The sequence below is a fragment of the Lampetra fluviatilis genome, chromosome 34 (assembly GCF_964198595.1).
Source record: "Lampetra fluviatilis chromosome 34, kcLamFluv1.1, whole genome shotgun sequence".
Taxonomy (NCBI): domain Eukaryota; kingdom Metazoa; phylum Chordata; class Hyperoartia; order Petromyzontiformes; family Petromyzontidae; genus Lampetra; species Lampetra fluviatilis.
The window spans coordinates 10,764,599-10,835,880 of NC_136308.1; the positions used below are offsets into that span (position 1 = coordinate 10,764,599).

At 54.2% G+C, this 71,282-nt stretch overlaps 2 protein-coding genes across 2 annotated transcripts; both read left to right on the forward strand.

Moving 5' to 3' along the window:
* The first annotated feature begins 1,181 nt into the window (after positions 1-1,181).
* LOC144944387 (FYVE, RhoGEF and PH domain-containing protein 5-like) lies at positions 1,182-50,587 on the forward strand. The gene is made up of 22 exons (XM_078872508.1): positions 1,182-1,615; positions 3,530-3,621; positions 4,426-6,970; positions 7,596-7,743; positions 12,847-12,911; positions 13,336-13,366; positions 15,139-15,290; positions 17,983-18,139; positions 20,646-20,733; positions 22,712-22,762; positions 24,501-24,559; positions 26,144-26,215; positions 31,199-31,267; positions 33,705-33,788; positions 34,995-35,074; positions 35,858-35,951; positions 38,288-38,452; positions 43,007-43,109; positions 44,319-44,401; positions 45,459-45,578; positions 46,852-47,009; positions 50,455-50,587. Exons 2-22 carry the CDS (start codon positions 3,612-3,614, stop codon positions 50,486-50,488), a joined length of 4,368 nt encoding a protein of 1,455 aa, XP_078728634.1. The 5' UTR covers positions 1,182-1,615; positions 3,530-3,611; the 3' UTR covers positions 50,489-50,587.
* Positions 50,588-56,792: 6,205 nt separating this feature from the next.
* LOC144944444 (uncharacterized) lies at positions 56,793-63,828 on the forward strand. The gene is made up of 6 exons (XM_078872591.1): positions 56,793-56,926; positions 58,200-58,246; positions 59,519-59,644; positions 61,522-61,676; positions 61,864-61,981; positions 62,408-63,828. The coding sequence occupies exons 1-6, from the start codon at positions 56,809-56,811 to the stop codon at positions 62,543-62,545; spliced, it is 702 nt and encodes a 233-aa protein (XP_078728717.1). The 5' UTR covers positions 56,793-56,808; the 3' UTR covers positions 62,546-63,828.
* The last annotated feature ends 7,454 nt before the right edge of the window (positions 63,829-71,282 follow it).

The following is a 71,282-nucleotide window of genomic DNA, read 5'->3' on the forward strand; positions in this document are numbered from 1 at the left end:
ACTCCTCTACTTACGAACGTTCGACTTACGAACTTTCAGAGATACGAACAAACTTGTTCGTATCTCTGAGTTGCCTGTTTGAACCGAGATTCGTAAGTTCAACCGCCGCGCAATAGATGCCAGTGGTGGCATCTATAGAACGTGAAGAACCAGTGGCATCTACATCTACAGAACATGAAGGACCAGTGGCATCTACATCTGCAGAACGTGAAGAACCTGTGACATCTACATCTGCAGAACGTGAATAACCAGTGGCATCTACAGAACATGAATAATCAGTGGCATCTACATCTACAGGAGATTATACAACTTGTAAAGCCATTCCTCGTGTTTAGTGTACATGCCGTACAACATGTTTGGAATCTAAAGGAGTAAAGTTGGACTGACGAACAAATCGACTTACGAACAGACCTCTGGAACCTAATTCGTTCGTAAGTGGAGGAGTCCCTGTACGTACACACGAAGACAAAATATCTCCCGTATAGCCTTAATAGACTGTTGGGGCAAGTGCTGTTAGCGAGAACCTATGAAGGCCGCCACCGCACACGAGGGGGTAGGTGGACAACACCACGCCCGGTCGCCTTTGTCTCTCCAGTGGCGATGTATACACACCGTACCAGGTACTCATTTGAGGCTGAGTCGACCTAGGGGAGGCCCACGACCGGTTCAAATAATCGTGAAAAGTGTTGGCCGCGAGCGGGAATCTAACTCGGGTCGCCGGGTTCGTAGCTCAGCGCGCTAACCGCTACGCCACCGCTCCCCACAGTACAGAAACACACACGCATAGGTCGACTTGTTGACACGTGTCACGCTACCAGACAGATTCGGGCGGTTGCTGGGAGGGGCCGGTGGCCAGACGCGGCGGCCACCACGTGCACGCGACCTGAGACGAGCCGCGCGCGTGGCGTGGCACGCGGAGCTGCGCCTGTTCCCCGTTCGCGTTCACAGCGAAGCGCTTCCACGACCCCACAGAGAGGGCTGTCGATCGCCACTGCTGGGAGCGTGCGGGGGAGTGGATGCGTGGGGGGAGAGGCGGGGGATCACCGCGCCCTCCCGTGGGAGTGCGGCTCCTACCCGGGATGTCGGTGGAGGTGGGGGGGGGGGCTCACATACAGCCTCCCACCCCCCGGGATTTTGGAGGTGGCGGGGGGGGGAGGTGGGGCACCCAGTGTGCGCCCACATCGCTCGGAGCCGGGTGTGGATGCCAACGTGGGGGTTGCCGGTGAACGCCCGCGGCGTGCGGCGACGTCCGTGGCTGTGTCGAGCGCGGGGCCTCTGCGCTGCGCCCCGCGCCTCAAAACAACAAAACCGGGGGGGGGGGGCCCGGTGGCCCCATTGTGTTGTCGCGTCGGCGGCGGCGGTGGCGGCGCGGAGCTCTCGGGGAAACCGCGCCGCGCATTGTGGCCGCGCCGCGCGCCGCTTCCTGAGCCGTTTTCCTGCCAGAGGCGGCCCCCACCCCGGGGTCGAGCCTCCGGGCCCCTTTCCGTTTCGTCTTCTCGCGGCGGCGGCGTCGGCGGAGTCCGAGTGAGGACGCGGCGAGGGTGCGGGGGGGTTTGGTGCGCGCGCGCGCGCGTGCAGGAGGAGCGCGCGCGAGCGAGGGCTTCTGTGCGTCAAGGTGCGTGCGTGTGTCTCTGACGATGAGAGCGGCGTGTGGCTGTGTGTGTACGTGTGTCTGTGTGTGTACGTGTGGCTGTGTGTGCACGTGTGTACGTGTGTCTGTGTGTGTACGTGTGTCTGTGTGTGTATGTGTGTTTGCGTGTGTGTGTCTGTGTGTGTGCGCGTGTCTGTGTGTGTACGTGCGTGCGTACGTGTGTCTGTGTGTAAGTGCATGTGTTGCGCGCGCGAAGATGAGCGAGTGTGGGGTCCGCGCGTCACCGTGTGTGTGAATATGAGCGTGGATTATGGTGACAGTGTGTGAAGGTGTATGCACATGTGTGGGGTTTATGTGTGAAGTTCTATGTGTGTCGGGTGTGTGTGTGGTGTGCCGTATATGTGGTGTGCGTAGAGGTATGTGTGTGGTATGTGTGTGTGGTGTGTTTGATGTCTGTGTGGTGTGTGTTGTGTGCGTGTTGTGTGTGTTGTGTGCGTGTGGTGTGTGTGTGTGTCGTGTGGTGTGTTTGATGTCTGTGTGGTGTGTGTTGTGTGAGTTTGATGTGTGTGTGTAGTTTGTGTGAAGCTCTGTGAGTGTGGTGTGTGTGTTAATGTGGGGAGCGGTGGCGTAGCGGTTAGCGCGCTGCGTTACGAACCTGGGAACCCGAGTTCGATTCCCGTAACAATTATCTCAACCGGTCCTGGGCCTCCCCTAGAAGCCTCTCATATTTACCTAGTGCGGTGTGTAAATATCGCCACTCAGGAGACAAAGGCGGTCGGGCGTGGTTCTGCCTCCCACCCCCTCGTGTGCCGTGCCGGCCTTCATAGGTGCTTCTCGCTAACAGGACTTGGTCCTGGGGTCTAAGGCTATACGTGTCTGTGTGTGCGTGCTGTGTGTGGTGTGTGTGTGGTGTGTGTTGTGAGTGTTTGATGTGCGTCGTGTGAGTGTGGTGTGAGTTTGATGTTTGTGTGTGTGGTGTGAGTGTGTTGTGATGTGTTGTGATGTGTTGTGATGTGTGGTGTAAGTTTGATGTTTGTCTGTGGTGTGTTTGATGGATGTCGTGTGAGTGTGGTGAGTGTGGTGTGAATGTGGTGTCAGTGTGGTGTGTGTGTTTAATGTGTATAGTGTGTGTGGTGTGTGAGTGTGGTGTTTGTGTGGTGAGCGTGATGTTTGTGTGTGTGGTATGTGTGTGGTGAATGTGAAGGTGTGTATGTGTGTGGGTGTGTGTGTGATGTGTGTCGTGTGGTGTGTGATGTGTGTTAAGTGTGTGGTGTGAGTTTGAAGTGTGTGTGTGTGGTGTGTGTAACTGTCTGTGTGTGTGTGGTGTATCGTATGTGTGTGGTGTGTGATATGTGTCATGTGTGTGGTGTGAGTGTGGTGTGAGTTTGATGTTTGTGTGTGTGGGGGGTGTGTGAAGGCCTACGTGTGGTGTGTGTGGTGTGTATGGAGGTGGGGAGAGGTGGGGTAGCAGTTAGCGCCCTGCGCTACAAACCCAGGGACCCAACTTCGATCCCCGTGACGATTATCTCAACCGGTCCTGGACCTCCCCTAGGTCGACTCGGACTCAAATTTGTACCTGGTGGGCAGGAGTAGCGGGGACACACGCCGACGACACGGCCGGGCGTGGTGCTGTATCCATCCCCCTCGTGTGCCTTGCCGGCCTTCATAGGTGCTCGCTAACAGCACTTTCTCCTACAGTCTAAGGCTATACGGTGGATCTATGCCTTTGGAGTGTGTGTGGTGAGCGTGTGGTGTGTGTGTGTTGTGTGTTTGATGTGTGTGTGTGGAGTGAGTGTGCTGTGAGTGTTTGATGTGCGTCGTTTGTGTTTGGTGTGTGTGGTGTGCGTGTGGTGTGAGTTTGATGTGTGTGTGGTGTGAGTATGGTGTGTGTGTGTGTATGTGAAGGGGGATGTGTGTGTGTGTGGCGTGTGTGTGAAGGGGTCTGTTCGCGTATCCGCTACCGTGGCGATGAAGACGCGAGCGCTGTACGAGCGGCGCACGTGAGCGCGGATCTGCGGACATGGAAGATGGTAAGGGCGTCTCTCTCTCTCTCCACCCGCACCAACCCCTCGACCTAGCGAGGAACGCGCACTGCGCTCCCTCGAGCTGCGCGTGTCGGTCGGCGCGTGTGCCCGCGTGGCGTAGAATGCGCACGCGCCTGTTCCCGCTACTCCTGCGCGTGTTACACACAGACCGGTTGACGCATTTCACAGACGCGCACGGGAAGGCTGGGGGGCATCACAAGCCGTGGCTGGAGTTGGGCATCCCTTGACCTGTGCCTCAAAAGTGCCACCCCCCCCGTTGCCTGTAACCAGCGCCCTGTCGACGGCTCGCAGCGAGATGAGGAGGGGACGCGCATTGCGTGCATCGCTATTAACAGGACGGCGGCGAGATGTTAGCTACCTCGCCTGGTATGCAGGGGATAGTGGGGTCGATCCCGACCCTGACGCCTCCTGTAGATTTGTATTTTGCGGTGTCTCTTTGCAAAACCGACATGAGAGAGAGACACATGCAAAACAGGAGGACACCGGGAATCTTTCCCCAGGTCCCCTCCACATTAAGAATCACGCGTTTAGAGCATTGGGCTGCGAGAAATGTCCACGTGAATGATCCACTCCGTTGAGCTGTCATTTGTGATAGCCAGGTCGCTTCTAAAAAAAAAGGGCCATATAACTCAGTGGTACTCATGTGGTAAAATAAATAAAATTTGTTTCGTTTAGTTAGCGCAACTATCAGCGTCGTGGAATGGCCGAGGCGTCACGCCGACTCTTTGCGCTCTTGCTGCCGGGCTCTGTGCCCCCCCCCATGCCCCCCCCCCCCTGCCCCCTACCCAGGCGCCCCTCTGCGCGCCACAGTAGCCGGGGAGCCCAACCGCGGCGCGACCTCCGTCTCCGCCGCCCCTCGAGTCGCCTCCAAGCCGCCACTGGCGCCCAAGCCGCAGCTCTCGAGACCCGCGCTCGCGAGCGAGCTTCGACTGCTCGCGAGCCCCGACGGGAACGCGTGCGTCTCGTCGGACAGCAGCAGCAGCAGCAACAACAGCAGCAGAAGCAGCAACAGCAGCCGAAGCAGCAGCAGCAGCGGCAGTCACGGCGGCGACGACGGTCGGGGAGAGCCCGCGGGCGAGAGCGCGACCGCTCCCGTCGGACGCTTGTCCGATGATCGCCCCGACATCATCAGCACGGGCCACGTGACGCCCTGCTCGTGTCCCGCTCACGACAAGCGCGCGCCCGGCGAGCTCCGCATGCCCGAGTTCGTGCCCCACCACGGGGGCCCTGCTCAGCGGAGCCTCTCCTACTCGTGGCCCGAGGGGGCCCTGACGGCGCGCTCGTCGCTCGCGATGGAGGAGGCGGCGTCTCTGTGCCAAGCGCGCTCGCGAGTTCGCTCGCTGGGCCCCGGGATCGGCTGCGCGGGCGGGGGCACGGGGCCGAGGCGCGCGCGGCCATTGTTCTTCAGTCACTTTCATGACGGGGACGCACGCGGAGACCTTCACCTGTGGGAGCTTCATCTGTCCCACGCCAGCGCGACGCAGCGCGCGGTCAGAGCCGCCCAGGGAGCTGATGACGATCATGACGATGATGATGAACACGTCGATGGCGACGATTGCGACGATGGCGACGATGATGATGATGACCAGGAAGGCCTTGCAAATGTCAGCGACGGCTTTGTGGAGGCGCGGCAGCGCGCGGACGAGGCGAGCGGGGAGGCGTGTGTGGAGACGGCGTCTCCGGAGGACGCGAGCGTGGCGCATTGCAGCGGGCCGCACGAGGAGACGGAGCGCGTGACCCCCGCTCCTCACTCCGCGGACGAGACTGAAGCCGCGCGGCCACTGGACGAGGGCGCCTCACGTTCTGCACGAGAAGGTGCCGATTCCGAGATTGCGACTGAGAATGCAGATTCACTTGCGGAGCGGCAGCAGCAGCAGGAGGAGGAGGACGAGGAGGCTCGTGCTCCCCCCACAGGCGGGGGCGAAGCTGCGTCCCAGCACTCCGTTGTCGAGGCCTCTCCTCTCGCCAAGTCGCAGCCGGGCACCGCCAGCGGACAGGAGGATGACCACTACTGCGAGGTGGACTCCCTTGTGTCCCTCGCGGCGGAGGAGAGCTCCGACGGGCTCTACTCGGAAATCCATGGCATCAAGGACTGGATCAGCAGCCTCTCGCTCAGCCCGGAGCGCAGGGGCCTCCTCTCGCGAGTCAAGTCCCTCACGGGAAGCTCGCTGTTCCACAGGGCGATGGCCGACGACAGCGACACGCACTCCGACACGTGCTCCGAGGGCTCCTTCACGGGCACGCCGCGCAGCCTCAGCTGCGGCAGCCGCCTCGTCAAGGAGCGCTCCTGCGAGCAGGTGGCGAGGAACAGGGTCGGGGGGGGCGCCCCCCCACCCTCCACCAGCTCCCCTCGGGCGAGGGGGGGGCAGGACCTCCAGCACGCACCGCCTCGCCACGGCGCCGCGATGATGTCGCCCTTGGAGCGGAGGAAGCGCCCCGAGTTCTCGCCGCCGTCGCCCCTCGCGGCGAGGGGGCCCCGCGGGGGCGCGCGCGCCCCGCCGCCGTGGGGGTCCAACCCGGGCGCCTCCTCCGTCCGGGACATCCCGCCGCCCTTCGAGCTGGCGCCCATCACGAAGAAGCCGCTCGCCAAGAGCTCGCCGTCTATCCTCATGACGCTGGAGCCCCAGGACAAGCACGCGTCGAAGCGCGCGTCCAAAAAGAAGAGCTCCCTCAAGCGGCTGCTGCCCTTCAAGATCTCGGTGAGGAAGAAGCACGCGGAGCAGCCCAAGCGGCCGTCGGAGAGCGCGGGGCTCCACGCGCGCGGCGCCGAGGCGGAGGAGCGCAGGCACAAGGGGCCGCGCGCTTCCCCGGGGATCCAGCGGGTCGTGGCTCTCGGGGCGCGCGGCTCCAAGGAGCACGGCAACAGCAGCGGCGGCAGCGGCAGCAGGCACAACTACAGTGGCAGCAGCGGCGGCAGCGGCAGCAGCAGCAGCAGGATGATCTGCCGGGTGGAATCGTTTGAGAGTCGCCCACGACCGCCGCACGCGCCCCATCCGCTGACCAAGCCGCGCTCCATCTCGTTCCCCAACCCGAGTCCCTGCACGGAGTACGAGAACGTGCCGGTGGGCAACAGCGACTACGAGAACATGACGCCTCCCGTGCGCAAGAGCAGCAAGCGGTTCGCGGCCAAGGCGAGTCAGCCCAGGGGCTTCTTCGGGGACGAGGCGGGCGCGCGGGGAACCGGCGGCGGCGGGCAGAGTTGCAGAGGGGTCCCGCGCAGGGACGCGGAGGGCAGGGGGTCCGGGGAACGCGGGAGCGACACGGACGGATACGTGGACATGAGCAACTTCCCGTGTCTGGAGGCGCGGCGAGCTCCGAGCTGCTCGTCCAGGAGGTGGGTCCCGCGGCCGAGAGATGGACGCGGTGGTCGTGTCGATGAGACGACGCACGATAGGTGTAGGTCGGTATTCTGCGTTGGGAGGCTCGCGGGCCGCTGGCTGCTGCTGGAGGTGTCTGTGAGAGAAACAACACCCCATCATCACCATCATCATCGTGATGCTGTCAAACCCCAAATGGGTTCAAATGTGTGGCGGCCCTCACGCTGATGATGTCTCATCGGCAAAAGTGTCCCCCGCCCCTCCCCTCTGAAAATGAACGAAGGACGCTGCTGTAGACAGAAGATGCATTCGAAAGGGTAAGAAGGTATAGAAGGGATGTATTGACACGATAATGATTAGACATCGATGATTGGAGATATTCATTAAGGGGATCAATATATTATGGAGAAAGGTAGAAGATAGTTTATTCAGCTCAGCATGCCTCCTGGTGGGGGGTGGGGGTCACTTTGTGGGGAAGTCAGCGGCGCGTGCGTGTCCTTCTGAACAGACTCGGCCCCGCCATAGGAATGCGGATTTCCACCATCTGCTCGGGAGCTTGTAAACAGGAGATGAGCGCCTGCCTCGATGGTCATTTGAGCAGGAAACGGCGTGGGGCTTTTGTTTTCGCGACTCGCCGTGCAGGAGCGACGCGACACCGGGGGGCAGGGCGGGGACCTACGGAGCGGACGCGCCGTCCGAGGATGACGACGAGGAGGAGGAGGCGGGCGGTGCGGGGGCAAGGCTCCACCACCACCCCCACCACCACCCCAGCGCTCCACGCGCCGCTCAGGTCCCAAAGCTGCACGCGTGGACAGACGGCGCGGGCTCTCGCACAGGGGGGCGTCCATAAATGACGTCACGCTCCTGGGGGGGGGGGGGGTGGGGGTCAGACATTTGTGACGATGTGTGACGAGGGGGGGGGGTTTGAGAAATGTGACGTTACATCAAAATGCGCAACTTTAAATAAATATAGGCAACACGTTCTACTTAATTAAATCGACTTTTTAATAAATGTTTTCTCCTACAACATCAGAGTGCAGCGCCACATTAAATACGCACTACAATGACAATAGTTTAAAGCGATTTGAAGCATGTTTTATTTTCAACATGGAAATATGGTTTTGGGGGGGGCAGAGCTTTGTGACGTCATATTTGAGGGGGTGGGCTGACTTTTTGTGACGCAATACCGACACCACGGCGCCCGTGCCAGGCCATGTGCACTTTGAGGATATCACGTGAAGTGTCGAAGGCTCGCTGCTGGCAGGAGGAGGTCTCGGGATAGACCCAGCAGGTGCCATGCGTTGGGTGACTGAGATGACCGGTAGATGCACCACCAGCTGTACCCCCTACTGTGCCAACTTGCTGTATTTTAGCCGCCCGGCACTCCGTTGTGAGCGTAACAAAACCAACACACATACACGTCACACACGTCACACGCACGTGCTCTTGCTTCCTCAACTACGCACTGCCACCTCCCTGCAGAGGATGCTGGGTCACCGCTCCCCATCGGCCGCTGCCCAACCCCCCCCCCCCCTGGCTAAGCCGCCGTATTCCTAACGCCAGCCCTCGTTTCTGTGGGGCGCTGCCCCCCCCCCAAAGCCATCACCACCCCGGCAGAGAGAGGGGGGCGGTCGTGGGGAAGGTGTCGCAGTCGCGTCACGAGCGTGGGGCAGTCACGTGGTGCCTTGCCCCCCCCCCACCCGCCTTGTGGCCAAAGCTGCGAGTTGAGCCCTCCCCCTTGGCAACCACCGTGAGATTCGATTTCAACAACAGCGTTAAAGAGCAACAACACCTTCTGTCAAACGCTGTTTACATTCATGAATCTTTTTGAATGAAAATGCCTTCACATTGAACTCCGTTTTTGGGAGATTTATTTCACTAAATACGCGTCAATTATATTGCAAAGAAGGCAACCACGACTATGGAGCTGAAGTGGCTGCATTTTGCGAAGACGGAACGCCCCTGTAGCGTGGAAAGCAAAGTTTGTGGGGAATAATACCCATTTTCTATACTTTGAGGCATAAGCAAAGAAAAAATAACACTACCCAGGAACAAAAATCGTGTTACATTGTGATATAATGTAGTCACTACTCCACTGGTAATGTAGTCACTATGCCACTTATAATGTAGTCACTACTCCACTGATAATGTAGTTACTACATCACTGATAATGTAGTTACTACGCCACTGATAATGTAGTTACTACGTCACTGATAATGTAGTTACTATACCACTGATAATGTAGTTACTACATCACTGATAATGTAGTTACTACGCCACTGATAATGTAGTTACTACGTCACTGATAATGTAGTTACTACACCACTGATAATGTAGTTACTACGCCACTAATAATGTAGTTACTACGCCACTGATAATGTAGTTAATACGCCACTGATAATGTAGTTACTACGCCACTGATAATGTAGTTACTACGCCACTGGTAATGTAGTTACTACACCACTGATAATGTAGTTACTACGCCACTGATAATGTAGTTACTACACCACTGATAATGTAGTTACTACGCCACTGATAATGTAGTTACTACGCCACTGATAATGTAGTCACTACGCCACTGATAATGTAGTTACTACACCACTGATAATGTAGTTACTACGCCACTGATAATGTAGTTATTTCGCCACTGATAATGTAGTTACTATGCCACTGATAATGTAGTTACTACGCCACTGATAATGTAGTTACTACGCTACTGATAATGTAGTTACTACGCCACTGATAATGTAGTTCCTACACCACTGATAATGTAGTTACTACGCCACTGATAATGTAGTCACTACGCCACTGATAATGTAGTTACTACACCACTGATAATGTAGTTACTACGCCACTGATAATGTAGTCACTATGCCACTGATAATGTAGTTTACTACACCACTGATAATATAGTTACTCTACCACTGATAATGTAGTTTACTACACCACTGATAATGTAGTTACTACGCCACTGATAATGTAGTCACTATCCCACTGATAATGTAGTTACTACACCACTGATAATGTAGTTTACTACACCACTGATAATGTAGTTACTACACCACTGATAATGTAGTTTACTTCACCACCGATAATATAGTTACTCCACCACTGATAATGTAGTTTACTACACCACTGATAATGTAGTTACTACGCCACTGATAATGTAGTCACTATGCCACTGATAATGTAGTTACTACACCACTGATAATGTAGTTACTACGTCACTGATAATGTAGTTACTACGCCACTGATAATGTTGTTACTACACCACTGATAATGTAGTTACTACGCCAATGATAATGTAGTTACTACGGCCACGACATTTCCGACATCCAATCCGGCTTTCGTGCTGCCAGTTCCCCGCTGATCGAGGCGCCTTCCACGCGGCTCAATGCCTCCTCGTTCCCTTGCAGTCTTCGCTAGGACGTTCCTCTATGATCAAGCGAACAACACTCCTTACTCGGTCATCTCCCTCGAGTTGCATCCAACGCTCACTGCGGGACCCTGTGGGCTCGATGCTGCGGCAACTAGGCGGCTCGCGGGGAGCCCGGGTCGCATCCCAATTCTCCAGCTCACCTCGTTGCACGCGTTTGTACCTTCACGTAGACAGAGGGCTCGCGTGCCTCCTGCACATTCCATCGGCCGCACCTCTGCCTCGTGCGAGTGCAAACAAAACGTTTATTTGGACGTGCATTTACACCGGATACAACTTCTGTGAAGTGCGAACGATTTTGGTTTTCCGCATGAATCTCATGCATCGTGACGAGTCTGAGTGGCCCGCATGCTTTGAGGGAACATGCAGGAGTTAGTCCTTAGCGCCACCAAATGCGGACCGTTCCAAACAGAGCCGTCAGCATTAACCGTCACATTAACACACGTGGCCCCTTACCGACACGAGCATCGTTTAACAACTAAAGTACCGTCACGTGGTCATTCCCATGCGGTACCTTCCACGCGTTAGGTGGCTGTCCATAAATGACGTCACGCACCTAGGGAGGGGGGGCGGTAAGACATTTGTGACGATGTGTGACGAGGGGTGGGGTTTTTGAGAAATGTGGCGTCACATCAAAATGCGCAACTTTAAATAAATATAGACAACACGTTCTACGTAATTAAATAGACTTTTTAATAAATTCTAGATTTGAAGCTTTCGTGACTGCAAGGATTCATATTCTTAGGTTTTTTCGGTAAAGTCACGTAGGTAAAAATTTTAAATTAATAAAAGTAAAATAAAATAAAAATCACGACGTTTCGGAGGCAACACAAGCTTCCGTCTTCAGGTGGAACCGTCACAGCCACGACAGCTGTATCAAGTAAATGAGAGATTACAAGAGCTACCACTCCGTATATATAATGGTTGAAGAGGGGAAGGGCCAAGTACGGCACACTTTTTATTAATATGGTAAGGTGAGGCTTAAGCCTTAAGCCTCACTTTTTATTAATATGGTAAGGTGAGGCTTAAACCTTAAGCCTCACTTTTTATTAATATGATAAGGTGAGGCTTAAGCCTTAAGCCTCACCTTACCATATTACATGGCCCTTCCCCTCTTCAACCATTATATATACGGAGTGGTAGCTCTTGTAATTCTCTTGTAATTCTCATTTACTTGATACAGCTGTCGTGGCTGTGACGGTTCCACCTGAAGACGGAAGCTTGTGTTGCCTCCGAAACGTCGTGATTTTTATTTTCTTTTTTAATAAATGTTTTCTCCTACAACATCAGAGTGCAGCGTCACATTATAAACGCACTACAATGGCAATAGTTTAAAGCGATTTGAAGCATGTTTTATTTTTTGTGGGGGGGGGGGGTGGGAGAGCTTTGTGACGTCATATTTGAGGGCGGGTCTGACATTTTGTGACGCCGTGTGACGATGAGGGGGGGGGGTCAAAAATCGTCCAAAATCGCGTGACGTCATTTATGGACGGCCCCTTATACATTTTGACAAACGCCGTATGCAACTTAATATCGTGTGCAAGGCTTCAAAGTCGTGCCCAGCTGCCCCCCCCCCCCCACCTTACAAGGGTCCCATTGGTTAGAGCGCGTTGCGTGGGATCATAGATCCCCCGCAGCCCCACCCCCCCCCCCCTTGGCGGTACGGGGTACCCTTGCAGATGGACCTCGTCTACCACTGCTGGTAAGCGTGGCCCATCTACGGCACTACACATATATAGAAACAAGTTGTCGCTGGACCGGTTAGCGACATGCAATGTCTCATCAGAAGAGTCAGGTTTGCTTAAACTGGTGAACTTCCAGATGTTCATATGTAACAAAGGCCCATTGCCTATAAACATCAGGCACTAAGCGAGTCTGACTGTGCTGATGCGACAAATGAATGTCGAAACCGGTCCAGAGTTTAATTCTATTGAACCAAAGCTGCTGGAATAATAAACTGCCAGAAGGCCGTGTGGCTGATGGGACGTGCGCCACAACGTTTATTTGGAGAGACAGCTATGGAAGGTAGGCGTGTCCGTCCGCATGTTTCTTGAGGGATATAAGATTACATTCGTGATGTCCGAAGCGCAAGGCGTAAAGTATTTCCTTACAGACAGAAAGATATAAGCTTCTTTCTTATGCCGTCGTTCCATGCGACACATCTTGGGTCACGTGTCCACGTACAGACCAGCTGGTGCTAGGGAGATGATGATCTCGGGCCACGTGTCCGCACACAGACCACCTGGTGCACAGGCGTCGACGATTCTCAACTCGGGCACCTTGTGAGTTCATGCCACGCTGCGTCACCCCGCGTGGGAACTCGCATCCAGGGCTGAGTCGTAGAGTAGCTGGGGGGAAAAACGAGGTGCACAACATTGAAACGATATTGAACTGTGAGCTAGCACGAGTCCTTGTTTTTTTTGCTCACTACTTGTACCGGAATGATTGTGATGTCAGACAGAGGAGGAGAAGCGGAGCCGTGCATTTGAAATTGCTCGAGAAATCATGCGCTCGGAGAAAAGGTGAGAAAACATCAATATCCCGTTTAGCCTCTAACGACTTTTGGGCCAAGTGCCGAGCAGCACCTATTAAGGTCGGCATGGCACACGATGGGGTGGGTGGCCAGCACCATCCCCGGCCGCCTTTCTCTAACCCAGTGGCGTCGTTTACACACCACAACCGATACTAATTTGAGGCTTAGTCAACCTAGGGGAGGCCCTGGACTGGTGCAGATAATCGTGACTTGTGTTTGCCCGTGAGCGGGAATCTAAGTCGGTTCGCCGGGTTCGTAGCGCACCGCGTTAACCGCTGTGCCACCACTCAGTGTACACAATGCACACATGCACGTGCCCTCGCGATGCGTTGCTGTGGGGGGTGGGGGGCAGATGCGACGTGAATTATTTCTAGTAAGGAAGCGTGCGTTTGTGTTTTTTTGGTATTTTACAGCTTTGTTGAGTCTATCAAGTTGCTCCATTTGGTAAGAGCGCACACACCCACACACACTCACTTCCATAAGGCTCATCATCATCGTCGTCATCACAAAACACCCTCTCATCAATAACACTGCCTTGCAAAGGAAACGTATATAATGGGCAATATTTTGGGCCATAGCCTCTCACAGCACAGATATGTCTACCTTCATGGCATCTCTATGTACTGTGAAGAAGGGTCATTGTCTGAAACGTCGCCTATTATATACTTTTATCAAGTCAGCCTGCTCGACAATACATCGTTTTGCGTTATAAGAAGTTTGTTGTTGTTGTTGAGCCGCTCAACTTTTGCGGTGACTACATTATTTTCGTTCAGCCGCCAACCACATTTGGATTGAAGGCTTTCGAAACGCACACCTCATGGCGAGGGCTCCACTGTGATGAGTTTTTCCCGAGCCTTAACGGGTCCACCCCTCGAACGAAAACACAACGCTTGCAACGGCGCGCGTGCCCGATATGTAATGATTCGCCATGTTTGGTTGTTTCTTTATTTTTAAATGAACTGATGGCGGAATGCGTGAAGCGGGATGCGTTTCAGTTTCAATGTCATGTATTAGGTATAACCCTGTGATACCATGCGGCTCTTGACTCGGGTGCAACCGCAACAAAACAAAAACATGAACAAGAAACATCTTAAAGTGACTACATGCAACATAAAAATCCTGGGAAAACAGCAAAGTATTCTGTGTGCAAAAATCCCAGTGGGATGCAAGTCAAACAATAACAACCATGAGACAATGTAGATTAAAGTTATCAGGCTAACTCTGTACTACAACAAACAAACATGGCTAAACCAAAACGTTTTCAAAATCACCAAAATAAAGCTATAAAAACTATGTAACAATGATCATAGGAACTGTGATTCAAATTTAACAATAAACTATATGCATAACATGCACGACCAAACTTTGCAGCCATAGTTGGCTGCATGAGTCACTCCATAACAGCTGGAGTATCAGTAGCAGAATCAAACATTTTCAATACACCTTTAAAGATCAGCAAACTATAATCAAAACTCAAGATCATACTTTGCAGCGGTCATCCGGAATGATACATTTGATTTCAGGCCACTCTGCATAGCAGTGGCAGCTAGGGGTGTACAACTCCTCTAGAGAAGTTTTGAGTGAAGATCTCACAGGTAGTGTTCCAAGTTGCAGTTTATTGGCGACAGCATTCCAGACCCTGGGGGGTATCAATAGCAAAGGCCCTTCCTCCAGTATTTGGACGGCAATAAGGAATGTGAAGCTGGTAAATGAGCGAAGACCTCAGGTCACATTTATTCTTCGAAACAGTGAGGAGATTCAGCAGGTAGTCTGCTGATTTCGTGAATAAATAATATCTGATGCACAAGCCGTCGATCATTAAGAGAAATTAAGTTTGACCCAATGTAGAGATCGCAGTGGTGGGTCCTATATGGGCAGTTCAATGCAAATCTTAAGTCCGAGTGATACATTGAGTCAAGCTTCTTCAGTACAGTACTGGGGGCTGATTCATAAACGATGTCACAGTAATCAAGTAGAGGCAGTATGGTAGCATTGATCAATTCCAAGCGGAACGTAGGGGGGAAGCAGTGCTTGTGTCGATACAGGAAACCAATTTTTTATTTTGTTTTTTTACCAATATAATCAATGTGATCTTTAAAATTTCAGTTTTGAATCAGCGTGAAACGGGACACGTGAAGTGGGATGCGTGAAGTGACCGCCGTGCCTGGTGTGAGCCAGAGGGGCCATGCTGCTGCGTCTGTTGCTGTCGCTCGCAGGAGTTCCGCGACGCGGTGGCGCACGCGGGCCACGCGCAGGGCTGGCCCGTGCTGGAGGACCGCGCGCTCGGCCAGATCCTCTCCTACCTGCCGCAGCTCTACGCGCTCAACCGCGAGCTGCTGCGAGACTTCGTGGAGCGCGTCTCACGCTGGTGCGAGCGCACGCATTGCCCCCCCCCCCAAGACCCTCCTCCTACCCCCCTATTACACCCCTTATCACCCCCCTATTACCCCCCACCCACTCACTGCGCTCACTGCTCGCTCAACACGGGTGGCGCGGGGTGCCGGCGAGTGGCATATATCGGGTAGGGGGGTGGGGATGGGTGGGCATGGGTGGGGGGAGTGGGTGGGGATGTATGGGTGGGTGGGGGGAGAGGAGGGAGTGGGTGGGTGGGGATGAGTGGAGGGAATGGGTGGGGATAAGTGGTGGTAAGGAGGCATGGATAGGTGGGGGGGGTTAAAATAATTCAAAGTAATTAATTTCTGGAATGAGGCGATGGGCAAAGATGTTGGGGAACGAGAGGGAACTCCCGAGTTGGAGCAGTGCCGTGGGCAAGCAGCGCCAGAGACGCGTCCCGTGGCCTGCAGTCTGCCGACAGAACGCCGCGCGGTCTCCCTCGGCGCCTGACACCGCTGCGATGAGAACGCGGGTTCGTGACGCCTTCGCCTGCGTGCGCTCGGCCGCTCCCGTGGCTTCTCGTGCGATGTCACAGTCGGAGAGAGAGCGCAAGCACTTTCCTGCCCGCAGGGGCATTGAGGGAGGGATGCTCATCAGCTAATGCACTGCCGCTGAGCCATTGGTGGGAATTTACACGTTAATATGGCGGGGACGAGCCTGTTCATCAGACGACCTACAAAGCGGTGCCTATTTCATCGACCTCGAAAGGTTGAGATGAGTCTTGAAGACCCACGGTCAAGATGTGAACTTGCAAGTGTCCGATTGCGAGTAGCGCTTCCCACTGAGTCAACTGGCCGGAGGCGGCTGTGGGGGGGGGGGGTGCCGGTGGTCGAGGAGTGGAGGCCGCCCATAGCCACGAGGCGGACATTCGGTAGCGCACGAGGTCCTCGTGCACGCCGATAGTGGAGCACAATGGCAGATAACACAACAGCAACAACACGAGCTAAGACAATGATATCGCCATTCAAGATTAATATATTATTACGGGTGCCGCTTCATAGCACGTGGGAGGGGTCAGTGACCCCCCCCCCCCTCTGCCCACACCCCTGGGATTCTTAGACCACTGCTGCGAAACTTGTTGGACGTCTGTGAACAAGATCTTCATACTCTATGGCAGGGGTCGGCAACCTACGGCTCCGGAGCCGCATGCGGCTCTTTACGGGCTGCTTCTTGACGATATGTACGTATGTACAGTATGTACTCAGATGCATTGCGGCTCTTGAAATACTGAATTTTGTACCGAATTGGAAAGAAATGGCTCTTCTTGTTATTTTGGTTGCCGACCCCTGCTCTATGGGAACCTCATTTGCCAGTAAAAATATGATCATTGGTTTTTTACCCTTCTATCTGGCAACAAAACTGACACCTTTTTACAAGGAGTCATGTTTGCATAGACCGCAATACCTGCAGTCATAATACAAACAAAAGACATAACTCTGATAATGTGCACTGTCCTTGAAGTTGATTGGTCCACACCCGAGACAGCTTTCCTTTTGGCGTCATCTGGTCCAACCCATGTGAGACTAGGCTCTAAGGAAAGCTGTCTCGGGTGTGGACCAATCAACTTCAAGGACAGTGCACATTATCAGAGTTATGTCTTTTGTTTGTATTATGACTGCAGGTATTGCGGTCTATGCAAACATGACTCCTTGTTAAAAGGTGTCAGTTTTGTTGCCAGATAGAAGGGTAAAAAAACAATTATCAAGATCTTCATAGCTCATCGGATTCCCGCAGTATACTTGCTTGCTCTGATTCTGTTATACGCCATGAACCATTTGAATCTCTCTCGGACTGAATCTCACTCGGACTGAATCTCACTCGCACTGAATCTCTCCCCCACTGAATCTCACTCGGACTGAATCTCACTCAGACTGAATCTCACTCGTACTGAACGCTCAACTGGGAGATCGCTAGGGTGAACTTCACGTGAACAGGCCGAGTGCGCCACTGATTGACACACGCGCATTTAATGATTCACGCATTTGGTTCGGTGTAATTTCCATTGCGTTATTACCGTATCAGTTATAGATTTAAAACACTGTGTGTTGATTACGGGACATTACGTGCGTGCTACGTAAGCCAAACGAGGATGCTCCATCGAAAGGGGGGTTTCCCCCCCCCAAGTGAAATGTCTGACCTGGTGGCTCTTAACCTGAGGTGCACGCACCCCAGGGGGTGCGAGGCATGGCCAGATTATTTTTAAAAGTTAAATCATCGCAACACACAAATTAAGCATGAGCACGTTAAGTACAAATACTTCGTTTCGTCAAACCTGTGTATTCGTTAACATTATTTATTGTTTAACGGTGGAGATCCAAGGGGGTGCAAGGCTGCAGTGAAGGTTAAGAAGCACTGCGCTCGACAGACACAGATATAATGACAACGCAATGGGCGTGGAGACAATTGTGCCCCCACCGTCTCTAACCACGCCCCTGTCTCTAACCCCGCCCCCCGTCTCTAACCACGCCCCCTTCTCTAACCACGCCCCCCGTCTCTGACCTCGCCCCACCCCCCGTCTATAACCACGCCCCCGTCTCTAACCACGCCCCTTCTCTAACCACGCCCCCTTCTCTAAACACGCCCCCCACCGTCTCTGACCTCGCCCCCCTCCCGTCTCTGAACTCGCCCCCCCCCCCTCCGTCTCTGACCTTCCCCCCCCCGTGCAGGGAGGAGAGTCCCCGCATAGCGGACGTGTTCGTGCGCAAGGGCCCTTACCTGAAGCTCTACTCGGCCTACGTGCGCGAGTTCGACAACAACATCGCCGTGCTGGACGAGAGTTGCCGTGCCATCCCGGCCTTCGCAGCGCTCGTGCGGGAGTTCGAGGCGAGTGCGCCCTCACCGCCAGGGGCGGTTTCTTCATTAGGGCGATTGGGCGACGCACCACCAAAGTGTGAAAGGGACTTTTTCAATCACATTCACAATCTCATTCAACCACAGAGTTACGCTAGCCGTCACTGTGCCTCTGGATATAGTCCAATCAGCGTCATGTCACGTTCTGTGGAGTACCGCCTCTTTTTGGGCGATTTCACTCTGGCTGAGAATCGCCCAGAGTGTTCCCATAGACTTACATTCAAAGATGTTTTTTTTCGAACGGCAGGCGCTGCAATGCATTCTCTATGGCTTCCGGGAGGGCTCGCACTAACGTGCTTACGTCATCATACGTAAGAACGTTTCAGTCAACAATATTATTTGTCGCCACCTAGTGGAATTTCGATTTAAAGCTTTCGTGACTACATGGATTCATCTTCTTGGTTCTTTCGGTAAAGTCACGTAGAAGGGAAGTAACAAAATAATTAAAAACATAATAAAATAATTCTCACGACGTTTCGGCTACAACGCAAGTAGCCGTCCTTAGGTGAAAACCAGGTCTGTCGAGGCGACAGCGTCTGAATGAAACAGCACACGTGCTTGGAGCATGTATATAAGCTGGGTTGGAAGGGGGGAAGAAAGGGGGAGCCTTAACAAAAGAATATGCATATCAAGAGAAATTTAGCATATTTATGGGAAATGTAGGTATGTGATTAGTACTGCATATGCCCGTGCATTATGCAGGATTAGCAGCATCAAAGGGAGGGGATATGGGAAATGCAGGTATGTGATATGGGAAATGCAGGTATGTGAATAGTACTATTTATGCCCGTGCATTATGCAGGATTAGCAGCATCAAAGGGAGGGGAAAAGGGTAGCATTAATGAAGGGAAGGAGTGTTAATAGTATGTAGCTGCAGTAACTAAAACCACCACGTAAACAACTAAAGTATAAACTACATATTATCATCAGTATACTAAATATACTCTACAATACGCTGAGTTACTAACAGTAAGTAATACATTACAATTCTACGTCGTAAAAATATATATGATATGCTTCCATCTAAACTTTATTCTCTTACATCACACGAGTCTACACCCTACTATATACTGCCATAGACAAACCCAACATTAAATTATATACTGTATTGCACACCAAAAAAAGGTTCTCCTTTACCGACCACCTTGTAAGTGCCACGCTGCTACAAGGAGAGATGTTTCAACAGCATGGCCATACATTCCCTGCTGAGGCTCTGAACATCACTGTCAGGGCATACCCTATGTTAAATAAGGCGAAGCTGAAGACTGAACTGTCTGTCATTTATGAGAGTCCAGAATTCAAGGGCTGCTGTGGTGCACTAGCGCTGTACCAGGTTTTGCTGAAGTACAACCTCCAGGATACTTTTTCAGAGACTGTTGCTCTGTTGAACATCCTCATAACCACTCCCATGACAACTGCTGAAGCTGAGAGGTGTTTCTCAACCTTAAAGAGAATCAAGACATTCCTGAGAAATGTAATGGGACAGGAACGTCTGAATGCAATGGCTATGCTTTCCATGGAGAGGGAACTAGTCAGGAACATGCCTGCTTTCAATGAGAGAGTAATTGATCACTTTGCTACTTTGAAAGAGAGAAGAGCAAAATTTCAGTATAAGTAAGCAGTGTATTAAGCGAGTAATGTGATGTAAGCAGTGTAATAATAGTGAGTATAGAAACAAACAAGGAGATGTATTGTAAGAGTCACTTTATTTTTCATTAATATTAAAGAAGTGAAGTTGCCTTTACATGCTTAAGCTGTTAATTTATCCATTGCATGGGTGGACCTTATCCTTATCAATCATCCAAACATTTGCCCCCCCTGAGAGATTTTGCAGGAGCCGCCACTGCTCACCGCCCTCACCAAACCCTCACCGCTCTCACCGCTCTCACCGCACTCACTCCCCTCACTGTCCTCACCGCCTCACCAAACCCTCACCACTCTCACAGCTCTCACCGCACTCACTCCCCTCACCGCCCTCACCGCACTCACCGCACTCACTCCCCTCACCGCACTCACCGCACTCACTCCCCTCACCGCCCTCACCGCACTCACTCCCCTCACTGCCCTCACCGCCCTCCGGCTACGCCCGCTCGTTTGCCGCCGTCAAACTATTAAACTACACTACTAAAACTATATATTTTTATTTTACCAAGTAAGGCCCGCTGAGCTACCGAGCTATTTTACAGAAGCGACCCGGCTATCAACTTAGTGGCATATCATCACGTGGACATTCATAGCAGCCAAACACTCTAAATGCGCGATGTTCATTTTAAACGTGGAGGGAAAACCGGAGGACCCGGAGACAAATCCACGCCACCACGGGGAGAGAGAGACACGCAAACTCGAAATATACAGCAGCAGGTGTCAGGGTCGGTATCGAACCCATGACCTCCTGTATACCAGGCGAGGTAGTTAACATCTCGCCACCGTGATGCCTTAATTGTGACCCCCCCTCACCACCCTGGGCCCGTGCCTGCAGAGGAGAACGTGCTGCGGAAACCTTCCGCTGAAACACTTCTTGCTGAAGCCCGTGCAGAGGATCCCGCAGTACAAGTGGCTCCTGACCGGTGAGAGCCCTCTTACGAAAATACTCACCACCACTCACCACCACTCACCTCCAACTCACCACCACTCACTACCACTCACTTTCAACTCACCTCCACTCACCACCACTCACCACCACTCACCTCCACTCACCACCACTCACCTGCAACTCACCACCACTCACTACCACTCACCTGCAACTCACCACCACTCACTACCACTCACCTCCAACTCACCTCCACTCACCACCACTCACAACCACTCACCTCCACTCACCTCCAACTCACCACCACTCACCACCACTCACCTCCACTCACCACCACTCACCACCACTCACCTCCACTCACCACCACTCACCTGCAACTCACCACCACTCACCACCACTCACCTCTAACTCACCTCCACTCACCACCACTCACCACAACTCACCACCACTCACCACCACTCACCTCCACTGACCACCACTCACCACCACTCACCTCCAACTCACCTCCAACTCACCACCACTCACCTCCAACTCACCACCACTCACCACCACTCACCTCCACTCACCACCACTCACCTCCAACTCACCACCACTTACCACCACTCACCTCCAACTCACCTCCACACATCCAAGCACACACCTGCTCCTCCTCTCCACTCTTCACCGTCACGTGCTCGCGCACGGCCTCCACATCAAGGTGACCCGGTCTTCCGTTCTCGTCTACGACCGTGTTCAACCACCACATTGCAAGTCACGACAACAACAACAACCCACTCACTCACCAACTCACTCACTCACCCACTCACCAACCCACCCACTCACTGACTCACCCACCTGCTCACACAACAACAACCGCTATTCGCCCCTAAGTGGCGGTGACGTCACCACAACGCTTGTGCCAGGCCATGTGCACCTTGAGGCCACGTGAAGTGTTGAACGCCCGCTGGCAGGTCACGGGGCAGACCCAGGTGCCACGGGTCGACTGACTGAGACGACTGGCTGATGCACCACCTGTGCCCCCTACTGTGCCAACACACACTCACTCACTCACCCACTCACTCACTTACCCACTCACTCACCCACTCACTCGTTCACTCATCCACTCGCTCACTCACCCACTCGCTCACTCACCCACTCGCTCACTCACCCACCCGCTAACACACGCACTCACACACGCACTCACACACGCACTCGCCCACCCACTCACCCACCCACTCACTCACCCACTCACTCACTCGCCCACGCACTCACACACGCACTCGCCCACCCACTCACTCACCCACCCAATCACGTTACCTCTTTACATCCGTTCCACGTCCACGAGGCGCCGTGAGCCCCGGGTTGGCTGACTATACTCAGGGTGACGGTTGAACGCGCGGAGCAACAACTCACATGAACCAGCGCTGCCTCAGTTCGCTGAGAGGCGTCGATCAACAATTAGGCACGAGGAAAATGCAGACAACTTTAGCTGAACATGAACGGATGTGATTTCGTAATACCTGCCGTGCTGTGTCTCAGTGGTAACACTTGTGCCTCACAGCATTACATACCTGGGTTCAATTCCTGACTCGAGTGTATGTTCTCCCTCCGTTCTGCATGGGTGTCCTCAGCGTACTGCACAAACCCACCGCCCATAGACACACAAACGCACGATGTCACGATGTCACGGTGGTGGCCAAACATGCCATTGTCGCGGGACCCTCCTTCAACAAATATTCTTCAGCGTGGCTTTCCTGGGTAAATATAAATGATGTTCATTATTATTGCTGCTCCTGTTACTATCTCCTACGACGTGGGCTGATGGTCCTGGGCTTTTCCTAGGTCGACTCAGCCTCAAATGAGTACCTGGTGCGATGTGTAAACATCAGCACTGGGGAGACAAAGGCGGCCGGGCGTGGTGTTGGCCACCCACCCCCTTGTGTGCCGTGCCAGCCTTTGTAGGTGGTCATGACAGCACTTGCCCCAATGGTCTATTAAGGCTTCACAGGGGATCTTTGTCTCTGTGTGTGTGCCAGATTACTTGAGGCATCTGTCCCCGGACTCCGCAGACTACGCGGACACGCAGGGTGAGCAAGCACAGAGCACGCATCACGCTCACCCCACTCGCCATGCTCACGTGTGCAGAGTGCTGGGTGCGGGGACGGTGCGTGATGAGGTTGTTTGCACGAGTGTGGTGGTGAGCCGACATCTGAACATCTCCTGATCTAACCGCTTTGCACTCAGTGTCACTCAGCTCCCCGGACGATGGTCTGCTATGCAGTGAGTCGTGGGTTCGATTCTGACCCTGACGCCTGCTGTGTGTTTGGAGTTTGCGGTGTCTCTCTCTCTCCCTATGGTCACGCGGATTTGTTTCTCCGGGTCCTCCGGGTTTTCCCTCCACATTTTTAAACACCGCATCTAGATTATTGCGATGATTTCGCTGCTGTGGATTTCCACGTGATGATGATAAGACACGTCGTTGAGCTATCATTTGTGACAAAGTCGCTTCTGAAAAATAAACTAATGGCTCAGTGGGCCTAAAAATAGTTTAGTTTAATTTGTATAATTTTTTTTAGTGATTTGTTTAACCTTGCCTATAATTTGCACTATTGTCGTGTTTTTGTGTTAGTTGTTGTAACGTTCTAACCTGCCCCTACTAGGAACATTTATGCCTAATCTTGCACTTGATTTTTATTCCTTAATTAGGTGTAACTTTCTCAACGATAACATTTTATATTTGAAATAATGTATCTTACCTATTTTTTTATTGATTTATTTTTCTATGATATGTTTACATCACGGAAAGGGTGTCTTGTTATTGATGAACCCCAAGTAAATAGTTTTTATTAGCTCACAGGGTACTTCAAAATAAACTGAATTGCTCTGTGAAAACAGAGCTTCATAGCTCATAGAATGCCTCCCAGGATAAGTAAATAATCTGATTCCGAAGTGGGGATGTGTTTGTCGGGGGTGCTAGGGGACAGAGTCTGGCTCCCAGTGGGGGACACAACCGGAGCCCACGGTCGAAGTTTAACTTTTGACTTGGAAATGTCACCTGGAAAATGTGCAACATTTACAACAACCGCCGTGTTGACGTTTGCATGCACAATCAACCTGAGACTTCAAATGCAGACGCCACATTTTGACCCCTCCCGTATCTCGCTCCTTACAATGGAGGTGCAGGGTGAGGGAGTGGGGGGTGGTGGTGCAGGGTGAGGGAGTGGGGGTGGTTTTGTAGGGTGAGGGAGTGGGGGTGGTGGTGCAGGGTGAGGGACTGGGGGGGTGGTGGTGAGGGGGTGGGGGTGGTGGTGAGGGGGTGGGGGGTGGTGGTGCAGGGTGGGGGAGTGGGGGGTGGTGGTGAGGGGGTGGGGGGTGGTGGTGCAGGGTGGGGGAGTGGGGGGTGGTGGTGCAGGGTGAGGGAGTCGGGGGTGGTGGTGCAGGGTGAGGGAGTGGGGGGTGGTGGTGATGGTGGTGAGGGGGTGGGGGGTGGTGGTGCAGGGTGAGGGAGTGGTGGTGCAGGGTGAGGGAGTGGGGGTGGTGGTGCAGGATGAGGGAGTGGGGGGTGGTGGGGCAGGGTGAGGGAGTCGGGGGTGGTGGTGAGGAGGTGGGGGGTGGTGGTGAGGAGGTGGGGGAGTGGGGGTGGTGGTGAGGGGGTGGGGAGTGGGGGTGGTTGTGCAGGGTGAGGGAGTGGGGTGTGGTGGTGCAGGGTGAGGGAGTGGGAGGTGGTGGTGCAGGGTGGGGGAGTGGGGGATGGTTTCTGATTTCAGTGTCTGATGAACTCTCGCTTAGTGAGTCGCTCATGGACTGCCCGGGTTCTCTTTGCAGCGGCCATCGCCATCATCAGTGAAGTGGCTTCTCACACCAACGACTGCATGCGCCAAGGGGTGAGGCGGCACGCCATGAGCCACCACACACGCACACAAAGACAAAGATCACCCGTATAGCCTGACACAGACTGTTGGGCCAAGTGCTGTTAGCGAATCGCACTTTTGAAGGCCTGAACGGTACACAAGCGGGTGTGGGCTTGGCCAGCACCACGCTCCAGGCACCCATTTTGAGGCCGAGTCGACCTAGGGGAGGTCCAGGACGATGTTAAGATGTTCCTCAACGGTCGTTGGCCGTGAGCGTGAATCGAACTCGGGTCGCCGGGTTCGTAGCGCAGCGCGCTAACCACTACACCACCGCTCCCCACACACGCCCATGTACGTTTCGTACATGCACATGGTATCCAGAGTTTGAAATGTGACTACCTTCCTGTGTATTATGATTATTATCCGAAATTGTTCATCCTTGTGCGATGCTCTGGATCTCACAAACGGATCGTGGGAGGCAGGCGTGCATGGCACTGGCAAACGAAATTGTTCCTGGGAAAGAAAGATCATGAATACTGTGCAATTGTTACATAGCGTCCCGTTAATGCTGCACTTCAAATGAACGTGCCGAACACGTGCTTTGTATCGTTTGTTGCTGTAACGATTTTGCCCCGTGCCCCGTATTGGACATCTTTAAAAGAAAGTGCTTTATTGCTCATCGGATTCTTCCTGCAGTCTAAATACAAGATTCTGATATTTTTGAAAAATGAAAAATAGGTTTATAATTTCTATAAATACAACAGGAGCTGTGTTAAGATGGTGAAATCAACAGATACCATCTGCAAGACATCACGTCCGCATTCACCACACCTACATGCGGTGAACATGCAAACATGACAGCCTTCTTTATGGCCTAGTCTCACCGGTGTTAGACTCAGGGGCCGTCCATAAATGACGTCACGCGAGTTTGGACGATTTTCGACCCCCCCCCCTCGTCACACGGCGTCACAAAAAGTCAGACCCCCCTAAAATATGACGTCACAAAGCTCTGCCCCCGCCCCTAGGTGCGTGACGTCATTTATGGACGGACCCTAAGACGATGCCATATATTATCAGAGCATGTTTGTTTGCATGCTCTTTACAAGCAGCGTGTGTGGTTAACGCAGTAATTGATTCCTTGCGCAAGGCATTTTCTTGTTGTTTGAACGTCTCAACACAACTCCTGTTACGTTGCCAGAACGGCTACAAACCTATTCTTACTTTTCACACTTTTCTACTGGCCAAAAGAAGGACCTGTGGAATGTTTATTTGTCAATCACATGGTTGCGTCCACAGTCCCCCCCCGCTCCCTCCTTCACGCCCAGGCTCTGCCTCCCTTGGTATGGTCCAAATGTGAGGTAGGTGGCACGTGGCCGTAGTAATCACGGATGTGTTGCAGAAATATTTCCCCGGGTCACCGACCCCGAGAATCATCGACCGGAAGAATCCGATGAGCTCTGAAGTTCCCCCCCCCCCCCCACGGATGTCCAGAGAGACGCGGCTCAAGCGAATTGTCATGACGTTGGCCGCGAGGCCAATGAACGTGCGTGAGAACGAGGGGGGTTGGTGATCGATGTCAATGATGCTGCTGTTGCTGCTTTCGTGACTTGGTGGCAGGATAACTTCCAGAAGTTGCTGCAGATCCAGCAGAGTCTGCAGGGCAGCCCCGAGGTGGTGCAGCCAGGACGCGTGAGTAGCGCCCCGCGCGGCTGCTGAAGTCACCGAGAGTAGCTGTTGGAGGGTGGGGGGGTGATTGCGTGCCTGCCTGTGTGTGTGCATGGCTGTTTGTGAGACTGGGAGATTGAGTGCCTGGCTGTTTGTGAGACTGGATGCTTGCATCACTGGCTGTTTGTGTGACTGGTGTGTGTGAAACTGCCTATTTGTGCCCCTGGCCGTTTGTGTGCCTGGCTGTGTGTGACTGGCTGTGTGTGTGACTGGCTGTGTGTGTGACTGGCTGTGTGTGTGACTGGCTGTGTGTGTGACTGGCTGTGTGTGTGACTGGCTGAGTGTGAGACTGGCTGTGTGTGTGACTGGCTGTGTGTGTGACTGGCTGTGTGAAACTGGCTGTGTGTGACTGGATGTGTGTGTGACTGGCTGAGTGTGAGACTGGCTGTGTGTGAGACTGGCTGTGTGTGTGACTGGCTGTGTGTGTGACTGGCTGTGTAAAACTGGCTGTGTGTGACTGGATGTGTGTGTGATTGGCTGTGTGTGTGACTGGCTGTTTGTGTGACTGGCTGTTTATGAAACTGGCTGTGATACTGGCCGTCAGTGTGACTGGCTGTTTCTGTGACTGGCTGTGTGTGTGACTGGTTGTTTGTGTGACTGTCTGTGTGTGAGCCTGGCTGGTCGTGTGACTGGGTGATTGAGTGTCAGGCTGTGTGTGTGACTGGCTGTAAGTGTGACTGCTGTGTGTGTGACTGGCTGTGTGTGTGACTGGCTGTTTGTGAGACTGGCTGTGTGTGTGACTGGCTGTGTGGGAGACTGGCTGTGTGTGAGACTGGCTGTGTGTGTGACTGGCTGTGTGTGAGACTGGCTGTGTGTGTGACTGGCTGTGTGGGAGACTGGCTGTGTGTGAGACTGGCTGTGTGTGTGACTGGCTGTGTGTGTGACTGGCTGTGTGTGTGACTGGCTGTGTGTGTGACTGGCTGTGTGTGTGACTGGCTATGAGTGTGACTGGCTGTGTGTGAGACTGGCTGTGTGTGTGACTGGCTGTTTGTGTTACTGGCTGTGTGTGTGACTGGCTGTGTGTGTGACTGGCTGTGTGTCTGATTGGCTGTGTGTGAGACTGGCTGTGTGTGTGACTGGCTGTGTGTGACTGGCTGTGTGTGAGACTGGCTGTGTGTGAGACTGTATGTGTGTGAGACTGGCTGTGTGTGTGACTGGCTGTGTGTGTGACTGTCTGTGTGTGTGACTGGCTGTGTGTGTGACTGGCTGTGTGTGTGAGTGGCTGTGTGCGTGACTGGCTGTGTGTGACTGGCTGTGTGTGTGACTGTCTGTTGTGTGTGACTGGCTGTGTGTGTGACTGGCTGTGTGTGTGACTGGCTGTGTGTGTGACTGGCTGTTTGTGTGACTGGCTGTGTGTGTGACTGGCTGTGTGTGTGACTGGCTGTTTGTGAGACTGGCTGTGTGTGACTGGCTGTGTGTGAGACTGGCTGTTTGTGTGACTGGCTGTGTGTGTGACTGGCTGTGTGTGACTGGCTGTGTGTGAGACTGGCTGTTTGTATGACTGGCTGTGTGTCAGACTGGATGTGTGTGTGACTGGCTATGTGTGTGACTGGCTGTGTGTGAGACTGGCTGTGTGCGTGACTGGCTGTGTGTGTGACTGGCTGTGTGTGTGACTGTCTGTTGTGTGTGACTGGCTGTGTGTGTGACTGGCTGTGTGTGTGACTGGCTGTGTGTGAGACTGGCTGTGTGTGTGACTGGCTGTGTGTGAGACTGGCTGTGTGTGTGACTGGCTGTTTGTGTTACTGGCTGTGTGTGTGACTGGCTGTGTGTATGACTGGCTGTGTGTGTGACTGGCTGTGTGTGAGACTGGCTGTGTGTGTGACTGGCTGTGTGTGTGACTGTCTGTGTGTGAGACTGGTTGTGTGTGTGACTGGCTTTGTGTGTGACTGGCTGTTAGTTTAACTGGCTGTGTGTGAGACTGGCTGTGTGTGTGACTGGCTGTTTGTGTGACTGGCTGTGTGTGTGACTGGCTATTTGTGTAACTGGCTGTGTGTGAGACTGGCTGTGTGTTTGACTGCCTGTGTGTGTGACTGGCTGTTTGTGTGACTGGTTGTGTGTGTGACTGGCTGCGTGTGTGACTGGCTGTGTGTGTGACTGGCTGTGTGTGTGAGTGGCTGTGTGTGTGACTGGCTGTTTGTGAGACTGGCTGTGTGTGTGACTGGCTGCGTGTGTGACTGGCTGTGTGTGACTGGCTGTGTGTGAGACTGGCTGTTTGTATGACTGGCTGTGTGTCAGACTGGATGTGTGTGTGACTGGCTATGTGTGTGACTGGCTGTGTGTGAGACTGGCTGTGTGCGTGACTGGCTGTGTGTGTGACTGGCTGTGTGTGTGACTGTCTGTTGTGTGTGACTGGCTGTGTGTGTGACTGGCTGTGTGTGTGACTGGCTGTGTGTGAGACTGGCTGTGTGTGTGACTGGCTGTGTGTGAAACTGGCTGTGTGTGACTGGCTGTTTGTGTTACTGGCTGTGTGTGTGACTGGCTGTGTGTGTGACTGGCTGTGTGTGTGACTGGCTGTGTGTGTGACTGGCTGTGTGTGAGACTGGCTGTGTGTGTGACTGGCTGTGTGTGTGACTGTCTGTGTGTGAGACTGGTTGTGTGTGTGACTGGCTGTGTGTGTGACTGGCTGTTTGTGTAACTGGCTGTGTGTGAGACTGGCTATGTGTGTGACTGGCTGATTGTGTGACTGGCTGTGTGTGTGACTGGCTGTTTGTGTAACTGGCTGTGTGTGAGACTGGCTGTGTGTTTGACTGCCTGTGTGTGTGACTGGCTGTTTGTGTGACTGGTTGTGTGTGTGACTGGCTGCGTGTGTGACTGGCTGTGTGTGTGACTGGCTGTGTGTGTGACTGGCTGTGTGTGTGACTGGCTGTTTGTGAGACTGGCTGTGTGTGTGACTGGCTGCGTGTGTGACTGGCTGTGTGTGACTGGCTGTGTGTGAGACTGGCTGTTTGTATGACTGGCTGTGTGTCAGACTGGCTGTGTGTGTGACTGGCTATGTGTGTGACTGGCTGTGTGTGAGACTGGCTGTGTGCGTGACTGGCTGTGTGTGTGACTGGCTGTGTGTGTGACTGTCTGTTGTGTGTGACTGGCTGTGTGTGTGACTGGCTGTGTGTGTGACTGGCTGTGTGTGAGACTGGCTGTGTGTGTGACTGGCTGTGTGTGTGACTGGCTGTTTGTGTGACTGGCTGTTTGTGAGACTGGCTGTTTGTGTGACTGGCTGTGTGTGAGACTGGCTGTGTGTGTGACTGGCTGTGTGTGTGACTGGCTGTGTGTGACTGGCTGTGTGTGTGACTGGCTGTTTGTGTTACTGGCTGTGTGTGTGACTGGCTGTGTGTGTGACTGGCTGTGTGTCTGACTGGCTGTGTGTGAGACTGGCTGTGTGTGTGACTGGCTGTGTGTGACTGGCTGTGTGTGTGACTGGCTGTGTGTGTGACTGGCTGTGTGCGTGCCTGGTTGTGTGTGTGACTGGCTGTGTGTGTGACTGTCTGTGTGACTGTTTGTGTGTGTGACTGGCTGTTTGTGTGACTGGCTGTGTGTGTGACTGGCTGTTTGTGTGACTGGCTGTGTGTGTGACTGGCTGTTTGTGTGACTGGCTGTTTGTGGGACTGGCTGTGTGTGTGACTGGCTGTGTCTGAGACTGGCTGTTTGTGTAACTGGCTGTGTGTGTGACTGGCTGTGTGTGTGACTGTCTGTGTGTGAGACTGGCTGTGTGTGTGACTGGCTGTGTGTGTGACTGGCTGTGTGTTTGACTGGCTGTTTGTGTAACTGGCTGTGTGTGTGACTGGCTGTGTGTGTGACTGACTGTGTGTGTGACTGGCTGTTTGTGTGACTGGCTGTGTGTATGACTGGCTGTGTGTGACTGGCTGTGTGTGAGACTGGCTGTGTGTGTGACTGGCTGTGTGTGTGACTGCTGTGTGTGTGACTGGCTGTTTGTGTGACTGGCTGTATGTGAGACTGGCTGTGTGTGTGACTGGCTGTGTGTGTGACTGGCTGTGTGTGTGACTGGATGTGTGTGTGACTGGCTGTGTGTGAGACTGGCTGTGTGTTTGACTGGCTGTGTGTGAGACTGGCTGTGTGTGACTGGCTGTGTGTGAGACTGGCTGTGTGTGTGACTGGCTGTGTGTGTGACTGCTGTGTGTGTGACTGGCTGTTTGTGTGACTGGCTGTATGTGAGACTGGCTGTGTGTGTGACTGGCTGTGTGTGTGACTGGCTGTGTGTGTGACTGGATGTGTGTGTGACTAGCTGTGTGTGAGACTGGCTGTGTGTTTGACTGGCTGTGTGTGAGACTGGCTGTGTGTATGACTGGCTGTGTGTGAATGGCTGTGTGTGAGACTGGCTGTGTGTGTGACTGGCTGTGTGTGTGACTGCTGTGTGTGTGACTGGCTGTTTGTGTGACTGGCTGTATGTGAGACTGGCTGTGTGTGTGACTGGCTGTGTGTGTGACTGGCTGTGTGTGTGACTGGCTGTGTGTGAGACTGGCTGTGTGTGAGACTGGCTGTGTGTGTGACTGGCTGTGTGTGTGACTGGCTGTGTGTGAGACTGGCTGTGTGTGAGACTGGCTGTGTGTGTGACTGGCTGTGTGTGTGACTGGCTGTGTGTGTGACTGGCTGTGTGTGTGACTGGATGTGTGTGTGACTGGCTGTGTGTGTGACTGGCTGTGTGTGTGACTGGATGTGTGTGTGACTGGCTGTGTGTGAGACTGGCTGTGTGTGAGACTGGCTGTGTGTGTGACTGGCTGTTTGTGTGACTGGCTGTGTGTGTGACTGGATGTGTGTGTGACTGGCTGTGTGTGTGACTGGCTGTGTGTGTGACTGGCTGTTTGTGTGACTGGCTGTTTGTGTGACTGGCTGTTTGTGTGACTGGCTGTGTGTGTGACTGGCTGTTTGTGAGACTGGCTGTTTGTGTGGTTGGATCTGCTGCCCGTGTCCCACGCCTTCTCTTTGTTTCAGGTTTTTCTCAAGGAAGGAACTCTGTTTAAGCTGTGCCGGAAAGCGCTCCAGTCTCGCATGTTTTTCTTGGTAACGCCCAGCTTCCCCTGCACACACACACACAGATACACGCACACACACATACGTGAGCTCATATACACAAACATATAGAGATACACGCACACACATATGCACGCGTGAGCTCATATACAGAAACGCAGATACACGCACACACACGTGTGATCCCATATACACAAACACACAGTGAGACATGCACAGACTCACACACTTTTGGTGCTTACACGCACGCACACATGAACCGATACCCCAAAGCCTTGCCGTTGTTTTTAAAGATAGGAGCTGAGATCTGCACCCCAATCTCCACTGTAAATTTCATTGCAACAGCCCTGTCAGCTTTAAAACCCTCCGTGTTGCGTCGTTACTCTGTGTCGTTACTCTGTGTGGTGTCGTTACTCTGTGTCACTCGTTACTTTGCGTCACTCGTTACTCTGTCACTTGTTACTCTGTGTCACTCGTTACTCTGTGTCGTTACTCTGTGACACTCGTTACTTTGTGTCACTCGCTACTCTGTGTCGTTACTCTGTGTCACTCGTTACTCTGTGTCGTTACTCTGTGTCACTCGTTACTCTGTGTCAATCGTTACTCTGTGTCACTCGTTACTCTGTGTCACTCGTTAATCTGTGTCGTTACTCTGTGACACTCGTTACTCTGTGTCGTTACCCTGTGACACTCGTTACTCTGTGTCACTCGCTACTCTGTATCGTTACTCTGTGACACTCGTTACTCTGTGTCGTTACTCTGTGACACTCGTTACTCTGTGTCACTCGTTACTCTGTGTCACTCGTTACTCTGTGTCACGCGTTACTCTGTGTCGTTATTCTGTGTCACTCGTTTCTCTGTTTCACTCGTTACTCTGTGTCACTCGTTACTCTGTGTCACTCGTTACTCTGTGTCGTGTCGTTACTTTGTGTCACGCGTTACTCTGTGTCACTCGTTACTCGGTGTCGTTACTCTGTGTCGTTACTCTGTGTCATTCGTTACTCTGTGTCGTTACTCTGTGTCACTCGTTACTCTGTGTCGTGTGTGCTGGATTGGTGCTTCATTACATTTCACACATTTTGGGTTCAGCTGCATTTACCAGTCATGCGGAATACTATGCAGTAGACTCTGCAAAAGTGTGTACAGTAACATCGTGCACCATACCTTGTTGTGTTGGACAGGGCGCTCTCGTGAAGAGGGAGGGCTCTTGCCAATACCACTGTGTCCGACAACCCGGCAGCATTTTGTTTCAAAATCCTGAATGCTGATGAGACCCAAAATGTCAAAACAAATTCTGTTGCGTAACGTACCTTAAAAATACGATTGGTTGAGCGATGCCTGCTCAACCAGTAACCGTTCTCAGAATTGAACGCCGGTTGCGAAGGCCACGTCGATGCGTTGACATTCCGAGTCGTGAACGTTGAATCCGTTGGTTCACGCGACCTCTCCAGCCAAAAAACTCACCTCCATATTCACGGCGGTGTAAATAAGAACCCGCTCTTGAACTGACCCTTGAACCCTGAATGACGTCACAAAAATTCAATAACTGGATGGGGGAGGTGATTCGTCACAATTCCACTTGGTGCCATCATAGACAACATCTGTAAACATATTTTATTCATTTGCATTCCATATAAATCATCATCATCATCAGGAGCAGCAGCATGTGCTGCATTAGCTGAGTGCTCTTGTAGACCGATGTAGGTACGGCCGCTGAACTCTTTTGTTATGCTGGAGGGGGGGTGCACCAGTGACGTGCGGTGAGGTCAATGGCTGGGGAGGCACTGGCTCGTGTCAGAGCCAGATTCACACACCGAGGGGGGCGTGTCCTCACTGAAGGGGGCGTGTCCTCACTGAGGGGGGCGGGTTAGACACGTCCCCCTCAGTGAGGCAGATGTGATAGCTGCCTCGAGTGGTGCTTTTTCATTGCAGTTTCATGACGAGACCAGCGAGCCTAAATCTCTTTATACACACACGTGAAATAAGTTACCTGGAGTATGGAAGGCGAGGACATGAAATGAAGGGGTCTACAAACATTACATTGGTGACATACTCAGATAGTAACAGGCACGCGCAGTTCCTGAGGGGTTGCGCAATCAGAGGGGAGGCTGAGCTCGTCGCCGCCTCACCTCTCGTCTCTTCCTGTATTTGCAGCGGAGATCCGCAAATTTGGTGATTTTGACTATAAAAATGATTGGAATCGTACAGAAATGACATTCATAACACAGATCAGTGGAAATATCTTAAGTGTTATTTGATTTTATTATTATTTTTTCTTACTTTTCGTAAAATCTACTTCTATTGGAGTATGACAGGTGAGGGAGGCTCTGCCTGCCCTGCCTCCCCTGACCGCACGTCCCTGGTGTGCACTGCTGGGCCTTGACTCTAACCGCATGCCCCCCACCCCCTTCAACTTCTACCCCCTGCTCTCGCCGCCCTCCCCCCACCATGGCACGGTGCCGAGCAGATGAACGACGCTCTTCTGTACGCCACAGCCCAGCCGAGCGGGCGCGTGAAACTCAACAGCGAGATCTGCCTGGGCAGCCTGCAGGTGTGGCCGGCGCTCACAACCGGGGCTTTTAACACCGAGGGCCATCGTCGATCAGCTACGGTCCGGCCGTGCCCGTCCAGTGCTCGCCGAGCTGCATTGGCTTCGGGCTACTGAACGAATACGTTCTAGGGTTGCACTCATTACACGTAAAGTGCTTGTCACAAAGGAACCCAAATGCCTCGCGGATCTCGTCAAGGAGCACGAACCATCACGAGAACTACGGTCATCCTCGCGTCAGCGGGTTTTGGCTCACCGCATCGCGCACTCTTTTGATGCGCTTCTGCGGCCGTCTGGAACGCTCTTCCTTCTGATATTAGGAAGCCACCGGGGCTATGCACTTTTTCTTATCTAGATTGAAAAGTCATTTCTTTAAAAATGCTTTTTGTGTTTAGTTTGTTGTTCTTCCCCGGCACCTCCAATAAGCGCGGTCGGCTACGTCCCATTTGTAAGAAGTTAAACACGCATACAGACGTACGTCTATCCACTTGTGGACGGAGGCCTCTCCACACTTGTCGCTCTCCTTCACGGTCCTGCGATGCCACAATTCATCGGCTGCACGTGAGGGCTGATTTCATTGGTGCAAATCCACGGTCGTTGTTGTCACGGACTCGTTCTCTCTCTCTCTCTCCCTTTCTCTCCTCGTGTTGTAATGTCATCACCGGTCTTATCCATCGACCGTCATCCCTTCTCGAGACTTGGATCCGGCCCTAATGCGGTAAAACTCCGTTCGGGGGGGGGGGGGGGGGTGAAGGGTGGGTGGAGGGGGGGGTCCTATTTTTACCATCCACGGGTTCCGTTGCAGGGCCCTCTTGTGTGAATTGAGGGAAAGTTGACCCTCTTGCTCCCTCCACCTCCAAGTGCAGCACAGTTTGCTGCATGGTCACGGTACAGCACGGGCGTGGAGAGAGCGCCAGCGCTCATTGTGTGTGCGCGTGTGTACGTTGAACTTCTTTTGCACGGTACGTAGCCGACCGTGCTAATCGGAGGTGCGGAGAGGGCATGCGCCGGGGCGTTGCGGTGCGCGCGCACACCGAACTCGAGCGAACGCGTGCCTGCGTGCTTGCGTGCCTGCATGCGTGCCTGCGTGCGTGCCTGCATGTGTGCGTGCGTGCCTGCTTGCGTGTGTGCCTGCGTGTGTGCGTGCCTGCGTGTGTGCCTGCGTGTGTGCTTGCCTGCGTGCCTGCGTGCCTGCGTGTGTGAATGCAGGCGAGCAAGCCAGCAGTGGAGACGCTCGCCAACGAGCTCCACTTTACGACTCCCGAGAAGACGTTCATTCTGTCGGCAAGGTGGGCACGTGCCGCCAGGACCGGCCATCACGTCCACGACGATCGAACTCCACCCACGCTCTGCACGTATCATCGATGACTAAATATTACAGGCAGACGTTGCAGGCAGCGGCACCTTTATTTCAGGCTGGAGAGAAGACGATAAAACAACACTGACTTTTTACTTTTGAACGTTTTTATTGCGACGAAACGCAAGCCCGGTACAATATGTGCCGATCAATATTGGAGAGTTTGGCGTGAAGACATCGTATGTACGGGGGGGGGGGGGGACAAGATATACTGACGATTGCTTGTGTTGTGATCGAAACGTCGTGATCTATTATTTTTCTACCTATGTGACTTTACCGAAAGAACCAAAGCGTATGGATTCCTGCAGTCACGAAAGTTTCAAATCAAGAAAGAGACGCTGATGTTGAATTATGATTGTGTTGATTGCTGTGTGCATGTGACTTTGTATGTGGGGAGCGGTAGTGCAGCGGTTAGCGCGCTGCGCTCTGAAATCGGTCACCCGGGTTTGATTCCCGCTCGCAGCTTCCACCGGTGACGATTATCTGAACCGGTCCTGGGCCTCCCTTAGGTCGACTCAGCCTTCAATGAGTACCTGGTGCGGTGTGTGAACATCGCCACTGGGGAGACAAAGGAGATCGGGCATGGTGCTGGCCACCCACCCCCTCGTGTGCCATTCTGGCCTTCGTAGATGCTCGCTAACAGCACTTGCCCCTACGGTCTGTTAAGGCTATGCGGGGGACCTTTGTCTTTGTGTGTGTGTGTGTGTGTGAGCAGCTCTCCGGAGGAGCGGGACGCATGGCTCGACGTCGTGTCTCTCGCCGTGGAGGACTTCAAGCGTAAGCGCTCGACGCTCCGCAGCGTGGGGCAGGTGAGAGCTCCTGCACGTGCTGCTGCTCACCTCAGCAACAAACTAAACTCAAACTACTTGTTCATTTTACCAGGTAAGGCCCACTGAGCTGTGTAGATTATTTCCCAGAAGCGACAAAGTGGCTTATCGAGTGGAAGTTCACGGCGGACAAATACTCCGAACGCGTGATGTTGATTCTAAATGTGGAGGAAAAAAACGGAGGACCCAGAGCAAATCCACGCGACCACGGGGAGAGAGAGACACGCAAACTCCACATATACAGCAGCAGGCGTCAGGTTCGCGATCGAACGCAAGCCCTCCTGCATACCAGGCGAGGTAGTTAACGTCTCGCCACCGTGGCACCTAAGGGTGCAGCCGATGGCTCGCGGTTCGTAATTAGACTGTCCTCGTGCGCGACCTCGTCACCGGTCGTGTCTCAGCAACAGCAGCAGCAGCACGACAACTCCAGCAACAGTAGCACACACGGCAGCAGCACGCACAGCAGCAGCAGCAGTAGCACACACAGCAGCAGCAGCACGACAACTCCAGCAACAGTAGCACACACGGCAGCAGCACGCACAGCAGCAGCAGCACGACAACTCCAGCAACAGTAGCACACACGGCAGCAGCACGCACAGCAGCAGCAGCACGACAACTCCAGCAATAGCAGCAGCACGACCACTCCAGCAACAGCAGAACACACGACAACTCCAGCAACAGCAGAACACACAGCAGCAGAAGCACGACCACTCCAGCAACAGCAGAATCCACAGCATCCGCAACAGCAGCAGCACGACAACTCCAGCAACAGCAGCACACACAACAGCAGCAGCAGTACGACCACTCCAGCAACAGCAGAACACACAGCAGCAGCACGCACAGCAGTAGCAGCACGACCACTCCAGCAACAGCAGAACACACGACAACTCCAACAACAGCAGTACGACCACTCCAGAGAGAGGAAAATGCGCAGCAGCAACAGTCCAGGTTACACATCTTGATATGGTATCAGATTTTCCAGATATACTCCCGGCTTTTTCAGGCATAGTAGGGTTTACACGAATATATGGTGCTACGGTTGGCGATATGTGAACTACCTTGCCTGCTATGAAGGACGTGGGTTCGATCCCGATCCCGACACCTGCGTGTCTCTCTCTCTCTCCCCATGATCGCATGGATTTTTCTCCGGGTCCTGCGGTTTTTCCCTCTACGTTTAGAATCAACATCACTCGTTTAGAGTATTTGGCTGCTATACATTTCCACATGATAAGCCACATCCTGGAGCTATCATTTGTGGCCAAGTAACTTCTGAAAAAGAGCCACATTGCTCAGTGGGGCCTTGATAAAAATCAAAAGAGTTTACGTATGCATGTTGGACTTCTTTCGCACCAGACGCAGCCAACCATGTTAGCGGTAACATTTACCACCCACGTCACCTTCCCACTCCTCATTTGTCGTTCGCAACGAACTGGCGACGATGTAAAGTTACGTACAGAGGTTACTTTCTTTTAAACTACGACGTTTCGATCACAACACAAGCGACCGCCTCCTTTTTTCTCCAGCTGATGACGACCGCTTGTGTTGCGATCGAAACGTCGTTGTTTTTTGTAATTTTTTGAACCTATCTACGTGACTTTACCGAAAGACCCAAAGAATATGAATTCCTGCAGTCAGGAAAGCTTTAAGTCGTGAAATATCTATTTTTTACGAAAATTTTTTCATTGAGGTACGTGCACACAAATCCGCTAGAATGTGCCGGGGCTTTCAGGGGAGGAGGGGGGGGAGACAGAAAAACCGCGAGGGGGAAGGAGACGAGGGGGGGGGGGGCTTTCCAGCGCTTGCACAGATCTAGGGATGTGGGAACAAATTCCTGGGTGCTCACCCAGAGCGGTGGGGGGGGGGGGGTGGTCACTGGTGGGGCAGGGGGGGTTTGATTATGGGGGGGGAAGGGGGACGGACAATCACCAACATTCTAGGGATAGATCGTGTGTGGGGAGGGGGTGACGAATGGACACACGACACATCATATTACATGCACGCGGCTTCATGAGATGGGGTTACAGACCTGTCCGCCATCCCGGGCCCATCCGCTCTCAACTGAAACGTGAATATAAACCTCTAAACGCAAAACGAAGCTCTTCCGATTGCCGCCGACGACGAACGTCGGGCGACGGAGTCCACGGAGGCGTAACGAGAGCGACACGCGACACATGACACGGCGACACGGCGACACATGACACGGCGACACATGACACGGCGACACATGACACGGCGACACGGCGACACATGACACGGCGACACGGCGACACATGACACGGCGACACGGCGACACATGACACGGTTGTCCGTGTGCCCAGAGCGCAGGCGAGGAGGGTGGCGAGGCCCGGGAGGGGGAGCCGGGCTCCCCGCTCGGCGCCCAAGCCCCGCCGTGGATCCCCGACGCCCGGGTGCCGCTCTGCATGATCTGCCTCTCCAGCTTCTCCCTGACGTGGCGGCGCTACCACTGCCGCGCGTGCGGGAAGGTGGGTCCCGCGCGCTACGCGCACGCACACACGCACACACACACGCACGCACACACGCACGCACACACACACACGCACGCGCGCTGGTTTTCTCGGTTCCGTGTGCAGTTTGTTCTCCTGGAATGCGTGTTGTTGTTGTTGTTGTTTCCATCACGCGAATTGGATGTAGAACGCGATGAGCGTGTGAGGGAACACCACATCTTTCTTTATAACGCGGAAGCGAATTGGATATAACGCGATCGAGCGAATGCAACTGCGTCGCGGCGCGAGTAGGAATAAGCGGTCGTACGGCTGCATCATCATCATCATCACACGAGGCATTGGGATGCTGCTGGATGCTTCTAGATGCTACCCACAAGCCTCAGTCTTTGTTCGGCCTGCATAAGCATCTCACGTGTCATCGCAGACCGTGCTTTAGCCTACATTATATATGATTTATTAGAACGGAATTTTTCCATAACATGGTGTTCGTCTACCGTGTTACAGGAGAACGCACGGTATCTGTATTTACTGCTTATTTGGTATTTATGTCTCTGTTGGGGGCCGTGATTGAGAGACCCGAGGGTGATGTTGCTGATGTTGTTGAGGTTGCGAGTGTACACACCCGTCGTGTATTGTGTAATGTTATGGGGATTATGTAGATGATTTGGCTGCTCGAAATGTTTCTGAGGCAGAGCGAGCGGCTCCCAATTAGAAGGGAGCGAGTTGAAGTTCACGTTTGGGGGGTTGACTCGACCCATCATCCCACCAGGGTCTATAAAATAAGTGACGCTTTGTGGGGAAGTCAACAGTAGCTGTCCTATTGATCGACTCGATTCCAACCTAAGAATATGGAATGTCCACTCCTGGCCCAGGGTGGTGAACAGGAGGTGAGCACCGACTCAGTGCTCATTTGAGCAGGAAGTAGTACTAGTAGGTAGTACGGGTAGGTAGTGCTGCTAGAGGTGGGATGGTGGATCATAAGGTGGCACAGAGAGAGGATACGGAGTAACCCATTCCGCATCTATACTGCGTGGATTATTGAGCGTATGTTATTGATGTATTCAGATATATTACCTTGTCTATTATACTGTATGTGTTATTATTAGTTGACGATAATATACAAACCGTTTGTATTTGTCGCCATCAATACGGTATGTCAGGGAGATAATTTTTTTTCGTAGAGTACACATGACAGAGACTGTAGCCAGTCTGGGACGCTGTCGCTCGGGCACCTCACGACATCTGGCCATGAATGTTCTCTGTGGAATAAAACAACAACAACACGGGCGGAACGCTTAAGTTCTTAAATCTCGAGTACGCTATGGCGAGGCACACGGTGCGTTAAAACGGGACTGGGTATCAATACATCGAGTAGGTCGCAGCGAAAGTACGTACAGCGGGGTGTTACTTATTGATGAATGGGCTTGAAGCTCGGCCCGGTATCCTGAGTCACGGTCTCCTCTCTCGCCTGCGGGAGTCGTCGCGCGCGTTGGCTCCTCCAGTGCGGCGCAGATCGACGTGAGTGGTGTTGACGCCGTATTAGTGCACGTGCCAGTCACGTGGCAGCCACGTGCCAGTCACGTGGCAGCCACGTGACTGGCAGTGAGCCGGGGTTGGCGAACGACGGCGCCGTCGCGGCGACATCACATTTACCCCCGCGATGTGAGATCGAAACAGCGGGAGGATTTCTCTACAATTGTGGATGTCGACTGATGATGCGGTTGTTGCTGTAATTACCGGCGAAATGTCACCGTACTCGAATTGTAATTGTTGTAGTGGGTTTACCCTCCAACACACAAGCGGTGTGCTAAGCTAGTGACTAATTGGCACGTTGTGTTTACGTAACAAACCCTTACTCATTAGCTGTGTCGGGTGGTGGCGGGTTTAGCGACACATTTATATTTACGCGATCTAACGCAAAAAAAACCCTCTGTTGTGGACAATATTGGTCATGCAAGCCCTGCTGCTCGGTGTTAAAGTGCCGATCTCTGAAGAAGCGTAGGCACGGTCTGCCCGTGCCTGTAGACAGTCCAGCTCTCTCTCTCCCCATCAGACGACAGCTGCAGCTGTGAACCCATACTACGGTTTACGCCGTATTCTTGTACAGGGACACTGAGTTTTCAGGTCCATACGGCGTACAGCCGTTTCAATACGGCAAAACATGTTTTTTGTCTATTTGTTTGTGTTTCTCCCTCGTGATGGGACTTTGTAGGATGAACGTTGAGATTTATAAGGGCACGGGGTGACCAACAAGGCCTGCATTGGTCTGTCATAAGGTAGGGCACTGATAAGGGGTTGACAGGTATGCAGCTGAACGACACGTATCTTCACCGTGATGGTCGTCCACGGACCCGCAATTATAGTCACTCTTTAGCTCGTGTTGATCACGGCTTGTGACTGGATTGGCAAAGTTCAGTGCAGGTAGCGTTTTCTCTTCTGTTTCTTCAGTTCACAATCAGAATTTTAATTCTTAACCGCAGGAGAGCTATACACGTTATTTTTCACAGATGTCCAGGAGGGGCACGGGCTCAGAACGTTACAACAGCAAACAACACAACAACATGATAGAAGTTCAACGTATAGGAAAGGTAAACAAATCACTTTAAAAAGTATACAAATAAAAATAAACTATTTTCATGTTACCAGGTGTAGTGGGCTCAAACGGAGACTCAGACGTACTGTTTGGAGACAACACATTTATGAATACCAACACCAAACACAAAGGGGTAACTGCCCCTTCACCAGTTAACAACCTATGGTGGTGGTCCACCAGGTTACCTACACCAACTACACCGGGAGTAGCTACGAGGGACGGGACCCCAGCTTGGGGCCCGGTCCCGTGTCGGTCTTGTCTTCGGACGTAGGCATAGAACGTAGGTTCTTGAGGATCACAACAGCAGTCGGTCCCACTGGGAGAACGGCTTTTATCCCCCGTGGCGGCGCTCGCTCCGCCCCTCGTCACGACCCCCATCTCGAACCATCGACGAGGATCTCTTCTGGACACGTGGTCCCCCCAGCCCCCCTTTTGGGGGTCCCCGGGCAGACGCCCCCGGTCACGTGTCCTCCGGGGTCAACCAGAGTGCCGTGGCCCCGTGGAACCACGTTCCCGAAGCGGCACCTCCCCAGCACCATATCCTGTAGGGGCTGGCACTGCACCCAGCGCAGGGTGCCACTGGTTGCTGTCAGTCCGTGCTCCTCGAGCCCTGCTAGGGCTGGTAACTGCGTCCGCCTTCGGTGGTGTTTGCGATGTCAGTACATCGCTTCACACAGTGACATGCAACGATGTCTCTACACGCGTAAAGCCCAACTGAGCTATTCGCTTTATAAGAAGCGAACTGGCTATCGCAAATGATCGCTTATCGAAGGGGCTTATCACGTGGAAATGTATAGCAGCCAAATACTCTCAGTAATATAGATGCACGTTGATTCTAAATGTGGAGGGAAAAAATCCACGCGACTCTACAGGCTCACTCTTCAACAACGACTCTCTACACCCTCACTCTCCAACAACGGCACATCTTCACATCTCCTTTGAACACCGCTGCATCACTTCAGCCTAGCAACTCCTGGAGCTCCCCTGCCGCACGTGACCACCGCGATTCCAGATTTAATTCGTTTCTCATCCGATCGTTGCCATGGTGGTGCCGTTTTACTTTTTTTGTTACGTTACGACCGTTTCAGGCACTTGAGCGTGAAAGGCGCGACATGAAATAGAGGTTATTTCTGATTTCCGTTGTTATTTTTGCGCGGCGATGAGAGACCTTGCCAGTGTAATTGCACCTCGTCAGCTTGGCCGTCAATCTATTGATCCTCCCCTCTTTCACAGGCAAAGGTGGTTTGTGTTTTGTTTGGGCCTCTTGTTGGATGCCTGGCGTGGCGCAGCTGATCGCCACAATGAGCACCTGGAGAAGGCGATGTCTCTGGCACGTTATGGGGCTCACGGTGTTTGAGAAGTTAGACTCCTGTCGGAGAAGTTACATTCAATTTTAAAACGTCTGAATAACAAACATCATGCGAGGCAACCACAGCAACTCAACGCATGATTATTCTCTAATAATGTGCAACGGCAAACCCACGACACAACAGCATCTCGGCGGTGCTGCCCGCCGTCTCTGACCTCTGGCGCCACTCAGCCACCTCCATGGGTCACACTTCTGAGTCACCGCGGGGAGCATTCGTCACCACAAACACCACAGGGACTCACTCGTAACCACAAACATCGCAGGAACTCAGTCGGGCGGCGGCCGTGTGCGTGGTGTGGGCTAGTGAGCGGCGCCGCGAGTCTCCATGACCTATGAGCCCGGCCACCCAAGTTCGATTCCCGCTCATGGCAAACACCCGCGACAATAATTTGAACCGGATCCTCCGGTTCCTCTCCTAGGTCGACTCACCTTCAAACCTGGTGTGGTGTGTAAACATCGCCACGGGGGAGACAAAGGCGGTCGGGCGTGGTGCTGGCCACCCACCCTCGTGTGCCATGCCGGCCTTCATTGGTGCTCGTTAACGGCACTTGCCCCGACAGTCTGTGAAGGCTACACGGGGGATCGTTGTCTTTGTGCGGGCTCCCCACAGATCGTGTGCCGCGCTTGTTCCGCTCACAAGTTCCCGCTCAAGCACCTCCGGGACAAGCCGGCCAAGGTGTGCGACCCGTGCTACAGCTCGCTGCACGGCGCCTGTGAGTACAGCCCCAGGGTCACGGACTACCACACACTATCGTGTGCTGCCGTGCACTACCACACACGAACGCGTGCTGCCGTGCACTACCATACACTACCGCGTGCTGCCGTGCACTGCCATGGACTACCACATATTGCCGTGCACTACCACACTACCGCGTGCTGCCGTGCACTACCACACACTACCGCGTGCTGCCGTGCACTGCCATGGACTACCACACATTGCCGTGCACTACCCCACACTACCGCGCGCTGCCGTGCACTACCATGGATTACCGCGCATTGCCGTGCACTACCACACACTACCGCGTGCTGCTATGCACTACCGCGTGCTGCCGTGTACTGTCGTGTGGATCACCTAATATCTGAAACAGATTGGAAATGTTGAAATTCAAACCTCATCCCTACGAGGCACGCATGTAGCATGTCAGAACCATTCAGTATTGTTGGTCCAAAATCATGATGCCATCCTGGCAAAAGCCTTAACTGACAAGTTATATTAGCGAGTAGCACCTGTCAAGGTCGGCACGGCACACGAGGGGGTGGGTGGCCAGCACCACGCCCGACCGCCTTTGTCTCCCCAGTGGCGATGTTTACACACCGCACCAGGTACTCATTTGAGGCTTCGTCAGTTCAGATAATCGTCACTGGTGTTGGCCGTGAGCTGGAATCGAACTCGGGCAGCCGAGTTCGTAGCGCAGCGCGCTTTACCGCTACACTACCGCCACGACCAGCACCGCACGTCGCCAAAGCCCTCTCCCCTACCATCAGATTCCGCAGCTGCTGCAGAGGAGATGAGCAGGGACATCTCCGAGGTCTGCCCTGAGAGTCTCCCACCGTCTGATCTTAGGTCTTCCCTTCCTACGGGTGGCCGGGCTCGTCTCATCGCCCCCACCCAGTGCAGCCGTTTTTGCCGGATAACGTGGGCACGCCGCTCGCACGCCCGTGCCCTCTACCGGACTCCCGCACTGCTTCTTCCGCTGTCTCGGTCACAACGTTCCCAACCTCCATCTCGGACACCCCCCGGGGCTCAATGCCAGCAGCTTGTTTTTGAGCTGCTTTGTAGTCGCGAGCCGTGTTCCTGTAACATCGCGAGCTCAGCGCACGCGCGCCAGTGAGTGAGTGAGGGGTTCAACGATCGATTCCCACATTCACGTGCGCGTCCCCCCCCGCCCCACCCCCCCCACCCCGCGTGGCGTTTCTTGCAGCGGAGATTGGCTCGCCGAACGTCCCCTCTCCACGCCTCCCTGAGCGTCGCCACAAGGAGCGGCTGCAGCACGGCCCGCGAAAGGTGAGCGACCGCCCATCCGCTCCCTCTGCCAGGCATCCTCATCCCGGTGGCGCGGGGGTGTTGCGGGCGGTGCGGGCGGTGCCGTCAGCGTCATTTCAACTCCGAAGTGGTGGAAATAACGCCACTCGAAGCAACGCGACTCTAAATAACGCGACAATAAATAACGCCACTCGTTCACGTTGCCCCGCGGCGTTTGTGTTCGAGTTTAGCCGCCGTGTTCCGAACGGGGTATTGATCGTCTGTGCAGTGGCTACAGCTGGCGTTGTCGCAGTTGAGCCTATTCCTACGTAAATAAAGTCCCTCGGTTAACAGTGCCATTGGTTAACGGTTTTTCGCGGTTAATATTTCGCCTCCCATAGGACCCCATAAATGACGTCACGCGATTTTGGACGATGTTTGACCCCCCCCCCTCGTCACAAGGCGTCACAAAAGTCAGACTCCCCCTCAAATATGACGTCACAAAGCTCTGCCCCCCTCCCCCAAAAACATTCTTCAAATCGCTTTAAACTATTGTCATTGTAGTGCGTATTTAATGTGGCGCTGCACTCTGATGTTGTAGGAGAAACCAATTATTAAAAAGTCTATTTAATTAAGTAGAACGTGTTGTCTATATTTATTTAAAGTTGCGCATTTATATGTGACGTCACATTTCTCAACCCCCACCCCCCTCGTCACACATCGTCACAAATGCCTGACCCCCCCCCCTAGGTGCGTGACGTCATTTATGGACGGCCCCTTAGACTGACATTGCAAATGTTGATGTGACGGTAATGTGCTGACGTTATTCACGCGGGCGCCAATTTCAGCCAATCCGAGCGCTCAGAAGTGGGGCTGAGCGCATGCTCTCAACCAATCAGCGAAGCTCATTTATGAGCATTCTTCGACTAGCTTTCTTTACATTAAGGATTAATGCTTTCAACATGGAATTCATCAAAAGCTATCGATTGGTGCCACCCGTGCACTCGCTTAACCGATGTCCGTGCCGTGGTGCGTGGTGTGTGCTTGGCATGTGCTTGGCATGTGCTTGGCATGTGTGCGGGGGCGCAACTCCACGCAGGCCGCTGAGCCCAGCGCGATGAGCGGGCCCCTGGAGCGGATGCGCGGCGGCAAGAAGCACTGGAAGTGCCTGTGGTTCGTGGTGCGGGACCGCGTGCTCTACACCTACCGCACCAGCCAGGTGCGTGGGGGGGGGGGCGACGTGGGGGACAACGTGAGGCTTGCTTCGAGAGTCACCTTTATTTACCGTTTTACTATTTTACTCACCCGTAACACCACCGAGTTCATTTTGTTTAACCGCAGGGTGAGAACTCAAGAGACCAGGGTGCACAATGGAATTCAGTGCAAAAGCAAACAAATGATACTAAACTACAAAGCGTGTTTTACCAGGCAAGAAGGCCCATGTATAGCTCTTTGTAACGAGCGACCTGCCTAGTGGCTTATCGTGTGGAAATGTCGTGCAGCCGAACACTGAACGCGTGATGTTGATTCTAAATGTGGAGGGGGAAAATCGGAGGACCCGGAGAAAATTCTACACGAGAGAGACACAAACTCCAAATATCCAGCAGCAGCAGCAGCAGGCATCGTCAGGGTTAGCATCGAACCCACGACTTCCTGTATACCAGGCGAGGTAGTTAACATCTCATAGCGACCTGGGTCACCGAAATAACGCAAGCGAAAAAAGACCATCCCATTAACAGAATAAATTGTAAATGCCGTACAAGCATAGGCATGGTAGCACATTGGTAACACGTGCGTCTCACAGCAAGGTCGACCTGAGTTCGACTCCTGACTCTGTGTGGAGTTTGTATGTTCTCTCTCTCTCCTTGTGTTCTGCGCGGGTTTCGTGTGGGCTCGCCGGCTCACTCCCTGTAGCTCATCATGAAATATCGCCACCGGTGGCCACGCTTCAAAAGTAGCGGGACCCTGCTGATAAAATAGTTTAAATACTCAGCTCGGCTTTCCTGGGTAAGTAAATAATTGACCATTAAGTAAATACACAATTTCTGCAAGCAGTTACTTAAAACAAAATAATTTAATAGAAACATTAAGTCATGTTAACGTCACACGAGGCTATATGTGTGTCCCATATGATCGCAAGTGAAGTTATCGGACTGGATGGAGAGGTCGGAGTTCAAGTTTCATTTATTAGGTATAGCCCTGTGAGCCATGCGGCTCTTGAGTCGGGTGCAACCGCAACAAACAAAATATGAACAGAGAACATCTTAAAGCGACGACGCGCAAAATAAACATCCTGGAGAGACCAGCAAATCTTCCAGAAAACAAAGTAGAGGGGAAAGCAAGCGGGGGACTCGCTTGAAGCAACCGAATCCCTGGCTCCGGCTCCGGCGTGACGCTTGCCCCACCGTGCCGGGCGGTGTGGTGGGGCTTGTACCGCGGTGGGGCACGCGTCCCGCCGCACCGCCCGTCGCTGACGAGCGTTCTGCTCGCAGGACGCGGCGCCGTGTGAGACGCTGCCGCTGGACGAGCTCACGGTGACGGTGCCGGTGCTGCCCCCGGCGCCGCACGCGGCTCACCCGACGTTCCAGCTGCTGCAGCGCGGACGCGCCGTGTTCACGTTCCGGGCGCCCGACACCGACACGGCGCAGAGGTGCACCACCACTACCACCACCACCACCACCATCACCCACCCCACCACCATCCACTCCACCGCCACCCACTCCACACCCCACCACAACCCACTCCACCACCACCACCCACCCCACCACCATCCACTCCACCACCACCACCACCGCCACCCACCCCACACTCCACCAACCACGCCACCACCAACCACTGCATCGCCACCCACCCCATCACCCACGCCACCACCACCCAATCCCATCACCACCCACTATCACCACCCACTATCATCACCCACTATCACCACCCACGCCATCGCCACCCACTATCACCACCACCCACCACCAACGCCACCTCCATCCACTCACACCACCACCCACTATCACCACCACCCACTATCACCACCACCCACTCCCATCACCACCCACTCCATCAAAACCCACGCCACCACCACCCACGCCAACCACTCCAACACCATCCACCCCACCACCACCCACTCCATCACCACCTACCCACCCCACCCCCACCCACTCGGCCGCTACCCCACTTATGCTATGCATTGTCAGGATTGCATGCAAGATTCAATTACCTTTGTCCTGTTTGTGTAGCCCGTGTCACGCGCTCTCGCTTGTGATGCCTGCTTGGCACGTTCACGTTCGCTACACTTTCTCTCTATCTTATCTGCACTCGCTTGCGCCATAACATCGTGCGCTGCCTCTCAAAATACACACAGCCCCAGTGCATATTCCACAGGCTGTATATGTCGTGCCGATTGGAAGGGAAACCAACAGTGATTGTCCCGTCTTGATCTGAAGCTTTCGTGACTGCAGGAATCCATACTCTTTGGTTCTTTCGGTAAAGTCACGTGGGTAGAAAATAAAATAAATCACGACGTTTCGGGCGCAACACAAGCATCCGTCATCAGGTGGGAAAGCATGCGTTCAGACGCTTGTGTTGCGCACGAAATGTCGTGATTTATTTTATTTTATACCTACGTGACTTTACCGAAAGAACCAATGAGTACTGATTGTCCTGTGGACGGGCTCACTCCCACCCCTGCCGTAGGAATGTGGAATTTCCGCCACTGGCTTAGGGCTGTAAACAGGAGATGAGCACCGCCTCAATGCTCATCTGAGCAGGGATCACTTTGTTGTTGTTGTCGTCGTGTGCTTTATACTTTCTCGTTTGTAGCCAACCGTGGCTAATGCGAGGTGAGGCCGGGGGAAGACAGCAAACTAAATGCAAAAAGCAGCTCTAATGTAATTAGTTTTCAATCTAGATGATGATTTCAAAGTGCATAACTTCAGTGGGCTTCTTAATATCAGAAGGAAGAGCGTTCCAGACGGCCGCAGAAGCGCACCTGAAAGCGCGCGCGATGCAGTGACCGCCTGTGTTCGATGGCCAGCCAAAGCCGCCGCTTACGGCCAACAACCAGTGACGATTATCTGAACCTGTCCTGGGCTTTCTCTAGGTCGACTCAGCCTTAAATGAGTACTTGGTGCGATGTGTAAATATCGCCACTGGGGAGACAAACTCGGCCGGGCGTGGTGCTGGCCACCCCACCCCCTCTTGTGTCGTGCCGGCCCTCAATAGGTGCTGCTCGTTCACAGCACGTGCCGCCAACACTCTGTTAAGGCTACGCGTCGTTTTTTTTTAACACGTGACCACTCTGCGTCTCCTCTCTTCCATGACGCGGGCGCGAGGCTGCATGACGCAGTCCCCGAGTGGGGGGGGGGGCACGGGATTGTCTCGCTTGGCCCTGCGTGACCGACAGCGCCAGCTGTGTCCTCCGGGCACCGCTCTGCCCCTGGCCATGTGTGGCTGTGTGCCCGATGGCGGGCGTGCCGCCATGGTGAAGCATTATGATAATGTGTCACTACAGACGTATAATGGTGACGTGGCCACGCATGCTACGATCGCGTGTAATTATAGACTCGCGGTTGTAGCGTACGCCGCGCAGCTGGGCAAGTCGATGAATGTGCGGCTACTGCATGAATTGTGCATCGGTGTCAATGCCTGTGCAGCTGTGACGTAGATTTGCAGATACGATGAAGTGTGATTATAGACAACGATGTGCAGGGATGACAATCCACTGCCGGATGAAGGCCTCGCCAAGCCACCGCAGTGTCTCACGGTGCTGCGATTTTATAAATCCACCTCGCACCTGAACACGAGCTGATTCCATCGCTCCATCTCTGCAGCAGACGTGCTGTCAGATGCGCTCCATTCCTTTGGCTGCCACTGTAGTTAAACTACTAAAACTAAACCATTTTTTAGCAGGTAAGGCCCACTGAGCAATATCGCTCTTTTTCAGAAGCGACCTGGCCTCAAGTGATAGCCCAACGAAGTGGGTTATCACGTGTACATTTATAGCAGCCAAATACTCTAAACGCACGTTTCTAAATGTGTGATGGAAAAACTGGAGGACCCGGAGAAAAATCGACGCCACCACAGGGAGAGAGACATGCAAACTTCTAATTTCCAGGCTTTCGGGTCGAGATCGAACCGACGACATCCTGCACACCAGGCGAGGGAGTTAACATTTCGCCCACCGGCTATCATCCCTCTCAGGCCACGTGTTCTGCCCGAGATCAACTTTTCTTAACAGTCGCAACTACGTCTGAACGCGCGCGTGTTCTCAAATCCGCGGGTTCCTCTCTTTGTTTCTGTTCACGCTTCCTACTGCGCTTTTGATCTTTGGTTTCCATCTCCATCATCAGTTGCCACGTGACCGATCCGCACGACATCGCGGGTGATTACGCACTGCCCGACCGCAAACGTTCGTCTTTGAGATGCGTTCGCACTGCAAAGTCCCGCTTCCAACATCTCCGCTCAACCTGCTGTCACCCACCTCCGTTTCATCATGTTATGGCGCCACGGTGGCTGTGAGATGTTAACTACCTCGCCTCGTCTACAGGAGGTCGGAGGTTCGATCCTGACGCTGACGCCTGTTGTATATTTGGAGTTTGGGGCCGTCCATAAATGACGTCACGCACCTGGGGGGGGGGGGCAGAGCTTTGTGACGTCATCTTTGAGGGGGGGTCTGACTTTTTGTGACGCCGTGTGACGAGGGGGGGGGGTTCAAAAATCGTCCAAAATCGCGTGACGTCATTTATGGACGGCTCCTTTACTAAAAAAAATCACATACAACGAGTTTGCTGATCAATCGAGGACGTCTGTTGGAGAGACACAACTGGAAGAGAGGAACGCGCCGGGAGCGTCACTCACAGAGTCGCGGCGGCCCGCAGCTCGCGACTCTGTGCCGACAGCTCGCTGTTACAGCGGGTGGCTGTGCTGCAGCAGCAGGCTGGTTCCAGGAAGCCTGACCTGTGTCTATGTGTGTACCTAGGGCAGTCGTTGTAACAGCGGGCCCCAGAACGTGAGCAGATCGCTCCAATCGCACGTAACGTATTTCGCACGCGCGACGCACCGCCAGAAGAAGACGCGCTTGTGCTCTCGCCTGTATCCCCTAGGTGGGTGGAGGCCCTGCAGGAGGAGTTCCTGTAGCTAACGCCCGCACCACCGCCCCCGCACCACCGCCCCCGCACCACCGCCGGCACCACCGCCCGCACCACCGCCCGCACCACCGCCGGCACCACCGCCGGCACAACCGCCCGCACCACCGCCCGCACCACCGCCCGCACCACCGCCGGCACCACCGCCGGCACCACCGCCGGCACAACCGCCGGCACAACCGCCGGCACAACCGCCCGCACCACCGCCGGCACCACCGCCGGCACCACCGCCGGCACCACCGCCGGCACCACCGCCCGCACCACCGCCCGCACCACCGCCCGCACCACTGCCGGCACCACCGCCGGCACCACCGCCCGCACCACAGCCGGCACCACCACCGCCCGCACCACCGCCCGCACCACCGCCGGCACCACCGCCCGCACCACCGCCCGCACCACCGCCGGCACCACCGCCCGCACCACCGCCGGCACCACCGCCGGCACCACCTCCCGCACCACCGCCCGCATCACCGCCGGCACCACCGCCCGCACCACCGCCGGCACCACCGCCGGCACCACCGCCGGCACCACCGCCCGCACCACCGCCGGCACCACCGCCGGCACCACCGCCGGCACCACCGCCGGCACCACCTCCCGCACCACCGCCCGCATCACCGCCGGCACAACCGCCGGCACCACCGCCCGCACCACCGCCGGCACCACCGCCCGCACCATCGCCGGCACCACCGCCCGCACCACCGCCGGCACCACCGCCCGCACCACCGCCGGCACCACCGCCCGCACCACCGCCGGCACCACCGCCCGCACCACCGCCGGCACAACCGCCGGCACCACCGCCCGCACCACCGCCGGCACCACCGCCCGCACCATCGCCGGCACCACCGCCCGCACCACCGCCGGCACAACCGCCGGCACCACCGCTGGCACCGCAGTCACCGCCCGGGGCTCCACTCTCGCCGCCGTCTGTACGGCTACCGGCGCGTTCCACTGCGACCAGGGGGCTCTCACAGGCCTGCGGTCGTTTTTGACGGTTTTGATTTAACCGCGAGCGTTTTAAAGACCTGCCCCTTGCGCCACGGCGGCCATCAAGAGGAGGGAGGTGTTGACGGCGCGCGATGTCACCGGCCCTGCGTTTGTCAATAAAGATTGTCGCAGAGCGCCACGCGGGGACTCCGCTTTTGTTGAACGACGGCGACGGCGTAGAGAGTGCCGCGGTTCTCAATCGCCCCCCACCCACCCCCCATGCACCACCGCCACCCCTCTCGACCATACTTCAGCTGCAATACAGAGAGGGAACACGTGCACACACTCGTCAACACGTGTTAGTGAGGCATCTGTTTCACGTTGTGTGTGAGTGTGATTTGTGTTTGTAAGGCACAACAAACTAAACACAAAAAGCAGTTTTAATGAAATGTAAAACTCCATTTTTCTTCACCTGCCTCCCGTGTTTTCTTTAGTCAACACCACGGCGAGAAGCCGCCGAACGGGCCCCGCAGTGTCCCCGCGGTGTCCCCACGGTGTCTCCTCACGTGAACAAACTCTCCGCTGTGCCCCCCTCCCCTCTCTCTCTATGCACAGCGGTAGCCACAGTTGAACCTTATGGCGGGACCCCGGGGTCCCGAATAAACGGAAGTCAAAATCGTAATTTTTATTTTATTTATTTTTGGCGACTCCGTCTCACCGCGCACATAAACGCCGCGACCCGCCTGGCGCGAATCATTCTGTTGTGTCACGTCCAAGCGCAGCAGCGAGGACGAATGCGCAGAAGAAAAAAAAACTTTTAAACTTTGATTAGCGCATCGTGTCGAGCTCGTCGAGAGAAATAGATCCCCGTATTGTTCGCCTTCAACAGACATAGAATGACGTCGCAACGCAGTTGATGCGAGAGCCGGGGGCTCATGGGACCCCTGGGTCCCGCCATGAGGTTCAGTTGGCAGCGGTGGCTGTGGTCGGGAGGGGGGGGGGGCCTGGTGGGGGCGGGGCGGGGGGTTGTGTGGCATCGACGGAGGTGGCCGAGTGGGTCAGAGGTCAGAGCGCTGAGTCGGCACCGTCTGGTGACCCCGGGGTGCTAATGCAGGTGACGGTCGGCGTTCTGTCATCACACCGGGTTCTCGCAGGAGCAGTGAGCCGATGGGTCTCGGCCTGATCAACAATGACTGCACACAAACAAACAAAAACACATCACTGAGGAAATGGGAATTGACAATATCAGCTTGATTGGCACGTGCCACGGGCATCATCACGTGCACGGCGCCACGTTGGCTAGGAGATGTTAACTACCTCGCCCGGTATACAGGAGGTCGTGGGTTCGATTTGAACCCGAACGCCTATTATATATTTGGAGTTTACGTGTTCTCTCTGAGGACCCGGATTTTTCTTCGGGTTCTCAGGATTTTCTCTCCACACTTATAAACACGCGTTTAGAGTTATTTGGCTGCTTTACATTTCCACATGATGATGACGAGCCACTTCGTTGAGCAATCACTTGTGGCCAGGTCGTTTCTGAAATAAAAGAGCTAGACAGCTCAGTGGGCTTTACCTGGTAAAATAAAAAAATACATCGTTTAAATATACTGCGCAGAGAAAATGTTGTTCTGCACCTCTCCGGGAATTGACAATATGAGCTTGACTGGCACGTGACGAGCATCCAATTGCCAATGGGAGAGTGGGTGGGAGAGAAAGAGTGCCGTTCCCCTACTGTGTGTGTGTGGACCTGGAGTCACGTGGAGGGATTTCAGAGGCAGCTCTGTGACATCTACTTCCGCACGCCGTTCACCAGAACACGAACACGTCAGCCGCCCACCTTGCCAGAGATCCGAATGAAATCCTCGACGTCACAATAGCATGACGTCACTATAGCATGACGTCACAATATGACGACTGGGATAACGTTGGGAGGGGGAGGGGGTAAAGACAGAAAACAACAAAAGTTGAACGAAAGAACCGGCCTACTATGCGAGGTTGAAACCTCCTGTGGAAGGTCAAAGGTTGTGGAATAGTGAAGGCTGAACACGCGTGCGTGACGACGATTAACCCGTCGACAAGCAGTGGCGAGCCGATTCTGTTTAACCGCAGGGCGAGAACGCCGGAAGGCATGAGGCTTGCATGATGAGTCTGGTTGCAAGAGTGACCTGGGGTGCCAAAGGCAACGACAACAAAAAAAACACATGAAAGCTAAGCGCAGCTACAAAGCAAATGTAAATCGATGCAAAAACAACCAAGTTAACCTAAACTACGGTAGATGATTGATTATTCGGGTTCGAGGGGGCACCGGATTTTCAAAAACGCGGAAAATCACTAATCGTCGTTATTTAAAATAGTTTTTTTTGCACATGCGTACATGACGTTATTCTTTTAAGTTTTGTTACGCGTTTATGTGTTTTCAATGTTTATGCACTTAGCAGAAATAAACATACAAATACAGTAGTCCAAAATAAATATCCTACTTTAAAAAAGTTACTTTATTTACTGTACCGTACTTACCACTCCAATCTCGAAGACTCTGCATGGGGTGATGTACAGTGAGGGAAAAAAGTATTTGATCCCCTGCTGATTTTGTACGTTTGCCCACTGACAAAGAAATGACCAGCCTATAATTTTAATGGTAGGTTTATTTGAACAGTGAGAGAGAGAATAACAACAACAAAATCCAGAAAAACGCATGTCAAAAATGTTATAAATTGATTTGCATTGTAATGAGGGAAATATGTATTTGACCCCCTCTCAATCAGAAAAATGTCTGGCTCCCAGGTGTATTTTATACAGGTAACGAGCTGAGATTAGGAGCACACTCTTAAAGGGAGTGCTCCTTATTTCAGTTTGTTACCTGTATAAAAGACACCTGTTCACAGAAGAAATCAATCAATCAGATTCCAAACTCTCCACCATGGCCAAGGCCAAAGAGCTCTCCAAGGATGTCAGGGACAAGATTGTAGACCTACACAAGGCTGGAATGGGCTATAAGACCATCGCCAAGCAGCTTGGTGAGAAGGTGACAACAGTTGGTGCGATTATTCACAAATGGAAGAAACACAAAAGAACTGTCAATCTCCCTCGGCCTGGGGCTCCATGCAAGATCTCACCTCGTGGAGTTGCAATGATCATGAGAACGGTGAGGAATCAGCCCAGATATACACGGGAGGATCTTGTCAATGATCTCAATGCATCTGGGACCATAGTCACCAAGAAAACAGTTGGTAACACACTACGCCGTGAAGGACTGAAATCCTGCAGTGCCCGCAAGGTCCCCCTGCTCAAGAAAGCACATATACATGCCCGTCTGAAGTTTGCCAATGAACATCTGAATGATTCAGAGAACAACTGGGTGAAAGTGTTGTGGTCAGATGAGACCAAAATGGAGCTCTTTGGCATCAACTCAACTCGCCGTGTTTGTAGGAGGAGGATTGCTGCCTATGACCCCAAGAACACCATCCCCACCGTCAAACATGGAGGTGGAAACATTATGCTTTGGGGGTGTTTTTCTGCTAAGGGGACAGGACAACTTCACCGCATCAAAGGGATGATGGACGGGGCCATGTACCGTCAAATTTTGGGTGAGAACCTCCTTCCCTCAGCCAGGGCATTAAAAATGGGTCGTGGATGGGTATTCCAGCATGACAATGACCCATAGCACACAGCCAAGGCAACAAAGGAGTGGCTCAAGAAGAAGCACATTTAGGTCCTGGAGTGGACTAGCCAGTTTCCAAACCTTAATCCCATAGAAAATCTGTGGAGGGAGCTGAAGGTTCGAGTTGCCAAACGTCAGCCTCGAAACCTTAATGACTTGGAGAAGATCTGCAAAGAGGAGTGGGACAAAATCCCTCCTGAGATGTGTGCAAACCTGGTGGCCAACTACAAGAAACGTCTGACCTCTGTCATTGCTAACAAGAGTTTTGCCACCAAGTACCAAGTCATGTTTTGCAGAGGGGTCAAATACTTATTTCCCTCATTAAAATGCAAATCAATTTATAACATTTTTGACATGCGTTATTATGGATTTTTTTGTTGTTATTCTGTCTCTCACTGTTCAAATAAACCTACCTATAAAATTATAGACTGATCATTTCTTTGTCAGTGGGCAAACGTATCAAAATCAGCAGGGATCAAATACTTTTTTCCCTCACTGTATATAGCGCAGTATTTCATTAAGTTGTATGTAGTGTATAATGTACCGTATACAATATTTAACACTGAAATCAAGCCTAGAACTACTCCCTTTGTCATGCACGGGGTTGCCGAACTCGTTCTGGCCTTTGGAGCGGTTTGCCAATTTCGTTTGATCGGCCCAGGGCCGCTGGATAATGTTGGAAGCCAGACAAGAGCGCGCCAGATAAACTTTAGCAGGTGAAGCCCACTGAGCTACATAGCTATGTTTCACAAGGCCACCTCGCCACAATTGATAGCTCAACGAAGTGGCTTATCATCGTGTCGAATTTCAAAGCAGCCAAATACTCTCAACGCGTGCCGTTGATTCTGAATGTGAAGGGGGTAAACCCCGGTGGACCCGGAGAGAAATCCACGCGACCACGGGAAGAGAGAGACACTGAAACTACAAATATACAACGGGCGTCAGGGTTGGGATCGAACCCACGGCCCGCTGTATACGAGACGAGGTATTAAACGTCAGAATAAGAATCATTATACTGGAGGAATCCGATGAGCTATAAAGCTATTTCCACAGATGGCCAGTAGGGGGCATTGTGACGTCCCATGTAGAAATTGGAGTAATAAATAAAATAGACCATCGGAGCATAACAAATAGCAACCGCGTAACAGAAGCAATCGTAAATACTCTCTCGTGGTCCACTGGCACGCAGCCACATGGCTCCGCGGTGGGCGAGCGGCTCGCAATGGGAAGGCCGTAAGTTCCAACTCGCACCATCATTCCTCCGGGGTCACGAAAATAGGTACTAGTCTGTGAGCACGACGACGGTGGTCGTCCACTGTCGAATAGAATCGACGCCAACGGGAAACGAGCCAATGCCACCAGTGCTCATGTGAAGAGTAAATCACTGTCGAGTGACATTAGCAAAATAAACATTCGGTATTCCCAGAAGTCCGTGGGGGGTGGGGGCGATAGCGCTGTTTGTTTATTTGTGGCCGGAGGGGACTTTTTTGTGTAGTAGGCGGATTGCGGCGCCTGTTCTGGCATCACGCGGGGCGGCGCGGTGTTTGCTCGGGGATGGTTGGTCGATTCACTCTCGCGGTCGGTTCACACTCGGTGCGCACCCAGCCCGGGTTAATCATTGCCCAGGGGGGAGGGAGGGGGGGGCGAGGGACTCGGGTCGAGAGTTCTCTGGCGAGACTCCGCTGGCCATTTGCGGCTGAGACGGTGACAGCGAGAGGAGGACGATGGCGACCCGGGCTCTTACCTGGCTGCTGTTGTCGGCCGTTCTGCTCACCTGCGGGACCGCCTACAGGAGGCGGCCTGACAGCTCGAAGAGGGAGGGCTGCTCTGGAGGTGGCGGAGGTGGGTCCGGGCGGGTTCGGAGTGCGGGGTGGGGCTGGCCTCCAGTGCGCTCTTATTAAAGTTCCTGCGACCTTTCAGCGCGTCGGCTGTGCAGCTGCACTGGATGGGGTCCAGACGCCGGTGCTGCTGAGAGAGCGGGCACGTTGTATGTGGAACTTTTTTCGCACCGTACGTAGCCAACCACAGGCCCGCAGGTCCGTTGCTCTGGGGTGGCGGGATGGGGGTTACGGCCACGTGGACGAGTGGATGTCTGCTGCTGCTGATGATGATGATGAACCCACAGCGGGACTGGCTCCATGACGCCACGGGCTTCGTAGATTCAGGCGACTTCTCGGCCAAGCCGCTCGTCGCGCACGCTGATGAACTCATCGTCAGCAGCGATCAAATCACGACAGGCGCCGATCGCCGTGGTTACTAAACGAGGGTCTATATTAATATAGTGGTGAGTGGTGGTGGTGAGAGGTGGTGGTGGTGAGTGGTGGTGGTGAGTGGTAGTGGTGATGGTGAGTGGTGGTGAGTGAAAACGTGGTTGTGTGGGTGAGGGTTAGGTGACTCACCACGAGAGCGAGCGGTTTGCAATCGGAAGGTTGTGAGGTCAAATCCCGATTGGAGGTTCACTCAGCCCATCATCTTTCCGTGGCCGATAAAATAAACACCACTAAGTGGTAAAGACAACCGTGGTTGCCCTGTGGTTAGATTCGCCCGCACAATGGAAATGTGGAGTGTCCACCACTGGCTTGCCACGAATGAACCACAATGCCTCGCTGATGTCGTCAAGGAGCATGAACCATCGCGCCAACTCCGTCATCATCCTCGCAGCATCGGATATTGGCTGCTCGCCATCGCACACAGACGGTGGCGGTCACGGCATCGCGCTTTCAGGCGCGCTTCTGCGGCCGTCTGGACCGCCTCTTCCTCCCGATCTCCGGAAGCCGCTGGGAGCTATGCACTTTTAAATCATCATCCGGATTGACAAACTCATTTATTTACCACCGCTTCTGGTTGTGTTTAGTTTATTACGGCTGGCTCCATAGCGGTGCGACACAAGTTCAGCACATCTTCTTGGTTCTTTCGGTAAAGTCACGTAGGAGGGAAATAATAAAATAATAAAAATAAAACAATAAAATTTAATTATCACGACGTTTCGGCCACAACGCAAGCAGCCGTCCTCAGGTGAAGAACAGGGCTGTCGGAAAGACAGCGTCCGAAGTTTAGCACACACACACAGAGACTGTACACAATTCCCGGCTGACGTGTCTCTCTCTCTCTGCAGATGCGGAGACGCTGCGGAACGTGGAGGAGAAGGTGACAGCTCTCTGGGTGAGAGGCACGCACTCACCCAGGCGGCAGTAACGGCTGACTCGATGCCATGGGACTAAAACATTGGTTTGATTTCCGCCACCGTGGTATATATCTCCTGGCGGCGGAGGTCAGCAGCATACTCGTGAGTGAGAATATTTCTTTGGGCTGGAGGGACTGCTGCGGTAAGCCACGAGGTTCTATTATTTTACATCACAGATGTCCAGGATATCACTCTCTGAGTCACGACGCTCGCATTTGTTTCGTTTTCTGAAGGTCCCTGCTCCGTTTGGATGTTTAGCCAGTGCGTGCCACGAATGATGACGTGTCTTAGTGAGGGGGGGGGGGCACGGAGGGGAGTAGGACCTGGAGCAACCCCACAACGCGTACGATGCGCTGACTGTTAAAGCCGCGCACGGATGTATTTTTGAGAATCTTTCTGTCGCGAACATCACCTGGCCACCGCTGCAGCCCAAGGGTGGTATTCCTCTTGATTTGAAGCTTTCGTGACTGCAGGAATCCATACTCTTTGGTTCTCATTTTATTTTATTTCTAACTACGTCACTTTACCGAAATAACCAAAGAGGTGGTATTCCTGTTCCCACGACAGGACGAACCGGGCAGACAGCAGCTCAGCTTCAGGGGTCTCATAAGACTGAGACATTCAGGGCGATGTGATTCTCCTGCCATTCCCCTGTGATTCCGGTGTGATTCCCCTATGATTCCCATGTAATTCCTTTGCTATTCCTGTGTGATTCCCATGTGATTCCCGTGATTCCATTATGATTCCCCTGTGATTCCCGTACGATTCTCCTGCTATTATCTTGTGATTTCCATGTGGTTCCCGTGTCGTTTCCCCAGTGATTCTTCTGCGATTCCCGTGAGATTCCCCTGTGATTTCCTTCTGATTTCTGAATGATTCCTGTGTGATTCCCATGTGATTCCCATGTTATTCCCTTGTGATGCCCGTGTGATTCCTTTATGATTCCCTTGTGATTCCTCTGTGATTGCCCTGTAATTCCCCTGCGATTCCCGTGCAATTCCTGTGATTCGCATGTGAATCCCATGTGATTCCAATGTGATTCCCGTGTGATTTTTGTGCGATTTTTGTGTGATTCCCATGTGATTCCCATGATATTCCCGTGTGATTTCTGTATGATTCCGATGTGAATCCTCTCTGCTTCTCGTGTGATTCCCCTGTAATGCCCCCGTGATTCCTGAATGATTCCCGTGTGATTTCCGTGTGATTCCTGAATGATGTCCATGTGATTCTCCGTGTGACGATTCCCCCAGCGGAGTCTATTGCACCCTGACCCACGCGGGGAGCCGCTCCGTGCAGCCTGCGCCATGGAGCCCAACCGGGCGCAGGCTGCGGACTCGCAGATCCCCGTGCGCGGAGTGGTGCTCTTCCACCAGAAGGTTCGCTCGCTTGCGCTCACGATACCCTCCCGATACCCTCACGAGCACCTTTCAGACAGAATCCCCCATTGGGCGGGTTGACTCGTTCCATCATCACTCTGGCGGTTTGTAAAAAACTTGCCCCTGGCATAGTAATGTGGAATTTCCACCGCCACTGGGCTCGGCGTTGTGAGCACGAGGTGAGCATCAACCTCCAATGCTCATTTCAGTAGGAACTCACTCTGACCTTTGACCTGTGCGTTGAGTCAGTCAGTCGACCCATGGCACCTGGGTTTGTCCCGTGACCTGCCAGCGGGCGTTCGACACTCTGCGTGGCCTTAACGTGCACATAGCCTGGCACAAGCGCCGTGGCAACGTCACCGCCACTTAGTGACGTATGGCGATTGTTGTTGTTGTGATGTGTGAGGAGCGGTGGTGTAATGGTTAGCGCGCTGCGCTATGAATTCGGCAACTCGAGTGTTAATCTTACTCACGGTTAACATCAGTGACGGACATTTGAACCAGTCCTGGGCCTCTCCTAGAGTGATCTAACCTCAATTGAGTACCCAGTTGCGATGTGCAAAGGGGCCGTCAATAAATGACGTCACGCACCTAGGGGGGGGGGGGGGTCAGGCATTTGTGACGATGTGTGATGAGGGGGGTGGGGGTTGAGAAATGTGACGTCACATCAAAATGCGCAACTTTAAATAAATATAGACAACACGTTCTACTTAATTAAATAGACTTTTTAATAAATGTTTTCTCCTACAACATCAGAGTGCAGCGCCACATTAAATACGCACTAGAATGACAATAGTTTAAAGCGATTTGAAGCTTGTTTCATCTTTGTGGGGGGGCTGGGGGGCAGAGCTTTGTGACGTCATATTTGGGGGGGGGTCTGACTTTTTGTGACGCCGTGTGACGAGGGGGGGGGGGGGGTCAAAAATCGTCCAAAATCGCGTGGACGGCCCCAAACATGAGCACTGGGGAGATGAAGGAGGGCGTGGGTGGTCCTTGCCACACCATCAGCCTCGCGTGTGATGTCTGCAAGATAATCGTGTGCTCTGCGTGTCCTGTGTACGTGCACTCTGCGCGCGTGCTGTGCTGTGTGCTGCTTGCTGCTTGTGTACTGCGTGAGCTGTGTGCTGCGGAGGCTGTGTGCGTGTGATGTGTGCTGTGTGCGTGTGCTGTGTGATGGTGATGTGTGTGCAATGTGCGTTTGATTTGTGCTGTGTGCGTGTGCTGTATGTGTGTACCGTGTGCTGTGTGTGTGCTGTGTGCGTGTGCTGTGTGTGTGTACCGTGTGCTGTGTGTGTGTGCTGTGTGCGTGTGCTGTATGTGTGTACCGTGTGCTGTGTGTGTGTGCTGTGTGCGTGTGCTGTGTGTGTGTACCGTGTGCTGTGTGTGTGTGCGGCGTGTGTGTGTGCCGTGTGTGTGTGCTGTGTGTGTGTACCGCGTGCTGTGCGTGTGTGCGCCGTGTGTGTGTGCTGTGTGATGTATGTGTGTACCGTGTGCTGTGTGTGTGTGCTGTGTGCGTGTATTGTATGTGCGTACCGTGTGCTGTGTGCTGTGTGTGTGTACCGCGTGCTGTGTGTGTGTGCTGTGTGCGTGTATTGTATGTGTGTACCGTGTGCTGTGTGTGTGCTGTGTGCGTGTATTGTATGTGTGTACCGTGTGCTGTGTGTGTGTGCTGTGTGAGTGTGCTGTGTGTGTGTACCGCGTGCTGTGTGTGTGTGCTGTGTGTGTGTGTGCCGTGTGTGTGTGCTGTGTGCGTGTGCTGTGTGTGTGTACCGCGTGCTGTGTGTGTGTGCGCCGTGTGTGTGCTGTGTGCGTGTACTGCATGTGTGTGCTGTGTGTGTGTACCGTGTGCTGTGTCTGTGGCACCGCGCGTGGCCCAGTCGGTGCTCGAGCCCCTGGAGATGGCGCTGCGCCTGGAGGGGTTCCCGCGCGAGCGACGCTTGCACGGCATCCACGTCCACGCGCACGGGGAGATCGCGCCGGGCTGCGAGGCCGCGGGGCCCCACTTCAACCCCCACGAGGCCCACCACGGAAGGTGAGGGGGGGTGCTCAGCACCGGCACCGACGCTCCCGACGGGGGCGACATTCACTCCGGAAAGCAACTTTCATCTCGAAGACAACGCTCGCCACGGTGAACGGTTTGGCGGTGGCTGCTTGCGCCGCCACCGATTGGCGAGGTGTTAACTACATCGGCCGGTCCCCCCCCCCTCCCCCCCCACCAGCCACCCCGGGGACTTTGGGAACTTCCAGCCGGACGCGCAGGGCCGCGTGCAGCAGCTCCTGCCCCGCCTGCAAGCCACACTGTACGGGCCCGACTCCATCGTGGGCCGCTCCATCGTGGTCAGAGCAACACCCGGCCGGCCGGAGGGGTCTCGTAGATGCGGGGGTCGTGGTGGGGGGGTCGTGGTGGGGGGGGGAGTGGTGGGAGCCTCCTGGTGGAGCGGAGGGGATCGGTGGGGGGGAGGGGTGAGGGTAGATGTGGTGGGCACACCGTTTGTCAGACGATTTGCCCCCCCCCCCACCATCGCTTCTCCACCGCACATCGCCCCCCCCTCTCCCCCACCATCGCCCCACACGCTCTCCCCACCCAGCGCACTTCCCCATCGCTTCTCCCTCCGCCACGAGGAGTTCCCAGCCAGGATCCGTCTCAGAGCCCCGGAGCTGAGACAGCAGCAATGAGGCGGCGCTAGCAATTCCAAAATACACGAAAAAAAATTGCACGCTGCTCGCGATTATTGGTAAAGCTGGAACCGTGTGGCGACGCAGGTGCACGAGGGCGAGGACGACCTGGGCCGCGGGGAGGACGAGGGCAGCCGTCTCCACGGCAACTCGGGAAAGCGCATCGCCTGCTGCGTCATCGGCATGGCGAGCGGCGCCACGTGGGAGCAGCACAGCCGCCCCTAGCGCTCACCGCGCTCACCACTCATCCACTCACCGCTCGTCCACTCACCACGCACATCTAGCGCTCACCGCGCTCACCGCTCGGCCACTCACCACTCATCCACTCACCGCTCGTCCACTCACCACGCACATCTAGCGCTCACCGCGCTCACCGCGCTCACCACTCGTCCACTCACCGCTCGTCCACTCACCACGCACATCTAGCGCTCACCGCGCTCACCGCGCTCACCACTCGTCCACTCACCACTCGTCCACTCACCACGCACATCTAGCGCTCACCGCGCTCACCTCTCACTACTCATGACGAGCGCCTCACCCCTCACCACGTATCTACTCACTACTCTCACCAACAACAATCATTCAAACGTAGCTCTTTCACTCACAGCACACACGAGACACACACAGCATACACACATAGCACACATACACACAGTACACACAAATTACACATGCAGCAGGCACACAGTACACACAGCACACACACGTCCGTAGATGGATGTTTAAATCTTGATTGATGTTGAGTGCAAGGGAAGATGTTGAATGTGTAATGTAGTAACTTGGCGGGAGACGACCTTACGGGTAGCACACTCTTTATTAACACCAACTTATTTTACACGGGTGGCTAACTGCAGCCTTAACCCACGGGGTTCCCCTGGCTACACCCACACGGGCTCTTACGCCCTGTAGCTTCTCGGAACCCACCCGGCTGGGGTGTCCGTCTCGACTCTGGGTCCCACAGCCTCGTCCCACATGGACGTCAGACCACGGGTCCCACAGTCTCGCCTCCGAGCCACACAGGGTCCCGGCCCTTACAAGGACCGCGGGACTAGGGGTCTCAGGGCCCTACCTCTTCAACTCCGTCTTCGATCTTCAACTGGTTATCAACTCCCCGAGTGCTCCCGCGCGTCCCCCTTTATAGTCCTTCATGCGGACGTCGCTGAGAGCACCCACCCCAGTTGACCAATCACTGCGCGCTGCCCACGATCCTATTTCCCACCTTGTGTCAGCGCGCACAACCACGCACCCCGCGCCGCCCCGTGATCTATCACTGTCGGCGCGCGTCAACACCACCACTACATCACCACCTACCACATAGCTCGCAGCCGACCCAGCTGCTATAAAAACAAATTATTACCCCCCCCCCCCCCGTGTGTGCCCCGTAACACAAGCAACAATCACAACAACCCAACACAACACAACAAGAACTCCGCCATCCGCAAGAATCAGAACATGCCACCGCAACAACAAGAACAATATGTACAACCCGGCGAGCGACAACAATAAATGTGTATGCAAAAAAAAAAAATGACTCGTGATGCATCCCTTCATTTCCGAGCGCCCCTTGAACGGGACATTATACCGGGCAGAAGGGGAACGCGGCGACGAGCTGCAACCTCGGGCCCCCCCTCTTTTTTTTTTTTCATGAAAAGTGTCGTGTCTTAGCACGAGTCCGCCTGGCCGATCCGTCGTACGGCACCAGACGCGGTTGACCGTCCGGTGGCGGCGGCAGTCCAGGAAGGCACGGGGCAGGCATCGGAGATCCGCGCGTGCCTCGGGGTTCCGGTTCACGACGGTCAACAGCCGTCAGGTCCAAGACACCTGGGAGTGGGTCAGGTAGAGACACGTGAGGATCAGACTGCTACACATCCCTCCCCGAGTCGACGGCCACATCACACGCTCGGTCGTTACGGCACAAAGGGAGGCCATGTGGTGCCGCGAAGGGTTTCAGCCGGGAGGGGTGTACGTACCAACGGCGTTTTTCCCATTTAATCTGGATACTCTGGGGTCGCGCAATACGCACGATTTCCACCAGTCCCCTCCATGGTCTCAACAATTTAGGGGACGTAGCCAACGGTGCATGTGGGCAGTGCAGCCAGGCCTTATCGCCTGGTTTCCAATCGTGCGTATACACCTTTCGTGCATGCAATCTTTCGTTAGCGATCTGGCGAGACCTTGAATTCAACCTCGCAGCCTCTCGCGCTTCAGCCAGTTTGGCGATATTAAATTTGATGTGGTCGGCCAATTTAGATTTCGCACGTGGCTGGGAAATCCCCAGTTGGACATCCATGGCCGGATCGGCCTCCCGCCCATACATGAGAAAAAATGGGGAAAACCCCGTCGCCGCATGGGGGGCCATTCGATAGGCCGCGAGTACCCCAGGTACCTGTAAGTCCCAATCAACCTGATCGTTGCAGACCTGTTGGCACAGCATAGAAGTAATCGTCCTGTTTAGACGTTCAACCATTCCATCAGTCTGCGGGTGGTACGGGGAGGTACGCACTTTCTTCGTACCCAACAGGTCGCACACCTCGCGCAACAAAACGCTCGAAAAATTCTTTCCTTGGTCCGTCAGCAAGCGTTCGGGGGCGCCTTTGTCCAAAACATAGCCCTGGACAAAGGCGTCCGCCACTGCCGCAGCCGACTGGTTGGCGAGTGGCCACGCCATGGGCCATCGGGTGAAGTATTCTACGCCAACCAGCAGGTACTTGTTACCCCTAGGTGTAGTGGGAAAGGGCCCCAAGATGTCGAGCGCAACCAGTTCGTTCGTGCGCGAAACTTGAATGGATTGTAGCGGTGGATTAGCCGCTATTGGTGGCGGTTTTCTTTGAGCGCACCCCACACATCCCTTGAGGATGTTTGCCACGTCGCTGCCCATACCCGGCCAATAATAGTCCCGTTGGAGTAGGGCGAGCGTTTTATGAAATCCCAAATGCATGAGTCGTTCGTGAGCAGCCAGAACGACCCTACCCCGCATAGCAGATGGCACAACGAGCGTATGACGCCGGGACATATTGTCCCACTTCATCAGGAGGCCCTGTCTGACCACCCAGGAACCGACCCGCGTCTCCCCCCCCCCCCGGGAGCGTCTGCCTTCCGACGCAACGTGAGTAGGGAGCTGTCGGCCATTTGGAGACGGCCCCACTCGATAAGAGGCAACGCGAGTAACGAGTCCCCGCCCGTGGGAGCGGCGGGCGCGTCGACCCCCGGAGCGTCAGTGGCGGCGAGCAAAACTTCCGCGGGGACGGCGACAGGGGGTTTACACCGCGCCGATCCCAGAAGACATGCGCATTCCGAGCGAGGCGACAACCGCGACAAGGCATCCGCATTCGAGTGCCGCAATCCCTTACGGTAAATCGTCGTGAATTGGTAGTCTTGGAGGACCTCCAGCCATCGGGACAATTGGCCGGAGGGTTGCGCCACCCGCATAGCGTATTGGAGAGCCACGTGGTCCGTACGAACGGTAAAATGACGGCCGTAGAAATACGGCCTGAATTGCTGTATAAAAAAAACGATCGCTAGCAATTCACGACGTGTCACACAGTAGCGTTGTTCCGCAGGTGACAAAACTCTGCTACCGTAGGCGACCACCCGTTCGACCCCCCCGACCACCTGTGAGAGCACTCCCCCGATACCCGTGTTACTGGCATCCGTGTCAAGCAGGAACGGTTGCGTGAAATTGGGGTAACACAAGGGAGGAGCCCGCACCAAGGCGTCCCGAAGGGAGCAGAACGCAGCCTCCTCTTCCGGCCCCCAGTGAAACCTTACCCCTTTAGCCGTCAAAGCGTGTAGGGGCCTGGCTATGGTGGCAAAATGTTCGACAAAACGGCGGAAGTAGGAGGCGAATCCTATGAAGCTGCGGACTTCAGTGACTGAGGTTGGCGTTGGCCATGAGCTGACGCAGTGCGTCTTAGCAGGATCTGTAGAGATCCCTGAACGGCCAACGATATGCCCCAAGTACCTGACTGATTCCCGAAGCAGGTGACATTTAGCCGGTTTAAATTTTAATTTAGCGGAACGCATCCTGAGGAACACCCCTCTCAATCGCTGGAGGTGCTCCTCGAAAGTCCGGCTGAAGACGATGATATCATCGAGGTAAATCAAACAGGTGTCCCATTGGAGTCCTGACAAAACCAATTCCATGAGCCTCTGGAACGTGGCGGGAGCAGAATGTAAGCCCATGGGCAATCGATTGAATTCAAATAGGCCTCCTGGTGTCCGGAAAGCGGTCTTTGGTTTCGATTCCTCATCGAGGGGTAATTGCCAAAATCCCGAAAGCAGGTCAAGCGTTGAAAAAAACTGTGCTCCCGCCAAGGCATCCAGCGACTCATCCATCCTGGGGAGTGGATACGCGTCGGCCTTCGAGATTTTATGTAGGCGGCGGAAATCCACACAAAACCGCAAGGACCCGTCCTGTTTTTTAACAAGGACGATGGGAGCACCCCACGGACTGTAAGAGGGCGAAATGATGTCGGCAGCCAACATGTCATTAACAGCCGACTGCACATGCTCCTTCTCGGCTGGGCTGAGCCGGAAGGGATTCTGCCGAATAGGGGCCGCGTCACCCATCGCTATGTGGTGGCGCAACAGGTCCGTGCAGCCAATATCGTACTTGTGTCTGCTAAACACGTCAGCGAATTCGAGTAGCAGGCCCCTCAACGCTCCCAACTGCACACTAGACAAGTTACTAGACCCAGCACACAACGAGTCCAACCATTCTGTCCCCTCCTCCAATGGAGGATGCGTATTGAGGCTAGAATCCGCATGTGCAACGAGCTGTTCATCGATGGGTAGCGGCGCCGCGTGAGCCAGCACCGTGCCTGTGTAATTACAGCTGGCCGTGACCCCGTATTCAGAACCATAACGAACGGATCCCTGTCCGCCCGCACCATGGTCTGAGCTACCGCTAAGTCGAGGCCCCCAACAGCTCTGTTTGACGGCCCCAACAGAACACCTTGTTCCGCCGCATCCACCCCGAGGGGTTTTCGCAATCGAAGGGGTACCAACATTTGCGATCCCGGGGGCACCCGCACAGTCTGAGTTGCCAGCGCCTGAACCATTGCACAAACCGTGCGTATTTTGGTAGGACTCGTTAAAATGCAACCCGCCGACCCGATGGAAGCTCAATGCAGGCCTGATCGACGAGAATTTTAATGGGCATTTTAGCCAGAAAGTCCGTACCCAGTAAACAAGGAACTGCCAGAGATGATGACACAAAAATAGGACCCGCCAATTTGATATCGCCAATACAAATAGTCGCCCGAATCTGTCCGATGATTCCCAAAGATCCCCCGTTCGCCGCGTAAAACGGTACGTCCACCGGAAGAAGGGGTCGACATTGGACGGGGAGGATGTTGTAAATAAGGTCCGAAATGATAGTGGCCGACGCACCCGTGTCCACCAGCACCCGGACCTCAACCCCGTCAATAAAACCCGTTACTACGGACGACCCGGCCGACGCAGCCACTATCCTGTGGGCCAACTCGGACCATTTGACTGCTCCCGGGCCGTGTACGAACCCCCCTCGCCGAACCGAATCCCCGGTACCCATACGCGGTCCCCCCACCGCGAAGCGGCGACCCGAGTGTGCCGTGTATGTGGACCGAGCGTGTGGGGTGCCGCGACTTGCCGGGGTTAGCTGGGACGACTTGGGGCCTTTGTCGTCGTCCGGACGTGGTCCCGTGGTGCGCTGACGCGGAGCCCGGCACCCGGACGCGACGTGACCCCGAAGGCCGCAGTTGTAACACATGACGAGAGACGTCGTAGGTTTCGGTTGCTCCAGCTTGTGGGACGATCGTATGGGCGAACAACCTCCCGATCTCCACTCCCCCGGTCTCGGCACGGTGAAGGCCTCCTCCCGAGCTGTAGCAGTCTGAGGCTCGGCGACCGTCGCGGCAGGTGTTGCGATCCCCGCCGATGCACAGACGAAAGTCCGCTTGCGCTTGAGGACCTCGTGTGCATGGATACTTGTAGCAACCCCCAGGGAGCAGATGTCCATTTGGTCCGCCGTATTGATGGGGACTCCCAGGTCGTGAGCCAACGCCAGCAGCTGCTCTGTCACCATGGCGTCCTTCCCCTCCTTGTCCATGCGGGGAAAAGCGGCGTCCGCCAGGGCGAGCAGCGACGTGCGATAGGCGAGCGTAGTTTCTCCATCCATCTTACGCCGTTCGTAGAACTGGTGGCGACAGGTCGAGGGTGGTCCGAACACCTTAGCCATGAGATGTAGCGCGGCCTGGAGCGTTGAGCGGGACGACCTTGGGGCGGATGTGAAGGCCGCAAGTCCGTCGTCGTCGAGCGTTGCCGGCAGCGCACGTAGGACAGTGGTGTCGGACCACCCCGACATCTCTTGATGTGCGAGGAACCTTTGTTGGAAGGCCCCCCAGTCGCCCCCATCTGCCTTGAACGCCGTCAGCGCGGGCAGTCTTTGTTGGAAGACCTGGTCGTCGTCCTCCGATGAATGCTTTTCCCGCGCGCCGCTGTGGTTGACGAAAATGTCGGCTCCGTCGGCAGGCGCATGGTGGAGAGTTTTGGCGTGTGCCGATGACGCGGGCTGTGTAGAGTGGAGGTCCCTGACCACGTGGTGTCCACGCTTCCTGCCAATCGATGGTGGACCCTCAAAGATGGCGCCAATTTCAAAACTTTCGGCGCGGAGCGCGTTCTGGCGGGATCCCTCCGGCCGCGCTCCCTCCTCCAACCTCGTAGTCGTCCTCCCGCCTCCTGAAGCGGTGATTTCTGCCAAAATTGAAGCGGCGGCGAGCAGCAACTCCGCCAGGCAGGAGTGTGCATCCTGGAGGCCGGTGTCGGAGGCGAGCGGAGCGTCGGCCATCGCCGCGAAGTGCTGCATCGGCGGCATCTCTTCATCCTCGCCTTCCGAGGCTTGTGGCTACGGTACGCCGTCGTCTTCCCGATCTCGCTCGTGGGTACGGGCAGTCTTCCTAGTATCCATCCTTTTGAAGACAGGTTTACTTCTGACGCCAGTTGTAATGTAGTAACTTGGCGGGAGACGACCTTACGGGTAGCACACTATTTATTAACACCAACTTATTTTACACGGGTGGCTAACTGCAGCCTTAACCCATGGGGTTCCCCTGGCTACACCCACACGGGCTCTTACGCCCCGTAGCTTCTCGGAACCCACCCGGCTGGGGTGTCCGTCTCGACTCTGGGTCCCACAGCCTCGTCCCACATGGACGTCAGACCACGGGTCCCACAGTCTCACCTCCGAGCCACACAGGGTCCCGGCCCTTACAAGGACCGCGGGACTAGGGGTCTCAGGGCCCTACCTCTTCAACTCCGTCTTCGATCTTCAACTGGTTATCAACTCCCCGAGTGCTCCCGCGCGTCCCCCTTTATAGTCCTTCATGCGGACGTCGCTGAGAGCACCCACCCCAGTTGACCAATCACTGCGCGCTGCCCACGATCCTATTTCCCACCTTGTGTCAGCGCACAACCACGCACCCCGCGCCGCCCCGTGATCTATTTGTCGGCGCGCGTCAACACCACCACTACAAATGGAAACGGTCCTTTTAGTAAAATCGTCAACACAACTTCGTTTGCCTGCAGTGCCTTTCTGAACCCCGTTCATACCAGGTGTGAGTCGATCCCAGGTGAGAGTGAGTCTATCCCAGGTGAGAGTGAGTCTGACCCAGGTGAGAGTGAGTCTTTCCCAGGTGAGAGTGAGTCTGTCCCAGGTGAGAGTGAGTCTGTCCCAGGTGAGAGTGAGTCTTTCCCAGGTGAGAGTGAGTCTGTCCCAGGTGAGGGTGAGTCTGTCCCAGGTGAGTGTAAGTCTGTCCCAGGTGAGAGTGAGTCTGTCCCAGGTGAGAGTGAGTCTGTCCCAGGTGAGAGTGAGTCTGTCCCAGGTGAGAGTGAGTCTGTCCCAGGTGAGAGTGGGTCTATCCCAGGTGATAGTGAGTCTATCCCAGGTGAGAGTGAGTCTGTCCCAGGTGAGAGTGAGTATGTCCCAGGTGAGTGTGAGTCTATCCAAGGTGAGAGTGAGTCTATCCCAGGTGAGAGTGAGTCTGTCCCAGGTGAGAGTGAGTCTATCCCAGGTGAGTGTGAGTCTGTCCCAGGTGAGAGTGAGTCTGTCCCAGGTGAGAGTGAGTCTGTCCCAGGTGAGTGTAAGTCTGTCGTAGGTGAGAGTGAGTCTATCCCAGGTGAGAGTGAGTCTATCCCAGGTGATAGTGAGTCTATCCAAGGTGAGTGTGAGTCTGTCCCAGGTGAGAGTGAGTCTGTCCCAGGTGAGAGTGAGTCTGTCTCAGGTGAGTGTGAGTCTATCCCAGGTGAGTGTGAGTCTGTCCCAGGTGAGAGTGAGTCTATCCCAGGAGAGAGTGAGTCTGTCCCAGGTGAAAGTGAGTCTATCCCAGGAGAGAGTGAGTGTCCCAGGTGAGGGTGAGTCTGTCCCAGGTCAGAGTGAGTCTGTCCCAGGTGAGAGTGAGTCTGTCCCAGGTGAGTGTGAGTCTATCCCAGGTGAGAGTGCGACTGTCCCAGATGAGAGTGAGTCTGTCCCAGGTGAGAGTGAGTCTATCCCAGGTGAGGGTGAGTCTATCCCAGGTGAGTGTGAGTCAGTCCCAGGTGAGAGTGAGTCTATCCCAGGTGAGAGTGAGTCTATCCCAGGTGAGAATGAGTCTATCCCAGGTGAGAGTGAGACTGTCCCAGGTGAGAGTGAGTCTGTCCCAGGTGAGAGTGAGTCTGTCCCAGGTGAGAGTGAGTCTATCTCAGGTGAGGGTGAGTCTATCCCAGGTGAGAGTGAGTCTGTCCCAGGTGAGAGTGAGTCTATACCAGGTGAGAGTGAGTCTGTCCCAGGTGAGAGTGAGTCTATCCCAGATGAGAGTGAGTCTATCCCAGGTGAGAGTGAGTCTATCCCAGGTGAGTGTGAGTCTGTCCCAGGTGAGAGTGAGTCTGTCCCAGGTGAGTGTGAGTCTATCCCAGGTGAATGTGAGTCTATCCCAGGTGAGAGTGAGTC

Bases quoted from the DNA above. Each gene is read 5' to 3' on its own strand.
- LOC144944444 (XM_078872591.1), top strand. From the start codon at position 56,809: ATGGCGACCCGGGCTCTTACCTGGCTGCTGTTGTCGGCCGTTCTGCTC. The intron at 56,927-58,199 runs GTGGGTCCGGGC...CTCTCTCTGCAG, and splicing joins CTGCTCTGGAGGTGGCGGAG to ATGCGGAGACGCTGCGGAAC. The intron at 59,645-61,521 runs GTTCGCTCGCTT...CGCGTGGCCCAG, and splicing joins TGGTGCTCTTCCACCAGAAG to TCGGTGCTCGAGCCCCTGGA.
- LOC144944387 (XM_078872508.1), top strand. The intron at 20,734-22,711 runs GTGAGAGCCCTC...TGTGTGTGCCAG, and splicing joins GTACAAGTGGCTCCTGACCG to ATTACTTGAGGCATCTGTCC. The intron at 26,216-31,198 runs GTGAGTAGCGCC...TCTTTGTTTCAG, and splicing joins AGGTGGTGCAGCCAGGACGC to GTTTTTCTCAAGGAAGGAAC.